General features: G+C 37.0%; 11 protein-coding genes and 1 non-coding gene across 16 annotated transcripts in view; 5 read left to right on the top strand and 7 right to left on the bottom strand.

Moving 5' to 3' along the window:
• Positions 1–3,853, top strand: part of LOC111783478 — a 5,077-nt gene extending 1,224 nt beyond the window's left edge. The window contains exons 2-9 of the mRNA XM_023664409.1: positions 1–294; positions 432–642; positions 807–916; positions 989–1,191; positions 1,572–1,675; positions 2,705–2,892; positions 2,976–3,175; positions 3,509–3,853. The exon at positions 1–294 is cut by the window's left edge and continues 12 nt beyond it. Coding sequence (XP_023520177.1) covers positions 1–294; positions 432–642; positions 807–916; positions 989–1,191; positions 1,572–1,675; positions 2,705–2,892; positions 2,976–3,175; positions 3,509–3,718 — 1,520 coding nt within the window. The 3' untranslated portion in view covers positions 3,719–3,853. The remainder of the gene's footprint in view (positions 295–431; positions 643–806; positions 917–988; positions 1,192–1,571; positions 1,676–2,704; positions 2,893–2,975; positions 3,176–3,508) is intronic.
• Positions 3,854–4,991: 1,138 nt separating this feature from the next.
• Positions 4,992–8,201, top strand: LOC111782556. 2 transcript variants are annotated; one of them, XM_023663324.1, is made up of 2 exons: positions 4,992–7,185; positions 7,277–7,560. In XM_023663324.1, the coding sequence occupies exons 1-2, from the start codon at positions 5,185–5,187 to the stop codon at positions 7,328–7,330; spliced, it is 2,055 nt and encodes a 684-aa protein (XP_023519092.1). In that variant the 5' UTR covers positions 4,992–5,184; the 3' UTR covers positions 7,331–7,560. The 2 variants fall into 2 exon arrangements, with proteins under 2 accessions (XP_023519092.1, XP_023519091.1); XM_023663323.1 differs by having other exon boundaries at positions 4,993–8,201.
• Positions 8,202–8,310: 109 nt separating this feature from the next.
• On the bottom strand, positions 8,311–14,665 carry LOC111782555 (callose synthase 11). 2 transcript variants are annotated; one of them, XM_023663322.1, is made up of 2 exons: positions 9,051–14,665; positions 8,311–8,708 (listed from the first exon to the last, which is right to left on the bottom strand). In XM_023663322.1, exon 1 carries the CDS (start codon positions 14,371–14,373, stop codon positions 9,064–9,066), a length of 5,310 nt encoding a protein of 1,769 aa, XP_023519090.1. In that variant the 5' UTR covers positions 14,374–14,665; the 3' UTR covers positions 8,311–8,708; positions 9,051–9,063. The 2 variants fall into 2 exon arrangements, with proteins under 2 accessions (XP_023519090.1, XP_023519089.1); XM_023663321.1 differs by having other exon boundaries at positions 8,311–8,652; positions 9,051–14,664.
• Positions 11,342–11,420, bottom strand: LOC111783739. The gene has a single exon (XR_002813421.1). It is a non-coding gene; the product is annotated as a small nucleolar RNA J33 (small nucleolar RNA).
• Positions 14,666–16,882: 2,217 nt separating the features above from the next.
• Positions 16,883–20,361, top strand: LOC111782581 (protein LOL2). The gene is made up of 4 exons (XM_023663355.1): positions 16,883–17,131; positions 17,913–18,023; positions 18,900–19,009; positions 19,976–20,361. Exons 1-4 carry the CDS (start codon positions 17,029–17,031, stop codon positions 20,045–20,047), a joined length of 396 nt encoding a protein of 131 aa, XP_023519123.1. The 5' UTR covers positions 16,883–17,028; the 3' UTR covers positions 20,048–20,361.
• A 386-nt stretch (positions 20,362–20,747) lies between these two features.
• Positions 20,748–23,026, bottom strand: LOC111783679 (DNA ligase 1). The gene is made up of 8 exons (XM_023664598.1): positions 22,839–23,026; positions 22,670–22,759; positions 22,187–22,246; positions 22,047–22,086; positions 21,814–21,907; positions 21,232–21,291; positions 21,067–21,158; positions 20,748–20,982 (listed from the first exon to the last, which is right to left on the bottom strand). Exons 1-8 carry the CDS (start codon positions 22,964–22,966, stop codon positions 20,896–20,898), a joined length of 651 nt encoding a protein of 216 aa, XP_023520366.1. The 5' UTR covers positions 22,967–23,026; the 3' UTR covers positions 20,748–20,895.
• A 3,601-nt stretch (positions 23,027–26,627) lies between these two features.
• Positions 26,628–28,960, top strand: LOC111782561 (E3 ubiquitin-protein ligase RMA1H1-like). Of its 3 annotated transcripts, none has more exons than XM_023663334.1 (2): positions 26,628–26,775; positions 28,095–28,960. In XM_023663334.1, the coding sequence occupies exon 2, from the start codon at positions 28,138–28,140 to the stop codon at positions 28,849–28,851; it is 714 nt and encodes a 237-aa protein (XP_023519102.1). In that variant the 5' UTR covers positions 26,628–26,775; positions 28,095–28,137; the 3' UTR covers positions 28,852–28,960. The 3 variants fall into 3 exon arrangements, with proteins under 3 accessions (XP_023519102.1, XP_023519104.1, XP_023519103.1); XM_023663336.1 differs by lacking the exon at positions 26,628–26,775 and adding an exon at positions 26,782–27,900; XM_023663335.1 differs by lacking the exon at positions 26,628–26,775 and adding an exon at positions 26,782–27,995.
• Positions 28,961–31,980: 3,020 nt separating this feature from the next.
• LOC111782589 (sphingolipid delta(4)-desaturase DES1-like) lies at positions 31,981–34,264 on the bottom strand. Its single transcript, XM_023663368.1, has 3 exons — positions 34,133–34,264; positions 33,803–34,043; positions 31,981–33,121 (listed from the first exon to the last, which is right to left on the bottom strand). Exons 2-3 carry the CDS (start codon positions 33,956–33,958, stop codon positions 32,303–32,305), a joined length of 975 nt encoding a protein of 324 aa, XP_023519136.1. The 5' UTR covers positions 33,959–34,043; positions 34,133–34,264; the 3' UTR covers positions 31,981–32,302.
• A 1,231-nt stretch (positions 34,265–35,495) lies between these two features.
• Positions 35,496–36,996, bottom strand: LOC111783271 (CBS domain-containing protein CBSX5-like). Its single transcript, XM_023664188.1, has 2 exons — positions 36,574–36,996; positions 35,496–36,435 (listed from the first exon to the last, which is right to left on the bottom strand). Exons 1-2 carry the CDS (start codon positions 36,909–36,911, stop codon positions 35,568–35,570), a joined length of 1,206 nt encoding a protein of 401 aa, XP_023519956.1. The 5' UTR covers positions 36,912–36,996; the 3' UTR covers positions 35,496–35,567.
• Positions 36,997–37,522: 526 nt separating this feature from the next.
• Positions 37,523–43,727, bottom strand: LOC111783651 (trafficking protein particle complex subunit 13-like). Its single transcript, XM_023664569.1, has 12 exons — positions 43,287–43,727; positions 43,092–43,176; positions 42,854–42,984; positions 42,670–42,772; positions 42,480–42,494; positions 41,900–42,045; positions 41,563–41,758; positions 40,349–40,423; positions 40,032–40,148; positions 39,637–39,681; positions 39,134–39,235; positions 37,523–38,063 (listed from the first exon to the last, which is right to left on the bottom strand). The coding sequence occupies exons 1-12, from the start codon at positions 43,568–43,570 to the stop codon at positions 38,043–38,045; spliced, it is 1,320 nt and encodes a 439-aa protein (XP_023520337.1). The 5' UTR covers positions 43,571–43,727; the 3' UTR covers positions 37,523–38,042.
• Positions 43,728–44,448: 721 nt separating this feature from the next.
• On the bottom strand, positions 44,449–56,396 carry LOC111782747 (mediator of RNA polymerase II transcription subunit 16). Its single transcript, XM_023663547.1, has 17 exons — positions 55,870–56,396; positions 55,452–55,520; positions 54,996–55,084; positions 54,193–54,305; positions 53,903–54,004; positions 53,249–53,336; positions 52,189–52,782; positions 51,142–51,760; positions 50,931–51,010; positions 50,721–50,803; positions 49,019–49,255; positions 48,545–48,716; positions 47,681–48,198; positions 47,255–47,431; positions 46,339–46,716; positions 45,560–45,962; positions 44,449–44,944 (listed from the first exon to the last, which is right to left on the bottom strand). Exons 1-16 carry the CDS (start codon positions 56,109–56,111, stop codon positions 45,816–45,818), a joined length of 3,708 nt encoding a protein of 1,235 aa, XP_023519315.1. The 5' UTR covers positions 56,112–56,396; the 3' UTR covers positions 44,449–44,944; positions 45,560–45,815.
• Positions 56,397–59,706: 3,310 nt separating this feature from the next.
• Positions 59,707–66,763, top strand: LOC111783032. The gene is made up of 13 exons (XM_023663908.1): positions 59,707–60,483; positions 60,830–60,929; positions 61,129–61,468; positions 62,158–62,270; positions 63,436–63,564; positions 63,675–63,768; positions 63,861–63,971; positions 64,098–64,684; positions 65,188–65,453; positions 65,641–65,788; positions 65,930–66,027; positions 66,113–66,194; positions 66,345–66,763. The coding sequence occupies exons 1-13, from the start codon at positions 59,960–59,962 to the stop codon at positions 66,426–66,428; spliced, it is 2,676 nt and encodes an 891-aa protein (XP_023519676.1). The 5' UTR covers positions 59,707–59,959; the 3' UTR covers positions 66,429–66,763.
• The last annotated feature ends 965 nt before the right edge of the window (positions 66,764–67,728 follow it).

Raw genomic sequence — 67,728 nt, 5'->3', positions numbered from 1 at the left:
AAGAAGAACAGCATATCCAGCACATCAGTATGAACAATAGCTTAGTTATGAGTTTCAGGCAATCCCCATCTCAAGATATTATGGATGATAGAAGTAGTTCCTTGACAAAGAGGAGAGAGACATCTTCATTGGCATCACCTCCTCCTCCTCCTCCACCGCCTTCTCTTCCTCCTCCACCACCTTCGTTTCCTCCACCAGCAATTTTCATGGGTTACACTCTTCCACCAGGACACCCTTGTAATAATTTTGCCCTGCCTCCCCCACCTGCAGATAAAAAGAGAACTGGTCCGAGGCGTAAGTATTGTTCCCCTTTAACGGATTTAAAATCTTGTGCTTTTTGTGGATGTTTCATGACGACTGTAATATTTGGGCACCAATGGATTCTCAAGGTACTTGCACCTTTACTGAGAATTTTCTTTTTAATGCTTCAGCATGTCCAGTATGTTACCCTTCCGTTGAAGAATCTGTTGCCTTGATGCCAAATGCCTCATCAGATTCACCTGTTAAAAAATTGGAATATATTTATGAGGAAAACATAAGAAGAGAGACGGAATTTGGAGGTTCGGACTTTGGTGGATATCTTACTTTAGCCCAGAGGACAGATTCTTTTGATGTAAGGGAGTCAATGAGAGTGCATTGTGGGTTAGTTTTTTCTGTCTTCATCCTTTTTCTTTCATGTTTACTCCAACAATTTTCCATTGCCTATTGTCTACATGGCGTGGGTTGCCCATATGATGATAAATATTGTCCGACATATTACTTTTTATCTTGGATTTATGTGTTTTGGTTTATGTATGCTTGTTTAGGTTTGTGAGGGGAGTCAAACCTGGTCGCAACACAGGTTTTGATATCAATGATGATGACCTTCATGATATGGAGCAGTGTCGTGGTGTGGTTGTTGCATCTGCAATATTTGGTACGATCTTTGCAATTTTGTTTTTAATTGTGAATGTGTGTTTTGTTGCTCATCAAACTACTTATTCTTCAGGAAATTTTGATGTTATAAATCAACCAAAGAACATTAGTGAATATGCCAAGAACACTGTTTGCTTCTTCATGTTTATTGATGAAGAGACAGAAGCATCATTAAAGGAAACTGGTATCATCCTGGAAAGCAGCAAGAAAATTGGGTTGTGGAGAATCGTTGTGGTCCATAACTTACCTTACAAAGACGCAAGACGTACTGGAAAAGTAAACTTCTAAATTTAAGTAAACACAGTTCAATTTTATTAAAATTAGCACACCCAGATGATCAATGTTGCATAGTAGCTCTCAGGGGTTCTTCCTTCTTGAGCCTGTTTGGAATTCAGTTTAAATGGATGTTTTAAGAATTAAGGATATAATGCTCTCCTTTTTTTTTTCTTTTTCTTTTTTTTGATATATATTGTTGCCTATAGACAATAACCTTCTCGTTTTTTTATCTGCTTGAACAGAGAGGCATTTCCATTATGGTCTTTACTTTTTAGCTTCATTTTCACAATGTAATATCACTTTGTGCCTGAAACTAGATACTAAGATGAAGGTGTTGTGCCTTAAAACGTATTTTTTGTCCTGTGTTTTTACTGTTGCAGATTCCAAAACTTCTGGTGCACAGAATGTTTCCTAATGCTCGATATTCTCTTTGGATTGACGGCAAACTTGAGCTTGTTGTGGATCCATATCAAATTCTTGCAAGGTACATCTGATTATCTGTGAACTTTACAACTTTATTGGAGGGTTCTGTACTCATTGAACTTTGTGATGCCATCACTCCTATTCTTCAACCTTCATAATTCCTCCTGTTGAGACATTAAGATGGATCCTATTTTCTTAGATGATACTTCTTGACAATTTCCCAATGTTGAGATACTTATTACCGTGCAATATATTACACGGACTAAATATTGCTCAATATCTTGTTACTTATATTTGCACGAATGAGCATTAGATTAACTTGATCACTGTGAAATCCAACATTGGTTGGAGAGGGGAACGAAACATTCCTTATAAGGGTGTGGAAACCTCTCCCTAATAGACACATTTTAAAACCTTGAGGGAAAGCCTGGAAGGGAAAGCCCAAAGAGAACAATATCTGCTAGTGGTGTACTTGAACTCTTACAAATGGTATAAGAGCCAAACACCAGGCGGTGTGCCAGCGAGGACGCTGGCCCGCAAGGGAGGTGGATTGTGAGATCCCACATTGGTTGGAGAGTGGAATGAAACATTTCTTAAAGCGTGTGGAAACCTCTCTTTGGTAGAGACGTTTTAAAACCTTTAGACGAATACCGGAAGAGAACACCCAAAGAGGACAATATCTGCTAGCGATGAACTTGAGCGGTTACAATCATTGACTTTATATGTTTGAATGCCTTGTTGACCCTCTTTGTGGCAGTAACTGAAGGGTTGTATTGACGGAAATGCATAGAGCCACTCTATCATTTTTCCACAAAAAGTGATAATGGAAAACCTGAGTTTCTCCACTCTGAAGTTTCTTCATAGTCTCACAAGCAAGTGTAGTTTGGCCAATGCTATAAATCTTCATTGATATAGTAATAATAGTATAAACCACAACAGATGTCTAATTTACATATTAGTTGTATTGTAAATTTCTAATAGTTGGAAAGTCTCACACAACCTCTGCAATATAACTATCCTTTGGATTTGATGTCTTTCAGTTTGAAGAGGCTCTGCCAATTTTTTTTTGATGCCCTGCTCACATTTTCAGGTTCTTATGGAGAAAAAATGCTACATTTGCAATTTCTAGACACTACAAACGCTTTGATGTGTTTACGGAAGCTGATGCGAATAAAGCTGCCGGAAAGTATGATAATGCTTCTATTGACTTTCAGGTTAACTTTTATGTAATGGAAGGTTTGACTCCTTATTCCGAAGCCAAGCTTCCCATTACAAGTGGTATGTTCACCCCACCCTCTCCATAAAAGAAATAAGTTAAGCCAGGGTCATATAAGGTTCTGTCTTGGATTGATTACCTGCAGATGTTCCCGAGGGATGTGTGATACTTAGAGAGCATGTGCCTATTAGCAATTTGTTCAGTTGCCTCTGGTTCAATGAAGTCGATCGTTTTACATCAAGAGATCAGATCAGTTTTTCAACTGTGAGGGACAAACTAATGGCCAAAACTAATTGGACACTCTATATGTTCTTGGATTGTGAAAGGCGCAATTTCGTGATTCAGGTAGCTTTTCTATATTGCATTTCATTGATATCATTTTGTAGATTGCTTCTGTTATTGTTGGTAAAATCATATATGATCATAATGCCAAAATGTAGCCATTACTGCAATATTGGAATATCAACATTGTGTTCTGATTGATTTATGGAGCCTTCAAAATTAGTGAATGGGAAAACCTCGTCTTGTATGCAATACTGGAAGAGAGTTCAAAACCTTGTGAAATTTTGTATCATATAATCTGAGAATGTGAAGCTGTTGATAAAGTTTTAAGTGCATGGATCTACCTCCATGACATTACTGAACACTATTTAAGTTTTTGTTTTGTACCTCCTGCAGAAATATCATAGGGACGTACTTGAACAGAAGGCTGTCCATCCCCCACCACCTCCACCTTCCTTACCATCTTCTATAGTTAATCCTGTCAGCAAGTTGTCGTCGGAAAAAGTTCCGAGTTTACCAAGGAAGGCTTCCCAAAGACGTAGTCGAGAGAGGAGGTCTCGGCATCATCGTAAAGTCATTGCAGCACGGGACAATGATTTGAGTTGAGGTTTTGTTCGGAAAGAGTCAATTTTATGGCTTTTTGAACAACCCCTTTTAAAATATTTATCATACTGGGGATAGGATGGCTGTGCAAGATGAGTGATCTAATTCTATTCTATTCTGTTCTACATAGTTCATTTCCTCATTCTTTCTTCTTCTTGAACTTTACGTTCATTTTTTTTATACATAGAGCAGAGCAAACAATATCTAATAATATAATTATTGTGCCAAATTCTACTGATATCTCATAGCCCATTCTACCACTTCCTTTCTTTATCATTGTAACAATTGAACTAGACCTATATATATACACACACATGATACTTCTATTCGTTGTCTTCCTGAAAGTTAGTAAAGTTTATGGAATTCTTATCCTTCCATTATTCTTCATTGAATGAACGGTGAAGGAATGATTTCTTTTTATTGACAATATGAGATCCCACCTCTGTTGTAGAGGAAAACGAATAATTCTTTACAAGAGGGTAGAAATAGAAATCTCTCCTTGTTTTAAAACCTTGAGGGGAAGTCTAGGAGGGAAATTCGAAAGAAGACAATATCTGCTAACGATAGTTTTAGGATGACATATATTGTATCAAAGCTAGACACCAGTTGATGGGCCAACGAGGACGCTGGGCCTTGAAACAGGGTGGATTGCGAGATCCCACGATTAGAAAGGGGAACAAAACATTTTTTATAAGAGTTTGTAAACCTCTACCACCTTGATTAGAAAGGGGAATAAAACATTTTTATAAGAGTGTGTAAACGATCCCACGATTATAAAGGGGAACAAAACATTTTTTATAAGAGTGTGTAAACGTCTCCTGCCTCGGTTAGAAAGGGGAACAAAACATTTTGTATAAGAGTGTTAATTCTCTCCCTAACAACTTTGAGAGAAAGTATGGAAGTCTAAAGAATACTAATACATGTTAAGACAAATTGCTCAGTTTCTAACTTTTGTCCTTTTGAATTTGAGGTGGTAACAGACAAAGCTGTTAAACAAATTGGTGAGTTTACAACTTTTGTCTCTTGAAAATAATAATAAAAGGTTTGGTTAGAAAATTAACTTTATTAGAAATCTAATAAAATAATCAAATTATAAAAAATATTAGATCTTTTCAAATCTATACCTTGAAATCAAAATAATAAAAAACTAAGGTCTCTTCAACCATTTAATTTGTTTTTTTAAAAAGGTGCCTTTAAGAAAATATTTAAATCTTAACAAATTAAAAAACAAAGTAAGAAATGAATTGAACAAAAAGACGTGATTTTTGAGTATATATATATTTTTGAAATATGTGTTTTGAGGTTGGTTTGCAGTAGGCTCTAGCTGTGCTTGGCCTCATGTCGGGCGGCAGCGCTCGCTTAGCGATCCGATTCTACAGCTTTTTCCGGAGTTTGACCGATCGGTATTAATGGAGGAGCTCTTTTGCCCATAACCCATTGGAGTTGTCTCTGCCTTTCCCTATTTCATCATGTTCCCTCAATGTTTCAGCTTCAATTCTCTGTTCCCATGGATTTCCCTTCTCTTCTTCTTCTTCATCTTCTTCCTCCTCAACATCGCTTCAACGGCCTCGCTGATCGATCATTGGAATTCCGATACCGAAGCCCTATACGACCAACATTGCAATCAAATCGTTCCCAAATCGCCTTTAGACACCGACCCCTCTTCCTTCCCCTCCGCCACTTCCATGCTTCAGTTAAGGAACAGTTACTTCACCGGAGGCGACAAGATTATCACTCAACCCCGACGTTTGGACTCTTTTTTCTCCAGACATGTGTTCGTTTATGCGCTCCATGCCCAAAAAACCGTTTCCCCGGGCGTGGTTAAACTCCAAGCTTCCTTGGTTCTTCGAGGCTCCATGATGTATCTCAATTCTTTCGACAATTACAAGCACCGTCGATTGCGTTTGATTCGATACCGAGGGCCGAGGACTCATCCCTGGAAGCCGAGAGTGGGATTTGCGCTCGAAGGATTTTGGTCAGAAACGTCTGGGAAGGTATGCATGGTTGGATCAGGTACGAGTTTAATGAACTCGGGAGTTTTACAGAATTTGAATGTTATTCTCAAGCTGGATTGTCCTACAAACGTAACCATTTCTAATAGCTTGATTACTGGAACTTTGGAAAGTTTGAATCACAATAGCGGTCCGCAATTTTTCGAACCTGTTTCAATCTTGAGTCTAGCCGAGAGTCCGGAATACAAGTATACATTAATAGATAAAGGAATTGAGGGTGGTTGCTTGAGTGGAAATGATAGAGGTCTGAAGCTATCTCAAAATGTATGCTCTGTATTTCGTACGCTTACTGATACGTTTGATTTGGAGTATGAGAGTGACTGCGATGATATGAACTGCAATCCTCTTGGTAAGAATGTCAAATACTTGCCTGTTTCAATGAATTATGAAGGAGTTGAGTGCACCCATGAGGGGAAAATGCTAATATTATTACGCTTTGCCAATTCAAGCTATCGTGTTAATAGATATTCTTTCATACCTAGTGACACCTTGATTGCTGAAGGAATGTGGGATCAGGAGGAAAGCCAGCTTTGTGCTGTTGCCTGCCGGATCATGAACTATACACAATCGTTAACAAATGCTTCCATTGGAGGTTGTTCGATAAGGCTAAGTCTGAGATTTCCTGCTGTTTTTTCTATCAGAAACCGAAGTACTATTGAGGGTCAAATTTGGAGCTCCAAATCTGCAAATGAATCGGGTTACTTTCAGAAAATTGGGTTTCGTAGTTATAATGCAATGTTGATAGATCCTTCACGAATCAAATATGAATATACTGAGGTTGGAACACAAAGTTCATGCCCTCGAAGCAAGAATGTTTATGGTAAGGAAAAGACATACCCTTCTGAGAATTCATCAGACATGAGATTTGATTTGTCCTTGAAGAACAGCGAAGATCAGATTGCAAGGGGTTATGCATCGCCATTCTTTTATGGTCAGCATTTTTATCAGAATGATGTAAACTCTTCTCTGTCCGGGCAAAGAGAATCTGCAGTTCCAATGCCCAGCTACAATGGTCTGCTGAACATTAGCTATAGGATAAGTTTCAGAGCTGATAATGATTTCAAGATAGCTGGGCAAAACTTTTCATCAAAAAAAGTGGAGATTTCTGCTGAAGGATTATACGACAAGAACACTGGTTCTTTGTGTATGACAGGATGCTGGCAACGAGAGCTGATGAAGAAACGAACACTGGACTGTGAAATTGTTGTCAAAGTCCAATTTCCACCTCTAGATGCAAGTGGGATGGATGGTTTTGAGGGAACCATTGAAAGCAAAAGGCCAAAGTCAGATCCTTTCTATTTTGATAATCTGGTGTTGTCTTCAGTTTCAATTTATGATAACCAAGCTGAAGAATCCATATGGAGAATGGACCTTGAGATCACTATGGTTCTGGTTTCCAATACCTTTGCATGTCTTTTCGTTGTCTTGCAACTCCTTTATGTAAATAAACATCCAGAGGTGCTTCCATTCGTTTCTGTCTTGATGGTTGTGATTATGTGTTTGGGACATATGATTCCTCTTCTGCTGAACTTTGAAGCTTTGTTTGCAGCAAACCGTAATCAGCAGAGTGTGTTTCTTGGCAGTGGGGGATGGCTTGAAGTGAATGAAGTAATCGTTAGAGTCGTAACGATGGTGGCTTTCCTTTTGCAGTTGCGTCTTCTCCAGCTCACTTGGTCGTCACGACAGGACAATACAAGTGAGAAGGACTTGTGGGATTCCGAGATAAAACTTACTTATCTGACTCTACCATTATATGCACTCGGCATTTTGATTGCTTGGCTCGTCTATAAGTGGAAGGATTCGAGCTCGTACATGCCATTTTTGCAACCAAGGCACGCACAATATCGATCTTATCCTACTCGAAAGCTCCCGTACCAGCAAAACTCTTTCTGGGAGATTCTCAAATCACTTGGAGGTTTAGTCTTGGATGGTTTTCTGATCCCACAGATCATATTCAACTTGATGCTTGATTCTAAAGAAAGGGCTCTAGCCTTCTCCTTCTATATGGGAACCACACTTGTTCGTCTACTGCCTCATGCTTATGACCTTTACAGGGCTCATCATTCCAGCTGGTACCTTGATTTATCATACATATATGCGAACCACAAACAAGACTTCTATTCCACTGCCTGGGACATCATCATCCCTAGCAGTGTTCTTGTATTAGCTCTTATCATATTTTTGCAGCAGCGCTTTGGTGGTCGATGCATGCTTCCAAGAGTACTTCGTAAACAGGGTCCTTCATATGATCAACTGCCAACCATAAGCAACGAGGAATTGTAAGATAGGACAGTTTGTATTTTGATTATTGCAAAGCTTCCCTTGAGTTTTGAATCATACACAGAAATAGCAAGTTTTTTCAATATCTTTCTCTGATGTATCTTGCCTGACTTGTATTTGATCGACTGGAGAAAGAACTGATCATTTCACTTTAAGGTAAATGATGTATAAAGAAAAGGTATTGGATGGTGCTATTCCTTTTATTGATTTTAACCATTTGGCAGAAGCTCCTGGCCCTCAGTCTATGAGTTCTGGCACAAACCTCTGAATGCATATATTGTCTCTCCAAGAAACTCATTTCAATTACTCAATTCACTGGATCTTGAACAACATGGAAGTCAAAATTCAATAGACATACAATAGAATACAAAATCATGAAGGATGTCAAGGTGGGCAGGTAGAGGAAAGTTCTATCAGAACTAGTTTTCAATAAAATACAGTAACCAGCTTGAGGACTTAATTAATGCATGGGCTACTACAATAAATATGAACAGTATGTACAAATCTTGAATGTCGAGGAATTCCTGTGTCCTTCCCTGTTAAACACCAGAGGCTCGATTTCATTGAATACAGTACACATATCTGGTGTGAAACCGTTGAATGCGGTGGCTCTCAGAAATGCATCAACAATAAAAGCTCGAAGATCTGAGATATTGAGGATGGCTGAATAAGACTCCAATTACAGAATGCATTTGAAGAACCTCATAACATGAAACACAAAGCAATCATGGTGGAGTTCATTGAAATAGTTGCTAAAATTCAGGATGAAGTGCTTTTTAACACATGATATGAACTGTTAGTTATATACAGAATCAACACTAGATACAGGACAACCAACCAAATTTCTAGTTTAACAAATCCATAAAACTGCAAGTGAACGATATCTACAACAAAATACCATCAAAGAAAAAAGAGGAAGCATGCACGACGACTGCCTTACACTCAAAAAACTAAAAGAATAGACAATAAAAATTCAATACAGTCTTTTTGCAAATGGGTCATATTTTTGTTTAGTTTCTAGAAAAGATTGAAAAGGGGAGTACCTGAATTCACATTTCATACAGTCTTTTTGCCAGCAATGATACGAGATATCTGGAGGCCTCGGCTGAAGGCTTCATTAAATAAGATTCTTGTTTGCATTGACTGGAAACCAGGCAACCATGAGAGCAGTGCCAAAGGGGCCATGACAATCATTCCAAACAGTAGATCATACAACCGGGCCGATGAAACAACAGTATCCCACACGACAGTGGTTTGCAGAAAAGGTCTTAGCACCTGAGCAATTGATATTATGCCCCAACCGGTGGGAATGAATGCCAAGAGACACGTAACAAGATCGGCCGTGTTAAAGGGTGTGAACTCCATCAATATAACAATCACCAGTACTATAACCACAATGACTATTAATTGAACCAATCGATAATAGATATGCTCCTTCGCAGCATACTTGTCCTGAGCATATGCTATAACAATATAAATCCCAACAAGAACAATCATGGATACCCAGGAAATAAAATAGACAGCAATACTGGTGTTGTCACCAGTAATGTTAAGGTGATATACAATTGCGTACTGGAAGAAGAAGAAACGAAGATCCAAAATGATCTCTAGAAGTTTTCCCCACAGACCCGTTGTTCTCAGATGGCTGTTCTCCTCTAGCCACCATGCTTCCCAGCTCTGTTCTGCTTTTGTGAACACTCCACCAGTATTCCATAACCAATTAATAAAATCATCAAAGTCGTAAACTGTTTTTAACCAATCAAATCCAGAAGGATTAAATATGAAGGGGGCCATTATCCATGAAACTATGAGAAACCAGCTAGAGATTGACAAAATGACAAAAGTAAAAGTACTTTTAGCCAGAGGGCTCCGGGAAGCATACACTATTAAAATAACCCCAAGCTCAATTGCCTTCACAAAATGACTTCGAGCATATAGTCTGTAGTTTTCTGCAAAGCTCTTGTGCTGCACCACAAACCCACGTCCTGTCGCTCGATACTTAGCTCCACCATGAAGAATAGTGCGTCCAAAGAAGTGGGTGCGAGTTCCCAAAGAGAAAGTGTAAAAAAATGACGCTAGTTGCAACTGCATTGTCAAGAAGTTCCAAATGGCTGGAAGAAACCCGTGCTCTAGGCTGTTCTCCACAATCATTGGTAGTGCTGTGAAAAGACCAAGTTGGATTATAAACTGCTGATTCAGTATTGCTCCAAGGGCCCTATTGTTTCCAGAACTTGATGCTACTGCTGCATCCTCAACCCCACTAAGTGCAAGATAAAGTCGGCCCCATAAAAATACAAAAACAGACAATACTACAAGCATTGTGTTGAAATAGTACCCAACAGTTGTGTAGAAAACTGAAAGCATTCGAAAGAAATCCAATCTATGACCCAGCCGGTATACATCCCTGCTCAAAACCTGCTCACCATTGCCACTGGCCACCTTGGCCTCAAACATAGAGATTTGATTAAAGCCAACATCTCTTCCTTTGCCCACCTGTATATATTCATGGTGTGTCACATTGCCCCCTCTAAGCGTGCAATTGAAGCCAGCAAATATATCCTCACTAATGTTGATCACTCTAGAAGCCTTGCTGATTCCACCACGAGTCAGAAACCAGAATCTGTCAAATACATCAGGGTGCCCATAATGCATTCTAACCTTTAAAGGATTTGCCAGAACTCTCTGTGCTAGGGTCACAAAGTTAGTCTCTTGTGCGGACATGAACCAAGCAAGAGAGGACACTGAGCCAGTGAAGACATTCTCACGAACACCTAAGATGGTTGGCTTCCTAATACCATAAGAGTTCTTAAATTCTTCCAATAAATTTCGCATCTTGAGTGCCTCCTCAAAATAATTCTCTTGGTTCATGTCAATGGTCTGAATTGCATCGCCCCGTGTAAAGATAATTGCATGGTTCTGATTTTCTGGTTTCCCTTCTCCAATCTTCAAAGGACCAGGTAACCTAATTCGATAGATCACAACTTCCTTCTGTAGCTCTTGATCATACTTAACAAGGACAGAGTAAAATTCAACCTCATCCCTCCCATGATGAACTTCATCAACATAGGCAACTCTAAGGGCTTCGTTTTCCTTCATCAAATTTAAGATCTCCTCTGCCCGAGGGTCTCTTTTTGTTTTTTGTAGCCCATAAACTTGGCAGGTAACCACATAGGTGAATTTCATAAGGGCGGTCCCATACTCATATCCTCTAAATAACAATTCTCCAGAAGTCGATCTAGTCAAATTCCTGAAAGGAGGTTGTGTTGAATGTAAACCATCCAAGGCATGCTTTCGGGTTATTGAACCATGTGAAGCAATCTCTTGTGATCCCATTCTAATATCCATCTCAGATGCAGTATCTAGAAATGAGAACATTTTTAGTGCTCTATGATAATACATCATTCCCCTAACAGTTCGAGATAAAGTCTGACCCCTATATGATGCCCAAAGACGAAGGTCCCTTGACTTTTTCGTCCATATGTCATCCTCATGCTCCAAACCCTCTTTACGCATTCGCTCCATAAAATTCCTCCACTCATCCTCGTAGATTCTCTGCAAATAGAACAAAGTCGAAACACCATCCTCATTCTCACTTCGTAACATTTCTTTGCCATACACAACTTCTTCATCGTAGTAAGGGGTCAGAACACTGAAAGGCATCATTTTTTCTACATATGGAGCACGGGGTATGTTCATAAAAAGTGAATTGCTAAAGAAAGCTAGTCGTCTTCTAGCCTCGAGATTGGAAGGGACGCCATGCATTGAGTCTCTAGATGTAAGAATTGTATGCAAACGCTGGACATTCCTATAAAACATTTTGTCCTCTAAATTAGGAAACTCAACTGCCTTCACAAAGAGCAATCCTTCATCAGTGGCTAGATTACGAGGCACCAATCCTTCTTCTCTCAACTGCTTGGTGGATTTCTTCAATTTTGGGAACTCTCTAATGGAAAGTTCATACAAGGCCTGCAATATATTCACTGCCTTGCTCACATCTTTCTTAGTTCCAATTAGAATATCAAGAAGTGAAATTAACTTGGTGTGAATTTCTGGGAGCACATTTGAGTTGTATGCATCCAGGAACTTCCCCAGTCCAATAACGTTATCTATGTCCATAAATAATTTTGCAACAATGGAGTTTTCTTCTGAACCATATTTAACAATAGTCAAAAGCACGGCCTTCACACTATCATATGCTTCAATTACAGCACATCTCTGATACTCATTCTTGCATATCTTTGACCAAAGATCCTCGTCAGGGTTATCTGCAAGCTCTGTTGCCTGACTGAGAGCAAGGAGCAGTTCGTTGCAAAGGAGGAAGCATGGCCAACGGATTACCCTAATGTTCCAACAATTAGGCGGAAGCTCCAAGAGATCGAAATCTCTATCACTAATGAGATCTTCTTCCCTCATAGTTATAATAATCTCATTCCAAATCAAAGCAAACTTGGTAGTATCTATCCTGCTTGATTCAATCTTTTTGTAAGGTTGGCCAAGTCCATATCTTAGCTTCAATCGGTGGATGGCATCACGGATTTTCTTCAGACGTGTCATTTTAGGCGTGAGCTGTTGTACCTCTGGCATGAGACTAAATTGCATTGCACTGGCAAAGAATTGAAATCTAAGGCTTAACTGACCAATGTTCCGAATCTCACCCAAATGCAAAAACAACCCAACAGTAGCACCAACAAGCGATGAGAAGATAGAATACCAAATCTGCAAATCCATAAGGTATATTAGCACAACGGGAGTCCATAACAACACAACAGCTACAACATTGGTGCTACCAAAAAATTCATGCCATTTATAAGGACCCTTGAGGTTCAAAAGTCCCTTGGTTGGATCAACAAGGGGCTGAATCTGAAAGAAGTAACTAAACGAAAATTTGGCAGCCAATACTGCTACCCAGAAAATCGAGTACTTGATATTATCTATAAGCCCTTCACGCAAGCCACGCCCAATAAACATTCGAGTATGAAACCACCATGTAAATAGATACAACACTTTCCAATCTAATTCCTCGAGTCCATTCCTAATCCATGGAAGAACGAAGAGTAACAAAGCCAGCATCTCAGGGATGAGAAAAGCAAATACTGCCCGAAGAAAAAGAAAAATCTCCCCATTTGCCTCATCTGACCAAAAGCCATCCGATTTCTTCTGACTCCAAATCCGCGCATAAAATATGGAAAAAACTATAATCCAAGCAATGGCAGCCAAACCCTTCAGCAGCATTCTGACTCCTAGCCACATGGTTTCCCTCGAAACCAAACTATACTGAGTTCCAGCATCGAGCACAGCCTGAAACAACCGCAGACCGCTCCAAGTGATGAAGACAGTGAGTAACTCCACCTGCACATCCCTACTCTTCAAAGCTATCCATGGATACTGTGGCCCTTGCCAAGCAACAATGATAGAAGCTTGTAAAAACAACAGTAACAATATCCAAATCTTGTCAAAGCTCCTAAATATGTTCCAAAACGACCTCTGCTCCACATAACCTGTCTTCCCCACTCGCCTGTTCTTAGGTGTCGTGGCAAAGAAATTACTACTTAAATTCAATGGCCACCCGAGACTTCGGAAACACCTCCTACTCCAGAAATATTCGTTGATATCGTCGTAATTTCTCCACGCCGAGTGTGGTGCTGAACCATTTCTGCTACTCTCCACCTCGGTCTTAATGGTCTTGTAAATGGGCATTACTACACTCGTCAAAAATGCACAGTCTCCATGAATAGCAGGCGAATATGGCCTACCCGTGTCAGGGTCTATGTAATCGTCGAGAATCTGGTTTAGTTCCATGGCCATAAAATGATAGATATAACATAAACATTCAGGAGCAAATCGAAGATTAGCAGCCTCTCCCCAGATTAAAAGGTAAAGTGACACATACAGCAGTTCTCGACGGCCCTCACTCTTGTCCCGGCTTGAAAGCCGTACATTGGACTTCCGGCCTAAATAGGAGCACCACAAACTATAGTTGCGAAGAAGCTTCTTGCGAAAGTTGCGAAGCACCGTACGGTCGAGTTCATCCGGCCGTTCAGGAGAGGAGCGAAGCCGCATTTGGGAATTAGCAAGGTGGAGAACCAGATGTTCGCGTTGGTTCCGAACGTTATCGTCCTGAAACCCGAAGAAGAGCCCAAGCCAGTCCAAAAGATCGTACTTAGGGTTCCATGGAACAAACGAAGGCCTCCTCAGTTCCCCTACAGTACGTAAGGCGGCGGCGGCGGCGCGTACCTCCGGCGACTGAAGAGAAGGATGGTCAGTGAGAAGATCGTGAATAGGGATTATGTTGTAAGGCTCCACCGGCGGCGGCGCGTTTTGAAATCCACCACGACCCGCCGGTTGAGGACGCTGCCTCAGATTCATGACAGCTAAACTCTAATTTCTCCTTCAAAGTTCCTTCAATTTCCGATAAGCATAGGCTTTCATTATCAGCTTCCTCAATGCGCCGTAACAGTGAGAACCGCCAGTGGATGAAGAGACGACGGCGAGTTTCAGGGCGACCACCGTATAAAAGATTAGCAGAAGGATTAGCTTATGTACTACCTCGAGCAAAGAGAAAAGGGTCGGAAATGGGAGAAAGAAAAGCTAAAAGAGGAAGAGCTTCCCTTTTTCCTCCTTGTCGTGTCGTGCTCGTAAATGATCTCTCTCTCTCTCTGCAGAACTCTAAAAAGAAAAATGAATTTTTTTGAAGAATAAATAAAAAGGTAATTATCTTTCTTTTCATGTCCAATAAATACCAGAATTATCAATCAATTTCAAATATATATTTATTGTTTTATTGTATTTATAATAATTCCATTTTATCAATTTTATTTTAAAACTTTAATCTCAAGTAAAATATCATTTGAAAAATTAACCCCAATTCATAATTTTATTGGTTATAGTAAATATTTTTAACTCATAAATAAAATATTTATTATTTGTAACTTTTTTTTTTTTTTTTTGTTATTGAAACATTCAAATCTCGACTTTAAATTATTTATTTAAAAAGAAAAGTGTTAAGATTATCATCTTATATTATTTAAAGAAATGACAAAATTTATAATTTATAGGATACTTTTTTTAAATATATATATATATATATATATATATATATATATATATATATATATATATATATATATATATATATATATATATATATATTATAATAATATTACTTTGTAAAATTACTTTTTTCACCTTTTGGGTGAAAAAGGAAATTCTGACAGGATGCCAAAAGGGCGAGGTGGAGGAACGTATATTCTGTTTCAAATACTTTCAAAAAAGTATTCACTCACACACGCGCTATCCGCACGCGTGGACCCACGTCTAGTCATTAAAACGACAATACGTTTTTTTTTTTTTTTTGCTTCCATTTTTTTAAAAAAATTTAAGCAAACGGTTATTTATTTATTTATTGGCAATTTGATTGATAAGGTGTTACGAATTTAAGATGAAGGCTTTAGTTTCAGAAATGACACAAACGCGCGAAAAGGCAAGCGTTCGTCCCACGTGCAATGGTCGCAATTTTGTTCGTTTATTACTGTTCACAAAATGAAGCCACCTCTTTTTTTATTATTATTTTATTATTCTCATCTCATATTCTTTATAAAGTCGAGTTGGCAGATTGATCGACCTATAACATCTTAATATCCAATCGAATCATCTCGATCTTATGCATCTAGCCATGTTCGACAAGCACATCCCCAGCTATACATCTTTGCAATCTAATATTTTGATAGTAGATGAGAAAGATATCGAAAAAGTATTAAAAAAATCTCTATGGCTCTTGTTTTCTAAAACATTCTCTTCAAACACACAGAGTCATAGGCTTGAACATAGTTAGCCCATGTAAGCACGCGAATCTAAATTTGCTTGACTCACTTAATGTTGAGAGTGAGTATCATAATTGCAAGAGTCTGTTGCCAAACAAAGTGTGATTGTGACGCGATGACATTTTTTTTTTCTTTTTTACCTCTACTTAATGATTTCCAAGAATATCCGAATGTTACGTAAATTAGAGATTAGTTAATTAGTTGTTTATTATTAACGGTTGGATTTCATAGATAATGGAGAAAACCCATAATTTAATCCATTGAAATCTTAGGGTTTGATGGACAAAATGATTGTTTATTGGACAACGAATCTGATGGGACCAACCAAATTATTTTAATTCAATGTTATGTTGGTTCACATCATGATCCAAAGTTTTAAATATGTCTAAGAGAAAAATAATAATAATAATAATAAAGAAGTAAATCCAATTAATTATAAATTATAAGGAATATATATATATATTATTATACATTCAAATTTCAAACCATTCATCTCTATTTCTTAAGTCTCTCTTAAGTCTTGGTCATCTATTAAATACTACTTTATAAGTATGAATATTAAATATAAACTAAAATTATATGACATCCTATAAGTATTTAAATAATATTAATATTAATAATGATCTAATGATTGATTTAATTTATTTTATATTTAATGTAATATGTGTGTTTTACCATAATAATTATATTTAATTAATCAATTATAAAGAACAAATCGATGTAAGCATAAACTAAATACGGTATTATTTAATATATTATTGCATTATTTAACTAATTAATCAATGAAAATAAAAATAAAATAAATATTATTACACTAAAAATTAATTAAAAAGTATCGATAAATAAACAATTTAATGTAATTCCAAAACTGATGTACTTTTATTTATTTAATCTCACCACCACTAATAATTCACGACCAAGAAAAAAACAGTCACATGGATGAGTGTTCCTCCATCTGTGAAGTGATTTTATTTATTTATTTATTTATTTATTTATTTATTTATTTATTTATTATTATTATTATTATTATTATTATTATCCTCTCAAAACCCGCTCCCAAAAGTGGGCCGAGAAAGGAATTGAGAAGTTGGTGCGCCAATGGTTCGCATCAGCGCGGGACGCCCAACGCCGAAGTGGTACACAAACAGTACTCCCATGCCATAGAAGAGCATGATCAGTTCATAGCCGACTGATCGAGAGAATGGAAATCCATGAAATCGAGAAAGATGAAGATGACGGACCTCCTCCTGGATGGGAACCCATCACCCCACCGTTGCCGCAACCGCCGCCGCAGCCACTTTCTTGTGAGTGCTTCCGAGTTTAATTTCAGATTTTGCGATGAGTATATTTTGTCTACAATGCAGTCCGGTATCCTTCTGATGCCTATTCGTTAGTCAGCCCGTCCTGAAATCGAAGGAATTATTTGTTTATATGGATTATAAGTTGTCGCCCCTCTCTCTCGATTTACTTTCTCCTACCCAAATTTAGTTCTCTTTGTTGCCTTTCAAAACTAATTGTGTTTGCGAATCTTCGTCTTGGTAATTTCATGTCTCTAATTATTTCCCATCACTGGCTATTTATACATCTGATTGAGCTTCTGACGTGAGTGAATCGGTAGGTGGATTCTTCCCGTAGCTTATTGTTGAGGATTATTAGGAGTGAGTCCCACGTTGGTTAAAATTTAGTGGAAGATCATGAGTTTATAAGTGAGGAATACTATCTCCATTGGTATGAGGCATTTTGGTGAAGCCGAAAGCAAAGCCATGAGAGCTTATGCTCAAAGTGAACAATATCATACCATTGTGGAGAGTCGTGATTCCTAACACTTATAACGGTGAATAAGTTGTCCAAATATAGCACGAAAACTCCTTTTGGAATCAGTCCAATTCAATTCTTTGCAATGTGCTTTATTAATCTATTGAAACAGTTGTAGTTCATCCCTAGTTTCAGTCCATGGAATCAATGTTAGTTCAACAAAAGCGCATAGAAATTAGAGCATTCTTGTTAGCATGTTTTATTGCAAGTCCCAAATATTGTCAATGTATGCATTTAAAATCTTGTCAATGGAGACGTTTTGATCTGCAGCTGATATGGCCCAAATGGTTTGTGGTACCTGCCGTCGCCTGCTTAAGTATTTAAAGGGAGCTAGATATGTTCAGTGTTCTTGCTGTTCAACAGTCAACTATGTGCTAGAAGGTTCCTTTTCTTTTCCTTCAGTCTTTTTAGTTTTTACTATTATTTTCTTCCTTGAAAGTTGTCTTGTTCATATGCTGTTAGCTTTTTCCTAATCTTTAAGAAGAATCCCACCTATGTTGGTTTCGAAGTACCATTAGCACTTCCCAAACTTTATGCTCTTCAAATCTGTTTTCTTCCTACTGGGTCCTCTTTCATTAGAAGGGTCAAGTTTTCGGCAGCATTTTTGAATATCTATTTCTTGTAGTGTAGTGCTCGGTGGTGCCTGTTGTATACCACATTCTGAGCTATATGTAATGTTTGAGGGAATTGGTTATAGTGATAAATGATTTGCATTACGTGATTGTGCCTGGGCCTCCAAGCATCTATCTTCTACATAAAACCAAATGTTGTAGGATCTACGATATTTCTCAACTGGGTTATAGATGATTTATGTGAGATCCTACATCGGTTGGAGAGGAGAACGGAGCATTCTTTATAAGGGTGTGGAAACCTCTCCCTAGCAGACGCGTTTTAAAAATCTTGAGGGAAAGCCCGAAAGAGAAAGCGAGGACAATGTCTGCTAGCGGTGGGCTTAGACTGTTACACTGCTGGTCAATTTTCTTTTCCTGGAATTGGGATCGGGGGATGTAACCAGAATGTATTGACAAAAATGAAATTCATGTTTAGAAGAAACATACTTAAGCAAAAATGATTTGCCAGTTCACGTCGTTCCGGAGCCCCAGATTTCGGAGGCAGTTCAAGTTGATCTAGTTTGTTGTTTTTTCATGATTCACTATTCAATATTAACTTAATAGATTCAGTCTTTCTAACGACTTTCTGTCAAAGTGTTATGATACCATTTTTCCTTGTGTTAACGCCTGTACATTCTCTTTCTAGCGCACGAAGTTGGACAAGTGAAATGTGGTTCTTGTGCAGTGTTGCTTATGTACCCGTATGGAGCATCATCAGTTAGGTGTTCCTCGTGTACTTGTGTGACAGAAATTGGGGTATGTCAATCCACTTTCTGGCAAAGTTATTGCTTGGAATATGCTTAAATATGTACAGTACAGTCTTAATCTTTCTGGTTGTCTTATTCATTCACTATGTTGAAGCACGATTTTTCTGGAAACTAGATGTTTCTTTAATCATTGGGTGAGAAATTTATGCCCTTTCTAAAATGAACACAGAAGCATAAAGCATGGATGTGGTGAAATTACTCCTTCGCATCAGTCCATGTGTTGGCAATTATATAACTGCTGTAATTTTCATTGCCAAGAAGCTTGGAACAGGAGTTATGTGAGATTTTACGTCAGTTGGAGAGGGAAATGAAACACTCTTTATAAGGGTGTGAAATCTCTCTCTAACATAATTTTAAAACCGGGAGGCTAACGGCGATACGTAACGGGCCAAAACAGACAACATCTGCTAGTGGTGGGCTTGGACTATTCCACGTTATTCCTACTGTCTCTACGATGGATGAAGTTATATTGCAATGTTGCAGTATGGATTAAAATATTTGCTTACCAAATTCATGCAGATTCACAGTATTAAAATTCTCTAAGCATACATAGGGTTAAATACTACTTTGGTTATTGTACTTTCATTCTGGTTCAATTCGATACTTGTACTTTTAAAATGTTCAATTTGGCCCATGTTCTTTTAGAAAGGGGCCAATTGGTCACTTTTTGGAAGTACAAAGATCAAAATGGACATTTTGAAAGTACATGAACCAAATTGAACATTTGAAGTATAGGAACTGAATTGAACCAAAACTGACCTAAGTAGTATTTACATGTGTGTGGATATTTATTATGCTTTTGTTGCGAGTTCTTCATATTCTATAGAAATAAGGGTGTTGGTTAGGGTAATTTGCACTGTTTCTGTGCTTTGATGCTCGATTACTTCATTAATTGTATGAATTAGAAATCATGCCCATAAATTGTAGCCTCTGACGGCTTTAAGTGGCTGTGCAGGTGCATAACAGACGTCCACCGTGGTCTGTTCAGCAGGGACAAGCAGCCCCTCCTACAAACTCTGTGCAGTAGAATCTGTTCATGTATGATATACTTCTGCGTAGGAAAAGATGTGACATTTTGTGAAGTTTTCTTTTCCGTTGCAGCCTTAATCAGCACACAGGGAAGGAGATCAACATTATTATCACAGGCACTTTTATTTCTTTATTGAAAGAAACCTAGGAACTGACCTTCCCAACTTCTAACGTGTTTTTATCTCAAGTTTGCCTTGTGACTTGACTTCCTGCTTATATTCATTTTCTATGCCGCAACCTTTGAGATGTTCTTCATTGTAAATGATTATCTTACTAAGTTGAAGCAGCATTGAGGACTAAATTTTTTCTAAATTTTACAATTTTGGCTTTTCCTTAGCCGCAGGGTTTGGTTTTTTAATGAACGTTAAGTCGGGGACAAGTGTACTTGACTCGATCAGTGATTTGTTTGGCACATAACTGAAATAAATTTGCTTGGTAGATGCAAGGTAGGACAATGGTGAACTGTTTTGAAGCATTTATGAAAGGCAAATACAACTCCTCATAGTACATCAATATTTTTTAAACAAAAGAGTAACATTTTTTATATATAAAATTTAACCAGGTTGAAAATGAAAAGAACTTAGCATTCATTTGAGATCAGCTGAATTAAAGAGGCATAGCGGCTATAGCCGGAAGGCTAACAATTAAAGTTAAGAAAATGGCTTTTATGGCTCAATTTAGTCTTTCAATTTACAATCTAGACTGTTAAGAGAAGTACCTACCCTCAAGAGATATATGACTGTACGAGAATGTATACTAGATAATTGCATCAAATTGTTTGACTGATTTAAGAGTACTAAAGAGAATTATTGAACGTTTTCATTAGAGCTCAACCCGTTAATACCTTCAATCATCAGCTTGGAAGTCCTCATCTGAACCAGTTTCTAGAAATGAACCAAGAGTCTTCCGCAAAAGGCTGAAAGTCCTATCATCCTGTGTTCCAGACCCAAGTGTGTGCCCATTAGCATAGAAGGGGGAAGGCATTAGTGCAAAATTTATGAATTACAGGTCGTATACCTGCTTTTTCCTTTTCAAAGACTCCTCCAATTGAGCAATCTTTTCAGCACAAGCTTTCTCTTGTTCAGATATCAGGCTCCTTTCTCTCTTTCCTGCCACAAATACGAAGGGAAATAGATAATAATAAAGCGTTTGGTGCTGATTGATGCATAACTTCTTGCTTACTCAGTTGTTCATATTTTGCGAATAGCCTTTCTTTCTCCTCTTCAAATTTGGAAATGGTATCTGCCAAAGCCAAGCAGCATCCAAAATTGAAAACATGAACAGAAAAAGTGTGTGAATGGGTTTTCTTAGAGCTAGAATGGTTTAAGATTATAGGCCCAGTGTCAATATACCAGAATATTTGCCAGATTGATAGTAATTAACTAAAATAAACCTGTTATGTTCAACCAAAAAGTGAGGTTCTTCAATACCGATACACATGAGAAATATTTGCGGAAAGGATTCCAAAAAGGCAAACAGTATTGATGGAACACATCGTTGTTGAGGACCTAACTCCATGGTCAATGCTTCAATTGCCACTGATCAGCACGATGATGTCTCTCAGATACCGAGGATTCTTACAAAGGCATTGTACCAGTTGATATTTGATAATGGAAAATTATACAGCATGATAGAGATTTGTTCGTGCATTATAAAGGCATCGCACCAGTTGATATTTGATAAATAAAATGACAATTAGTCTAAACAGAATTAGGGAGCAAATACTGCGTAACTTTTCACCATAATACTCGAAGTGGATATTACCTTTCATGGCCTGGAGATGTGTAGCTTTCTCTTTTGTGAATTTCTCGTAAAGTGCTTGGAATTTGGCAGTTTCGTCCTTCAAACAGTTTTCACACTGCAACGAAGCCATATTGATTTTAACGCAACATCTGAAAGATTCATTAATACAATGAAACTAGAAGAAAAAAAAAATTATGCAACGACTTCAAATTTGCTCTTGAATGGTCTCTATTTCGAATCCTGTTCCCACCAACCTCTTTTGAGCTTTTCGATAGTGCTTTCGCAAAACTTTGCCTGAAATTGGTTGGAAGAAATAAATTACTTTCATTCGCTTACAACTACTTCAACAAAAAATCTAAGCGAGTAACATCGTGAACTCGTTTCTGAAACCTACCTGTCCTTCTCAAATTTAGATTTCACCTCCTCAATCATTGCTCTTATCTCAGTCGATACACTGTCAATAAAATGAAATTAATTAACATTCAAACATCTTATTAGTGCAGGACAAGAAGAAGAGTATTAGCTCTGAAAATGAATGAACTCCTCTGTCATTAAAAAGCGGCATGGATGGAAGTTGAAAAACGATCAAATGTTCGAATAGAAACGGTGAGTCGGTTGAAGTCCGATCCAGTAAGCTAAGTTTGATCAGGCTATCATTTCAATTTTATAATAAATCAAATCAAGCACATCATAAAATCAAATTACCAGTGAGGTCAGTTCAAATCTACCAGAAGAAGGAAAATGAAGGTGCAAACGAGCAGCCGTATATAGAAATTCCAGAATCGGAAATAAGCACACAACAACACACAATTTCAGTTGCTCCATTCACTTAACTAATCACCAATAAGTTCCAAACGAACGAAACCACTCAAATTACCTTGAGATAGTCTCTTCATTCTTCTTCTGATCGTCCTTCTGAGCTCTCTCTTTGATCTGATTCAGCGCAGACACTATCCCTTTGAGATCGCTGCATACCGTAAATATCACTATCAAGATTCTCCAGAATAACACTCGAACATGGAACAGAAACGGAAAATAGTACGTACTCAGAAAGATCGAGATCGAGGTCGATATCTTCGTTGGTCCTCTTCCTTTTATCGGAGCTTGTGAGATCGGACTCAGAGACTCGCTTCCTGGTTCTTGTTTTCGCAATAGGTATTTTCATGTTCCCCATCTGGATCGAAGTTGAAGAAAACCTTAGAATGGAAGATCGAGAACCGAACTATTTCGAAGCGTTTGAAATTTTGAATTACCGATACTTATAAATATCCTGCCGAAGCGCGATTGCATTTGGCGCGCTGGTACCGGTTCCCTTGGCTGTCAATTCAAATTTTTTAAAGGACCAATCATCCATGTCCACGTCAATACTTACAATATATATATATATATATATATACACACAACCATATAACTACAAACATGCTAAGATCCTTCATGATTTCCACTTTGAGTTTATAAACAAATATTTCAATAAAGGATAAACAAGACTATTTATATTTATTTATAAATTTTAATATTTTTTAGAGTCCTAAATTGTAATTAAAATACTTCATTATATTTTAAAAATTTTAAAATAGTTTGAGCGAAAATTTTATTTTAAATTAATTAAAAGGCTTAATTATATGATAATTTAGTATAATTTTTTATTTAGTTTGTTTTGTATTAACTCTTTTCTTTTTTTCTTTTTTTTTTTTTTTGTGGATATTTTCTTATTAAAATTGATTGGTTATAAATTATGTAATAAATTTTATGGCCCAGGAGGAAGAAAATTATTAAGAGCAAACCATTAATTTGCCTTACGATTGGGAGCGGGTCAATAATTTTTTTTTTTTCACTCGAGGAATGTTAAATATTTAAAATGAGTGTTAATCGTATTTTATACGAATTCTTTCTTTTTATATTATGGTTTTATGTGGCCATGACGAACTCAACCATCACGTCTACTCTTTGTCCTAAGGAGGAAGAACTCTAAACAATAACAAGTAAGACGTGGAAAATGTTTTCTTGAAAAATGTTTATTATAATGTTTACATAACCGATCTAAAAATTGGAAATTCAAATCTTCACTTTCTTAAAATAAATAAATAAAATGAATTTCTTAAAAAATGATACCGATTCCATACAAAAATGGAAAGACATGAAATTCTTAAAAATAATATTATTTTTAATAAAACTAAAATATATTTTTGTCAACATTATTGAGTTTATTTATAATTTTACTCTTTTAATAATTGTATTCTATTTTAATAGAGGTTGAAATTGTGATAATAATAAAGTGTACATTTAAACCTCCCACTTGAAAAGATATTAATAATCTGATAAAAAAAATTGTGATAATAATAGAGGGTACATTTTAATTTTTCACTATTTTCTAATTGTCATTTTTTAAGAATTTTTTATCTAAAATTCTCAAATTAGATTTAAATTTTTTTGAATATTTAATATTTTTTTTATTGGAACTTAGTGTTACAAATATATAATTTAATATCTGGTAAAAAAAATTGAATAAAAGAAATATGTACCATCGTAGTACTATTCTAGCTCATGCCCGTTTAATATGATTTCAATTTTTTTTTTTAATTTCTAAAATTTATGTGGGTTTTCTTTCCATTTTTTCCTATTATAATTTTTATTTTATTTAAAAAAATATATTAGAACTCTAAATCAAATTTTAAATATTAAAAACATATTTTTAAAAATATTATTATTTTTAATAATTTTTAAATTTTGATTAATTCTAATTCTTTTTAAAATTTAGGTCATACGTGTGAGCTCAAGAGTCGAACTATAACAAATCTTTGTTTTCTATGTTCATGCAAGTTAGGTTTATAAACTTATTTAATCATGCTACTCACATCTAAACACTATACACACATGGTTATGCCCTTTTTGTTGGTCAAGTGGTCTAATAAATCCGAACTTTTTCAATTGGTTCACGTGGTCAAGCTAAACCCGAACTTTTTCAAATTAAAAAAAAAAAAAAAATTGTTTGAGAATTCACAATTACTCGTTTCTGAGCAATTTAACACAACAAAATTTTCGTCATTAACCCATTTGCCACATGATCCACAATGTTATATATGTTTGGGCCGTTTATGTGAGATTTCACATCGGTTGGAGCTGAGAACGAAATATTCTTTTAAGTGTGTGAAAACCTCTCACTAGAAAACACATTTTAAAAACTTTGAGAGGAAGCCTGAAAAGAAATACCCAAAGAGGACAATATCGGCTATGTGGCAGCGAGGAGACTGAGTCCTGAACGGGGTGGGCACGAGGCGGTGTGCCAACAAGGACGCTGCTCCCGAAGGGGGATGGATTGCGGGGTCTCACATTGATAGAAGAAGGAAACGAGTGTCAGCGAGAACGCTGCCCCGAATGGGGTGGACTGTGAGATCCCACATTGGTTGGGGAGGAGAACGAAACATTATTTCAAGGGTGTGGGAACCTTTTCATAGCAAACACATTTTAAAAACCTTGAGGGGAGGCTGGAGAAGGAAAGTCCAAAGAGGACAATATATGCTAGCGATGAGGTTCAGCCGTTATAGTTTCCCCCCTTTATCACCCGTCAACTATTCTTGCACCCAAAATTTTGATTTTTTTTTTTTTAAAAAAAAATTTGAATGTTACATATAATTTGGTGATAAATATCTATATCACTAATAGACGAGCTGGGTTGAAATACATGTACGAAATTTATAGACATCTATATGAGTACGTGTAAGGCTGAGATGAGTGGACAAGTTTGTTCATCTATGTACATATGGGTGTAAATTGAATATAGCCAATTTGGTAAAAATATTACTAAAATTAATTAGATGGTTAATAGTTTGGACTTAACATATAAAGAAGGTTAGGATTATCAATTTACTAATCTTACTTAAATGTTGGATTAGAATGAAATCCAATTAAGATTACTTAATTAAATCAAGATTTGAACTTAAAATATAATAAAAGTAATTTCACTTCGAATCAAAACATTTCATCATTTAGAAATCATCAAAAGCAACTTGACTACTTTTTCCATGAAAACATTCATTTATAAAAAAATAATCTAAATTTTGTATATAATTAAATAAACATTTAACTTTAAACGTTAAATAATTTTATTTACTTGTGAATTTTTTTTTAAAATTTTTAAAAAAATCCTCCATTATTTTATTTTTATTTTTATTTTTTTTAAGATTGAGAAGCTTAATAAATACGTTTATATTAAAATTAAATAATAGATGACTAGATTTTATTTTTATAGAGATTTGAATTTTTGAAGGTTTAATTTTTTAGGAAATCAAAGGGAGAAATTGGATAACTATTCCTATCATAATTTGAATTTTAAAATGATAATATAAATTATAAGTTTCTTTATTATTTATTTATTTAATTTTTTAAAATTACGAATATATCTAACATAAAATAGAATATAGAATGTTATAGATAATGCTTTCATCCTTTGTATTACTGTAATTGCCGACACAGAGTTAGCAGATGCTTATTTTTACAGGAAGTTCAATAAATGAAGTTCAAGACATGTAGGTTTTCTACCTCCACATAGTATTGTCCCGTCATGTTTTTGCCTATTGTGAAAATTTATTTATTGTTACTTTTAGTAGGAGTTTGGGCCGTGTCATTAGACATAAATTTTAATTTTATATTTAAAGGTAAATTAATTTGAGAATTAAATGGATGAAAATTTAAAGAGTAAGTTACAATTTAACCTAGAAAAATAACCATAGTTAAGTTGGTGCGAAAACTACACGTGAAAAATACTCTGGCTGACGTCACGCAAGTCCCACCAGAACGAAAATGGAAAATTATTGAATTTCGTCTATAAATTGATGCCGTCTACGCCCGCCCGAAGAGCACTGGTTTCCCTCTTTCTCCCCTCTGTCGTTTTCAGTATACAGGATACCAATTTCTCGAAGCTTTTCAAGTTCAGAGATCCCGCGCTGTGATTCTTCTTCTTCTTCTTCTTCGCTACGCCTCCCGGTAACAGATGAACCTCTTCTTTTTTTTTCTTTTCTTTTTTCTTTTTATTATCTTTTTGCTCTATCACACTTGTTCTTTGATGTTTACAACTGTGATTGATGTGTACGAATATGACTGGAAGCAAATTTAAATCTGCTGTGTTTCTTTGCAAGATGCTCCATATCTCTGCTTCTGAGTCATGAGTGTTTTGGGATTAAAATCAGAGGCCATTCTTTTTCTGTTTGTTCTGTTCAGTAATATATTGTCGTCGTTCATCTGCATAGGGCTTAGGAATACGTCATATTCCTGAATTTGTCTTGGCGGTGTTCTTTGTTGTATTTGCCAGTCGCCATTTAGTGTTAGAGAAGATGATCTTCGAATTTGTTTTCAGTCGATCAATCCATGCGTATTAGCACTCTGATTATAGATAGAGATCGCGCTCTCGTTCACATATATGAAATTAGAACTCTGTTTTTTATTTTTTATTTTTCTTTTACTGTTTTAGTCTTTTCAGAAATCCGTTTCTCTAACTTTGAAGATCTCAGATTGATATTAGGAACAATTCTTGAATTCTAGGTGTCTGCATTGATATGTTTAGAGGAAGATCATCATTTTTTAATTCAAATAATGACCTTTCGATTTTATCATTGTCATTAATAGAAATTTGACATTTATCTCATTTCAAAAAGAAAAAACTCACACATTTTTCTTATTCATGGAATTAATAAACGTCGTCCAAAATGGTTTTCTGAAGTCAATGGGTTGGTATCGAACTTTCAGATAAATTCAAGTTTTTATTAAATGTTTGACAAAAGAAAAAAAAAAAATTGCACAGACTTTTAGGAATGAAATTGTGAATTTAAAAGGGAAGAGATCAAATTATTATAAGTATAAAGTTGAAGACATTCTGCAGATATTAGCTTATAAATAAATCCTAACCAAATTAATTCTAATTAGTCAATAATGGCTTGAAGACAGAAACTTTTGATCTCATTAACATCTGAACAAGATTCGTGTGGTTCTGGCCTGGCCATCTGATCACATTTGTGAGCATGGTTGGGCCATGACAAAGGCAAGACTGAAGGCCGTAGGATAGAACAGTTCCTTACATTATGAGTTATGACTCGTGTCAATCCCATCATCAAGGTATAAGAAAATGTAGCTACACAATTTTCTTATCTATGACCTTCCCGTTGGGGATTAAGACATGTTTTTCTTATTTATTTAACATTTTGCCAGTGGTTAGCTTCTCTTTGAGGCCATTTATGTTTTCTTTTGTTTGTTCTTGCGTCAACATTATGTTTTCTTGATTCTTTTTCTTCATATGATGTCTGTTGCAGATCAAATCCTGGTGTGAAGCAAATTTGTGAAAGCCTTCTATATATGGCCTTTGAGCACTACTTTTCCCGTAGATGGAGGAGGTGTGTTCCAGCTTCTTCAATGGAAAATTCTGAGAAGTTTAAGGCTTGCTTTGACTGCAACATTTGTTTAGAGTTTGCATCTGAGCCTATAGTTACTCTGTGTGGCCACCTCTATTGCTGGCCTTGCATTTACAAATGGCTTCACGTCCAGAGCGCCTCCCTCCTCCCCGACGAGCCTCCGCAGTGCCCAGTTTGCAAGGCTGATATCTCCCACACGACAATGGTCCCTCTCTACGGCCGTGGTCAATCTGCTAAAGAGGCTGAGGTTGATCCCAGAGGGCTGCTCATACCTCCAAGACCATCAGCTTTCGGCAACAAGGTTCTGGCATCTATCGGGTCTAATAATGCTTCTGGTGAGCAGCTTGTTTATGGAGACCTATATCAAAATCAAAACGACAATTTTGATATGTATGACAGTTATGAAGAGGACTCCAGCAGCTCATTGTTTAACATGGAAGACAACCCGGTCGGTAGTTTTGGCCATCCTACAGCCAGGATGTTTGGAGAGACGGTGTATGGTAGGTTGTTTGGGAGTTCAGAGAACTTATATGCACACCCAAATTCTTATGCTCTTACTGGGAGTGGCAGTCCCCAGTTGAGAATGCAGGAGAAGTCGCTTAACAGGATATCAATTTTTCTCTTCTGTTGCTTCGTTTTGTGCCTTGCTATATTCTAATTATAGTTGTGGGCTTCTGTAATTTTTCGTTTGTAACCATTTTTGTAAAGGTACTGATAGAGATATTTTTTTCTTTCCCATTAACAAAAGTAAGAAGTTAAATTATGCACATTCCGTCAACACACCATGAGCGAAAAGAGAGTTAGCTCCAGCCCTCAACAAATTAACAACTTTCCTCGAAGTGATTCCGATTACTAGTAGATATTATCTTGATTTTAAAAGGATTGCTATGAGAAAGTTTCTAAAAACATGTATAATAAAGAGAAGTTTTCACGTCATTGTAAAGAATATTTTGTTTCCCTCAACTGATGTGGAATCTTATAATCCACCCCCTTCAATGTCCAGTGTCCTTCCTGGCACACCACCCGGTGTCCACTCTCTTTCAATGTTTAGCCTTTTTGTTGGCACATCATTCAATGTCTAACTCTGATATCATTTGTAATAATCAAAATTCACTGCTAGTAGGTATTGTTCTTCTTGGGTTTTCTGCTAGTAGGTATTGTTCTTCTCGGTTTTCCCATTTTTAGGTTCCATCTCAAAGTTGTTTTTAAATAGAAGAGCTAGTAAAAAAGTTTTCATATCTTTTAAAAAAAATGTTTTATTCTCTCTCCTGCCCAAGGGATGATTTTAGGTCTTTATCCGCACACTTTTCAAGGGCACAGCAGTTCAGAAATATAATCACCTTCCAGTGCGCTTGTTATTATTGGAAGTTAAACATTTTCCTGCAGAGCCAAGAAGTTAGATAGAAAAAGAGACCGAGAGGATAAGCATTAAGCAAGTTGCATGAAAGTGAACGCGGCAGCACAAACACGGCTTTGACAGAACAACAAGACAACTATCAATGACAACAAAAAAAAAAAAAAAAAAAAAAAAAAAANAGCTCAATTCAAGTATCACTTATAATCTAGGAGGTAACAGATAATAAGATCATTGGTTAGTCCCCTAGTGGCTTAACTGACTGAGAAATTAAACCTCAGAACATGTTTGAATCGCCTGTAATCCTCAGTTCCTTGATGAACTTTTGAATTTCGTCTTGCCTTCCAGCGTCCACTCATCCTGAATTTATTCCCCTCAAACAAACCACACGTCACTTAATCGAGGCTTGACTCCTTTTCTTTTGGAGTCCCTTATTCGACATTTGAGGATTTACCAATCTATTGGAATGACTAAGTTTAGAGCATGACTTTGATACCATGTTAGATGAACACGACTCTCCACAAATAGAATGATATTGTCCACTCTAGGTGTAAGCTCTCGTGGCTTTGCTTTGGGCTTCCCCAAAAGACTTCACACAAAGATAGTATTCTTTGATTATAAACCATCATTATTCCCTAAATTAGACTTTCATCATCCAACACATATGAATGTAAAATAATAATAAAAAAAAAAATGAAGAGTATAAATAGGCATAAAATTCACCAAATAAACTTACAATTTATTTTTAAAAAAAAGTAGTCAGAAATATGTACAACTTGCAACCACGTTTCAAAATTTTAAAAATAACAAAATTTGGAGGCTGATCTTAGGTTAAAAAAAATAAAAAGTGCATGAATACATATAGATGGATAATTTGATATATTAATTATATTATTTAATATATCAATTATATAACATATATACTTTGTATTTTGTATATTAATCATATTTCAGTTAGAAATATAAAATATATTGATACACCAATGAAAATAAAAAATAGAATGATAAAAAAAATAGATCTAGGTTTAATTATATGTATAGTAGTGTACATATGCAATATAAAAGTTTTATATAATTATTATTTTATAATATTATATGATTAGTATATTATATGGTACTTATTTTAATTTAAAAAAATAAATTGAATTTATAACGAGAATTCTATATTTATTAAAGATTTTTTTAAAATTTTTTTTAATATATACATGTACATACTAAAATTTAACCCAATTCTGAAGTTTGTAATTCTGTTGTCCTTTTGGGCTAAACACCAATCGAAGGCCCATATTCGTAATTTCAACGAGCCCATCAGCCCAATAACAAAACCTTCGTAAAACCTTGATGACCTTGGTTTCCCGCTTTACCTTTCTTTTACTGTTCTTCTTCTTCTTTCGTAAGCGAGCTCTCTGCGGACCTCATCTATGGATCAGAAGCTCTTCTCCAAAGCCTTAACACGCTACGCTATAGCTGGCCGATCTTACCACACTAATCAGTTGAAAACGGCGACTCTTTATGTGAAAATTAGTCCATTGGGCGATCCAAGCATTAGCGTGGAGCCGGAGCTCGACGGCTGGATTCAGCAGGGCAAGAAGGTACGAGTCGCTGAGCTTCAGAGATTCATTCATCACCTTCGCAAGCGCAAGCGTTTTACTCATGCTCTTGAGGTTTGGATTCTTCGTTCTTGAAATGTGCTTTGTTTTCGTTTGATTACGTAGATGTGGAGGAAGAAAAGAACTGTACAAAATTATGCATCGTGTGAGAACTTGTAGACGAGCCTCACTTACTAAACGTATGTGGCCTAGTTGCTAACTTCAAATCACGGGATTACGGAGAATGACGTTTTGTCAAATTATCAATAGATTTAGCTTGGAGAAATGTTAGGCACGCGGGTTTTCCATGCTAAGAAATCAGAAGCTCCTTCCTACATTCTTTGATTAAGTGAATTTGTTTGAGTAACTTCATTAGTTCACGGAGTATGAACTACAGAGATTGAATTATGTCTTTTCTTGCCTAAGATAATCTGGAGTATGATTTCACTTACTAGGAAATTCTCTGTGGATAATGGCTAAATGGCTAGAACATTATTTGAGCTAGAAGTATGTGAATTTGAATTTTTGGCACTTGGAAAGAAAGAACTGAAGCTAAGAGCATTGGCTGATTTTTTTTCTCACTATATCTTATAATTGATGTTGTCCATTAGCCAAATCTTGTTTGGTTTTCAATAATGCAAAAGCATGTTTATCGAATTCTTCGCATGAAAGGAGTAAAAGTAGCTGTTGTCACTTCCAAGTTTGGTGCTTTTGCTGTACTTGATCTTAGATTTTAGTTTGGTGGGTTGATGAAGTGTTGGTGAGTTGAGTAAATGGTGCATGCAGGGATGATTTTGAGTTTCGTGAATAGGAAGAAAGGGATAAAATGGTTCATGAATGAAGATTAGATAAGATAGTGAATTTAGACATTAAGATGAAAATATGGAGGCACAGCCCTGAAAGTATAGTTGTAAGCAAACCAATTACCAAGCCTATGAGGATCGAAGTTCGCCAATGTTCGGCTCCTTTTACAATCAGTTCCTCAAAAAGCTCTGAAAATGGATTACAGTACAGTCAACATACATTCCCGGCTATTATACAATCTAAGTAGAACAAATAAACTCTCCACGAACGTAGGCAAAAACACAATGGCAAAACCAGCTCAAGAGAGAAAGATGGAAAAAGAATGAAACAAAAGAATATAAAGGGGGAGAGAAAAGGATGGACTACTCGGGTTTCTTTGACAGTCTCTTCATCCTACTGAATGGCCCCACTGACCTGTCCATAATGTACATGTATATCACCTGGCTCCATGATTTATACGAATCTAATTCATTGTAGTATTCAGGTGCAATCTCCTTCACCTTGTAAAGCTTGTTTCCTGGGATCCTGGGGAAGTCATGGTGCTCATTATGGTAACCCACACTCCATGTAAGAAGATTAAGAGGACCGTAGTAAGAGTACGTCTCTTGTTTGGGATTGAATACGTAATGTTCGGAAATGAAGTGACCAGCCATCGGATGCATCCCGCCACCGACGAAGGTGGAGAGAATCAGGTAAGCAAAAGACTTCCAGCTCCAAAAGTAAACCATGGCAACATCAAGAGTTATCTGAATAAAGAAGTTGATGAACTCCCACCGGCCTGGGGGCTTTGGTTTTAGAAACAATGGCCGGAGAGCATAGAAGAAGAGTTGGAGGACAACCCATATAGCTTTTGAGATGACATTAGTCACCAGACGAGCTTCAGTCTGGCTTGGAACGTCCATATCCATGCCATCCACTCCCTGGAAGCGATGGTGCTCTAGGTGATACTTCTGAAATGTGATGGACATGGGCACTCCAATGGGGAGATTAGCAAAAATCCCGAGCCACCTGTTGTGATCAGGTGTTGAGAAGGCAAGGTTGTGGCTGAGCTCGTGAATAGCTAAGAACAGATTGTGGTTCAGAAAAGAGCCAAAGAAGTAGGCTATTGCCAATATCTTTAACCAGTCTGCATTGTGAAGGGTCGTGGCAGTCCATAACTGAAGCAGAACAACCACAGAAATCTGCAAGATTGCAAGAATGAGAAGAACAAATGGATTACTTTATATTACAAGAACAGATCATTGATTGGTTTTTCAAACTCCAATAGCTAATTTCTAAGACTACAAGGTCACTTGTGAATGTGTAAAATGGTTGTTCACATTCTTAGCAACTTCACTTTCTTCATCAGATGAATCCAAATTATGATTCGTTGAGCAAACAACACAGGAAAGTTCAAAATAATGATTGTTTAGGTCTAAATCAATTTTAGACCTAAACAATCGGAAGGTTCAGACAAATGTTCAAGGAAGGAAAAAGCAAACAAACAAGCGATAGATGGAAAAAAGGGGGAAAGATAGAATACAGGAATCTAGCAGAAAAACTGAACCAGAGCAATAAGAACGACAAAATTTCAGAATCTCAGAATGTAGATTTTCGATCAATACAACTTGCGAGATGTAATCTGGTGGTGAATAGAAAATGAAAAACAATGTCCAATGCAGCAATGTGGCAGAGGTGGCGTTCAAAATCAAACAGAACAACAAACAAACACCGATCAGATTCAGCCATTGACATGTGGTGCGACCAGCAATACCTCAATTCAGATCTACACACGAAATCAAAAAATCTTGACAAGAAAATGACAAGGACTCTCCACATTCTCAGAACCAACAACAGTAAAATCATAGAGAAACAAATGAAACCTTGAAGCAAGCCCACGGGTCAGGACCGAAGAGCTCCCGAATCTGAGGGTACTGCGAGAGAATTTGGCGTCTCCTTGAAGCGTGAGGCTCGTCGGTGTATGACCAGAAGAAGTCAGTGGCCATTACACCCTCATCTCTCTCTTCACCTCCTCGCATTGCCTCTGCTTGCGGCTGACCTTCGCTCCCGGAATATGCCTGGGCGGATTCTGTCTCTCCTGGCGGCTCCTGGCGTTGAAATTGGCTGTGGATTAAGGAGGAGAAAGAAACGGTTACTTATACAGGAAACTGGTTGCAGAGGAACGGCCTGGAATTGAATTGAAGAAGACCGACCAAATATGAAAATGGAAATGGAGGAGACTGCTATATTTAGAGAAGGGCGTTTCGTTCGAGTGGACTCTGATGTATTCCGGCTGTACCCATCTTCCTATGCCTCCCAACTTGCCACTGTGGACAATGGATTCCTCTAAACCCTATTCTTTTAAATTTTTTTTATTAAATAATATTTTTAAAATTTTAATTTATTTGATACAAAATTATAAACTCGTCTCATTAGCGTTTAATCAATAAATTCAAGACTAAATTAATAAAAAAAAATAATATCTTTTAAAAGTCTTAATAATACTTCTAAATTTAAAAAATTAAAAAAATTAATTAATTTTAGATGAAATAAAATCATCCGTTGAAAAATTTAAAGATGTTATTGAAAGATATTTTTGAGTAATTAACTTTTACCAACATTACCATTAATTAAAACATTATTCTCTTTTCCAATTTTTGTGACAGGAACAATATGGGTATATTCGACAAATCATTGTCATAGCTTTAGCCAGTCTGGCCACGTGGCTCCCACTTCCAGATAGAAAACACCTCATTTTTTTCAAATAATTTTGCAAACGGCTGAATTTATTTTCTAAAAAATTGAGTAATATGTGCCCTCCCTTTTTTCCTTTTCTTTTCTTCCTTATAATACTTTTAATATTTGTTAATATTATTGATGTTTTAATTTGGAAACTGAATAATATTAGTTAGTTGAAATCAAATAAAATAGTTATAAATTAAGTAGGCACGTGTTATCTGAGTGCACCATAAAAGTTACAGGTATATACTGATTGGATTAAAAATATTTTGGACCTAAATTATTTTTTTTTGTTCATTAATCGAAGCAACTTCAATTGAATTCATAACTCAACTCAATATAAAATTTTTGAACTATTTTTTATAATTATTTTAAAAATTATATTTATTCATACTACATAAATTAAAATATCAAACAATCATCGCTCACATCGTTATATTCTTAATATTTTAAAATATTTATAAGTTGCAATCATCGCTCACATCGTTATATTCTTAATATTTTAAAAAGTACTTAGGATTAGACCGAAAACACTATTTTCGAATTGAAAATTTTATTTTAACATAATTCTAACTCAATACAAAAAATCTAATCCAATTGGTTTAAATTGGGAATTCTTCCTTCTTAAAAAAAATTACAAACATATTGCTAGATCTTGGTTCGTTCAATCTCAAAAGTTCAGATATATATATATATATATATATTTTTTTTTTCTTTTTTCAAAATATCTTTTATGTTTACTGCTTTTACTGGTAAAGTTGTTCTGTTCAGTTGGGTTTATGGCGAATCAGTTTCAGATTTTTCCATTGATTTAGTTTCGAATTTGGTTCAACGATGTTCGTGTTCAATCCATATTGAGTTCCAGATCAAGATACTCCATAAATGCTTTGAAATTTTGTGAATGTTTTCTTAAAAACACTTTAATCTATCCCGAAAAACGGCCAACATAGAAGCGAAGGTAACAGTTCCGGCGAGAGTTCCGTCCTCTTGAATCACCCACACATAGCAGACTCGGTGAGATAAAGCTTGAATCATCACTGCAACCAAAGAGTTCCATGGATAACAAACAATCGCCTCCGATCTCCTCACTACTCTCGCCGAATATCCACCAATCTTTCCACTTCTCCCCGAACAAGAACCAGAACCAGAACCAGATCCAGATCCAAACTCATCATCTGAAGAAGAGCAAATTGAAGACGATGATGATGAGACTGTTGATGATTCTTCCTCCACCCACTCCAGAACCGCATCTAAGTTTTTCTCTTCCAATCTTTCCTTCACTAATTGCACTAAATCCTCCGGGGGACCGCCACAGTCTATATACGCCATGAGTTCACCGGCTGTGAGCGTTGCAATAGCCGCCACCACCGTCTCGTCGGAGAAATTGAGCGTGAAGGGCGAAATTTCGCCGATCAATTTCTCGTCGAAGTCAACAATGGCGACAGAGGATTGGTGAATCAGCGCTTGCGAGATTAGGGGGAGAATAGACAGAGCAGACTCATCGTAGTTTACGGCGAGAATGTTGTTTCTATCAATTATGTCCATGGAATTGATAGGAGCCGCGGCGGTAGAGCTGAAAATTCCGATTGAGTTGAGGAGGTAGCGGATTATGTCCTCCGCGCCGAGCCAGCAATATTCTCGATCGTTATGGAGAGCGGAGACGGAATTCGACGATGCTTTCATCAGGAAGTACTTTTTCCTCTTGCTTGTGCTCATTTTGATTGGGATAACAAGCTTATGAACTCCATCGAGTATCAGATCAATCGCCTCCATCAAACTGAAAATTGCAAAAGAACAAACGTTAACAATCCATCACAGAGCAAAACCTAACTTCACAATTTAACGAACAATCGATCACCATTATCAAAATCTAAATCAAATCAAGAATTTCAACTATTTCAATATTCAATCAAACCTGGCATGAGGCTCCAAATGCCTAACGAGTCCAAGTCCATCAGGAATCAAAACAGAGATCGGAGATCGAAGCGCAATCGCCGGTTGCAACAAATTCTCTTGTCTGCAGAGAAAACAGAGTATATCCACCATGCATACTTTACCGACGCATCGACAATGCAATTCCAAGTCGTCCTTAGAGGAGTGATCGCCACAGCTCCAGACGCTGATGTAGCCTTCGTCAATCCTCGTCACGATCGATAACGCGTCGGCGACGGTGGCGGAGATGGATATAGATCGAAGCGCAGGCTTTCCAAGACATAGGTCAGATACCTCGCAGGCCAACAAGCTCGCTGCCATGCACGAGCAATGGAGATAAATCGATGAAGGTACAGAAATGGCGGTTCCAAGAGAGAGAGAGAGAGAGAGAGAGAGAGAGAGAGAGAGAGAGAAATTCGGATCGGGTCGGGTCGTCGGGCGGATTTCCAGTATAAAAAGACTTCGAGGGAATTTTTTCAAATTTATAGGGCGAGATTTGTTGGCTATCCAAGGGGTGGCGCACGCGTTTTTAGTTTACCTTTTCTGATCGTTTCAATTCATAATATATATATTTTTTAAAAATTAATTTATCCAATTGGAGTAAAAAAAAATTCTTTATTTTTTAAAAAAAAAAAAAAAAAAATCCTTACGTTTATCACATAAATTTAAGGTTAATTAATTAATTGATATAATTGAAATTAATTTAAATAAATAAACAAATAAGCTAGAGAAAAAGAAAAAAAAAAACGAACACAAAAGCAAGAATTCAGTTATAAAGGATGATCTATTTTATGAGATTTGGGATTTAAGATAAAATTATACGATGAAAATAATTTAAAGAGATTATTGCAACCCAATAATTACAACTGTGCCACGGAATTAAATCCTCTATATGGTCAACTGTCGTAATCATTGCGAGAATATATCAATGATTGGTAAACAAAATCCATGTGCTGAATTAAGTCAAAAGATTTTTATAAAAAATATAAAACAGATAATTATTTGGTATGGTACGGTACGGCTATTTGAAGCATATCCGTCCCTTCATAACAGTGAAAGGTCATTTCTGTTTTTAAGGGGTTATTTCTGTTTTTGTGAACACTATTAACACACTGTTATATAATCATTTCCCTCTTCTGTTACTCCATCGCATTTGAAAAACAAGGCCAAGGAGGGGTCCATATTGCTACCCAGTTGCTTCCTTCTGCCCTGAAGGACAAACCATTTTTGCAATAATCTAACCAAAGAATGAGAATGGAGTACCGTAGGCATCTAATAAGAGCGTCTCTATTGAGCGCACGCTTGAGAACGAGTGTCGGGCTTGATCGTTGGTTCCATGAGGCTGCTGAATTCCAGGAATGATGCAGGTCATGGGATGTTTACATCTTAGTGTCCTAAACAATGCAGGAAGTGAAGAGTCTTGTCAAGACCAAATCAGTCGAGTCGAGACGTTCATTCCAGATCGACATAAATCTGCAGCCAAAAATGGATTTCATGAGTTTGGCAGTGAAGGTTTATACTTCATAATTTGAATAACGTTCCTCGATCAAAACGAGGAAATGAATTAGATTACAAGGTTTAATCAGAAACAGTAGAAAACCCCTCAAATATTGGGAAAACTTTCCAGCAATAGAATACCTTTCTTTCATATTTTCACATATATGAGACATCCAAGCATTAGAAAATACACAACATTCCGGAGCATTATGTAAATTATAGTGCCGGCACAAACACTAAATTATGTAAGGGATCTTAGAGGTCCATCCTAAGAAGCAGAAATAGGGGGACAAGTCATTTCCTAAGAACAGTAAAAGAACAGGACCAAAAGATGTACAATAAAATGTATCATTGATAATTACTTCATATACTTTTACGCATATTATAAATGCTTTGAAATATAGTGAATTATGTGGTGAAAAAAAAGTATACATCTAACTTTAATCCTTATCAATTTGATTTAAGTAAATTTAAATGCCATAAAGTATATCTCAGCTCTTTAAGTAAGGATAAGATACTGTCAAACAAAAGAAGAAATTCAAGTGTTCCACAAAACAAAAAGTTTCTCCCCTAAAGGAAAACTTGCAACTCCAAAAAAGAACCATCACTATTGACGTTAATCAAGTGAAATTATCTATTTTCGTTTATATAGTTTCAAAACCTTTTTGTTTTCTTATTTTATTTACTGCAGTTCCAAAAAAGAACCATCACTTTTCAATTTCTTTCTTATTTTCTCCGCACAGTACGTTCTTGATTGTGCCCTTACACATCCCCTACGTGTCTCCTCTGCATGTCCAAAGTTAATAAAATGAAAAGAACACTCCAAATAATGTGCTTTCACGCGTCCAACACGGACACTAGTCGAATAGCATCCATGCTCCCTAGTTGACATCTAATCCAATTCATTCAGAGTATTTTACCAATAATAGGTATCTCTCAACGAGAGACACCTAATATAGAAACTGCAAACGTGCCCAGACAAGATCTTACATTCACATGCAAGGAAATCAAAATGCTGCTATCAAATAAATAAGAAGAATTTGAACCTCTAGATCTGGCAAAGGGTGGTCATAGGATTTCTTCTCCCTTGTGTCGAAGACTTTAATGCCTGCGATTCTCTGAACTCCGGGTTTAGTGGCAATGAGGTTCTGGTTGAACAAAAGAAGTTAAATATTGTCAATATGATGGAGATTTAATGCTTTCTACTCTATAGGACACCATTTTCAATGCATGTATTTTGTGTTTAATTCATCACGAAAGAAACAAACAAGTTGCATGCTTTAATTAGAGCTAATGTCTAATTATGATGTGCAATAGAGGATAGACAGCAACTTTTTTGGCAATATAATTTTTTTAAAAATAAAATGTACGCCCAAAGAAAATATAAAGGTGGGTGTCGACTAAGCGTCATCAAAACAAGGTCCAACTCTCCAAGACGCTCACATGCATAGAATGGTACAATAAATGAAGAATTTTGTTATTTAATGAAATGCAATCACTTGCAGACTAACTCGTATCACAACCCATTATATATATTTGTTGTTCATACCAGGTGGAAATCTGTGGAACCATGTGGCTCAACTCTTGGTATGACCTGTTGAAAATTACATGTACAAAAATGAGAAACACATTTATAAAATGGATGCATAAAGTTCTAATTCAAAGTTCTGGTTTCGGCAACCTTTCAACATGCCATCCCTCACCATTCCACAGAATTAAGAAACAAATTAATTGGTTAGCATTGCAGTGCGAAAGTTCCCATATATTGAACATAAGTATCTAAACACAAGTTAAACTAGAAAAGATACTTATGTTCGTGGCAATTGGATTGGTATAGGCACACCAAACGAAATTACACCAGATTCTAATACACGAATTACCAGAAAAGATGAATTCTGATAAAAGGATTTGATACGATGATTAAGACAGGATGAGTGAACATACCATTGTCTGTAGACCATTAACCATAACAACTTTTTCCTCATCTGAACCATTTTGTGACATCCAAACCTCAAAAGGGCCCAATTCCCTCTCAATCTGTGTTGTGAGACGCATATGTAACTGGAGAAGCAATAAATCAATCAATTCCAAAATATTCTCTCTGGGAAAAGAGATTAGAAGATATGTATAATCCTCAAGAGATTAAGAGGCAGAATTAAAGATGGATTCCAACCTCGTTGGAAAATGACTAAATAATTTTAATCTTATCCAACTTTCTAGATGAACTTTTCAGAAGAACACAATAACAAAAGAGAAATTACAGTAAAAGGCCTCTCCAATCTGATAACATCTGGCATCTCAACAACATGAAGCTCAAGCTCCTTGCGAATAATGGGCTGCAAAACAACATAAATGACCAATGAGAGAAATATCGGCTAATAAATCTCAAAATCATAATAATACATCAAATCACCCTTGAGCTCAAAAGTTCTAAGTTGATGGGTTATAAAAATTTAATTTCTTAACACTCTCCCTCTGTAGACTTAGAAATTAGCACAAAAGCCAACAAGTCAATAGGGGAGGAAATGATAAGAACATTCGAACACACGACCTCCTCCTACTTTTAATTTTGATTATGCTGAATCTAAAAACTTAAAGCTAATGAGTTATGATAAATTTAGTCAACACTTCAACAACAATATATTAGAGTTATAGACAGAGCCTGCTTTACTTTTTATCTAATATAAATGCATCCCCTTTGGGTTTATGGCACATATTAGCTCTAGCTATAGTTTTTTGAGGAGCAAATGTCAACAAACAAAGTATAAATTCTTTAATAATTTATTTGCAGTCACACAATCTGAATCAGCTCATACTATATTAAATCATCACTAAACTCAAAAGCTTAAGTTCAAATTAAGGTAAATTTAGTTCTTAAATAAGGTAAAAAGTACTGATTTATAGCATTTGCAAAACATATCATGTAAACACACAAGCTATAATAACATGTAGCTAATAGATGACATCAACATCATTTTTTTGAGCATCCATAGTTTAAAATTTCTAATATTTTTTCTCTATACGAAAAAATTCAGTGTTCAGCCTACGCATAACTATGTTCTAAATATGATTTTATACTCAGTAAACAATCTTCCATGCACTTAACAACCATCTTTCAGGATTCATCTGAGGCATTAGACAGGGACCGCAGGGTAATAAAAGTGTAAGATCAAAGCAAGGTTTAACTGAAATAAAAAATCTTGAAATCATGTGATAAACAGGCGTCAGTAAAAATTTCAGAAGCTGCAAAACAAAAGAATCGTGTCACAATTGGAAACCATTTCCACAACTTACAGAATGGATACCAGAATTTTAACACGGTTTAAAACTTAACATTCCATAGGCAGTAGTCAATTGATAAAGCGAAGATAATTCCTCTGCAGCACGCAAGAGGTAGCTTACCAATAACCAAAAACAACAAAAATCCATATAATTGAATTTATTTTTAAATTATTATATGATGATAAGCACTCACAGAACCCAAAATCTGTTGTGTTTGTAGCCGTCCAGGTTCACCCATATTTGTACGCCATGTTAACTGAAGTTTACCAAGAATATTACTTCCCTCAACTTTCCGAGGAGAAGAACCATGCGTTGAAAATTTCAATTGATAAAGAAAATTATGGATTCCTCCACCTGATCTGACCAATATAGGAGGCTTGAATACCTCTCTGCAGCATAAAAATTAACATAAGCTTGACCATGAGGGAAAAAATAAATAGAAAAATAACTAACCATGACGGTAAATTCAAGGCATGAATTAGCACGATTATCAATTATTTAATATCACTGAATTGACAAATGATCAATACCTTGTTGTAGATTTAAGTTCAGAGTGATGTTCATCAGCATTGATTATCACTGCATTCCAGTTTGGGGAAGGCTCAAAATCAACTTGGTCCATTAATAGATTTGATTTTGTATGGTTTTCAATGCAAGCTTCTAAGAATGTACTCTCCTGAGATAGAAAGAAAACTATCATTTGATAGCTTTCACCAAGGAAGTGCTATCTTAATGAAAATTTCAAACACGGGAAAACTGGAATCGAAAAGTACAGTGGCATCGAAAAGTACGTGGCAACACTACTAATTCTTTATACGACCAAGATCTAGAATCCAGCATAACTATAGGGTCATAGAATAGACAACTACTGAGTAGGAGCTGAGAGTACTGTGCTATATCAACACAAGTCGTCCTACAAAATATTAAAGAAGAAAGAGGGATTTCAGAGAACCAAGATAAAAAGGAATACTTTTAGGATGTAAAACAATATGCTATAATCGAATTCAAAGCTTTACTATGATATATAAAAGCAATAGATATACGTCAACTACGATAGTTATGAGACATTTTCTAAACTTACGTTGACTGCTTTTAGTCAGCAAAACATACCTTCACAACACGGACCTGCAGATGAAGTAATTTGAAAAATATCAGATATTAATCCAGAACTAAGCAACCAAAGCCACTGAAAGCTTTCATAAAATTCATAGAAGGGGAAATGAAAAGGGCCACTGAAGCAAAGATGTCCGTATAATAATAGTTGTGTGTCTGCAATTGTAGGATCCGAAGAGCATATTACCTTTGTTCTGACCGAGAGTGGATTCGCAACCATGAACTTGAAAAACTGTGGTAGATATTTACGCTCACCATCACCATCATTGTACAATGCGGTGCAGACTAGCCTATAAGAATGAAATAAAGCATCACTTATACGTACTTAACTAACAAGGAGATTCTCACTTAACTAACAAGGAGATTCTTACGTGTGACTTCCGAGTTCCTTCACATCGTGTTCGACAATGAAGTCGTAACGACCCCCAGCACGTATAGTTTCAACAGGGGATTTTGATGAATCCAGAAGAAGGATTCTCTGCCTCTCCGTTTGAATTTCTGCCTGTACGGAAAGCTCGTCTACCACAAATCAGAGTGGATGAAGCAGGCCAATTTCTCTAAGTTATAAAAGGAAAACACTCCTAACGCCTAAAAGGAAGGAACACCGACCTTGATAATAACGTCCCTGACTTCAAAATCGGAGCTATTATTCACACTGATATAGCTACAGAAAGTCTCGCCTAAATAAATCGCCCTGGAAGATGGTCACCATTCATGCCCCCAACAATGAACAAAAGAAAGATCCGAATAGATCAATTCATCCACAGAATGAAAGAAGAAAGGGGCAGAGAAATAGAGAAAAACCCGAAAGCTTGAGGGAGTACGAGGAGACCAGTGAGGCCCATAGCATCCGAGGAGTCATGAAGAAGGAATCTGGAACTGTAGCTGGGATCGGAATCGGATTCGTCGGACAATTGGGCTTCAAGGAGACGAGGGAGTTGGCGAGCAGCCACAGGGTCGTCAAAAATGTCCTCGCCAGCGACTAAATCGACCGGATCGAAGCGGAGAGGAGAATCAACTTGAAATGACGGCCTACAGAGCCTCATCACCCTGAAGGCCAGTGAATGCGATCCCTGAGCACCGTTCATCTTGCTTGTTCTCTGTGGAACACAGAATCGCAAAGAGAATGGGAAGTAACTGAAGTTGTCAGAAAGCCCGGCGCGAAATCTCAGCAATGGAGTTGAGACCAATCCAAAAATGACGACATGTCGACCCTCCTTATGCAACTGTCAGACAATTCCCTAGTCGATTCATCGTATCCCTCAACTTTTTTTTTTTAGGTTAAATATATGAACCTACCGGTAATTTTCACCTTAATTTTCCATCTTCCAAAATTTATAAATTTACCTGAAATATATTTAAATTTCTGAATAATTGGACAGATGGACCTATGTCTTTATTTTTTATTATTTTGTATATTTTAATTTCTACAGTTTTTTCAGTAAGATTTGAGTATTATTTATATGGAGAAAAAAAAAAAATTCGAACTTATTCACATTAAAAAATAAAAAATGAGAGCCTTTCAAAGAGAGTTCCTCTCGACATAACGTTTTAAGACTCTAGACTCAATTAAGACGGCAACTCAAACTCATCGTTATCAGATGTTGTCCTCTTTGGGTTTCCACGCCCTTATAAAAAATGTTTCGTTTCCCTCTCTAACCGATGTGAGATCTCACAATCCACCCATTTCGGGACCCAACGTCCTCGTTGACACACCAATATGTCTGACTCTAATACCATTTGTACCAGCAACCCACCGCTAGCAAATATTGTTCTCTATGTTGTCATTTCAAGCTTTCCTTCAAGATTTTTAAAACATGCCTGCTAGGGAGAGATTTCCACCCCTATTAAAGAATGTTTTGTTCTCCCTTTCGGCCGACATGGGGTCCCACAAAAGCACTCTAAAATGCAGTTAAGTTAGATAATTAGTTAAATAATTAACAAATTACATTAAAAAAAATTACGCCAAAAGCCTGCATATTACAAGCTTTTAATGAGGGATGTCATCTTTCTCATGAATCATGAGGGTAGCAAGTAAATGGAGTCGTACTGTTCTGTTCAAATAATCTATGCAAAAATTCATATTTTTTGTAGTGTCTATTTCTACACAAGTCATGCAAGCCACTGTCATCCAGGTGGCGCTAATATTATCAATTATACGTACAACTGCAGCCTAAGGAGGCCTTCAGGCTTCCATCGTCTATCTCCATGCTCGACTCTTCTGAAACAACACTGGTCTACCATGTACAAAACTAAAATACTCTGCCTCAGCTACACGCCCCGCTGCCCCCACCTCCCACTCTGATGGCAATGAATCAGGTATCTACTTCCCATGAAATTAACTAATATCTTGCCTTCTAAGCTGGACATTCTTCTTGTTATTGGTCACTGTACTGAGAATTTTTATGAACAAGATAATAATGGCACTCATCAAGCTCCCCATACGCAAGAGAAACTCCAACCTGTAATTTCAAAGAGGTATAAAATTAGAGGTGGAGAACCAAAGAGCAACGAAACTGTAAGGTGCATATCTGCTACAGAGTGTATTGGCAGGAGAAAACAAATGAAAGGGTAAGTCACGCACGCCTCTAATTTGTGTATCAGGCACAAAACACACATAAAAGATGACACTTTCAACAGTTTCATTTATTTCCATCAAGAATTTGAAAGATAGAACAGTGAAGGAAACAGGATTCACCTATATCCATATTCCATCTCATAACCTATCAAACAAAAACGAGAGCCATAACCATTAATCCCTTAATCTGCTACTCAAATTATATTAGTAATTATGGCACATTTTCATTTAACCAATGGCATTTAGAACTGCTACTTGGTTCAAACTAATCAGGACTTCAGTTAATGAGGCTCCCTCGGTCTCTTTTGATGTCTATTCACTAGCTACTTTCTACTTTCTAATTCCCTTTCTATTTACCATCCAGAGGCAGAATAAAGAGTTAGAAGACAAATAGTACCCAACTTCCCGGAGGTTAATTTCAATAACAGCGTGGAAACCGGAAAGTTGAACTATTTTCCAAATTAGAAAATTCAGAGAACAGAAAATCGAATAAACATACCTTATGGTGAGATGAGCTGGCAAATGCAGTGCTAAACAAGGTGAAATGCAGTTCATCCTCTAACTCGTGCAACTGTATCCCCTATCTGATGTAACCGTATTTTATCAAATGAAGCAATTTGATTGCATGAACTTAAGGAAAGGACATTTTAAAATTTTGGTCTGCAAAATTATAAATGACACAATGAACATCACTGGATGAAAGTGAGTATTGCGACCCTATTGTTGAAGCCAGGGTTCTACATGGCAAGGCATAACTATACTACTCGAACCCATGTTCCACCACACATTGGGCATCCATAAGCCCATCGGCTAATCCACCAAGTCTCCCTCTCGTTTTGAGTAGTATCATTAGTAGCACCAGGTGAAGCAAAGGCTGATGTCTGCCTCAAACATCTCATGCACTGCAAATCACAAAGTCGGAAGAATCACAATGAATACAACACAAAGATTAGCAACGCATAGTCTGTAGAAGTAGTCAATCCTTCTAAATTTAAAGTAATACCCCATAAACATGACGCCATTTAAATCTAGAAGCATGTTGCAGCAAACTGATATTATTGCAAAATAACTCATTGGCTTCAACTTCCTAGAGTTGAATAAATTTTAAAAATACTGACACAATTTAAGCGAAAAAAAAATGTATCCTTTTTATTGAACTAAATATGTAGGAGATTTTGGAATGTAATTTTCTCACAGTCTCAATACTTCAAAGAAACGTCACTGTACTTGAATCATTGAAATAATATGAGAAGAGTGACAAGGGAACTACAATCGAACCTTATACCAAACCCCTTCAAGACCAGTCTTCCAGACAGCAGTCACAACGTCTCTACGAGATCCCATTATACCTAGGTATGCTCCGAGACCAATGGACGTATTCAAGCCAAAAGCAGCATCTCTTTCAGACATCCTGCGCTTCCTAGGCCACAAACCATTAGCTCCATAATAAACATTGCAATTTTCCAATGAGTTGAGATCAAGTGGGTCTGACGAATTACTAAGCTTGGAATTATCGTCTGTGGATCCCAAATCATCTACATCAGACCAAGGCCCACCATACATATTCCGCCTGTGCCATTCTTCAGCTGGAGGGTGGAGTTCTAATTCCCGAAGCAACAGACCAGCAGCATCTGCACCTCTAGGCCGGGGCATATTCTATGCAGCCCAGACCATCAGAAGGAAAATTATTATTATTATTTGGGGGGGTTAAAGCACAAAACGGAGGAACAACGAAAAACGAGCACAAGGGCTGCAAAAGGTTGCCCCAACAAAAAATCAGAAGACAAAGGTAGTCATATGATTGTAATTAGATCGACAAGTAAATGTCAACTCTAGGACTTCCTGTTTGTTTCTCCATTTAATAATAATAATAATAAAACACTCGAGGACTTCCAGTTACACAGCAGATGTTAGGTCAATGTTCAGGGTTAAACCTACGCCCAACCACCATCAAAGTTAGAAATTATCTTCAACTATCCATATGGTCTCTCTGACCATCTCAAGGGGGGCGATAAGTGACAGAATCAAAGAAACTATTTGGTCTTCTGTTATAACAGTAGTACTTCATATATTATTAGCATTTTCATGATTATGGGATAAAAAGTATCAATTCCTTAACTCATTGCCACAAAACATTTTATGGGAAAATAAGATACAAACTCCGTAATCCATGAAAGCAACAAACATTAAATACCTGCATATGTGGACCAAGGGATGCTTCCACAACTTCAGGCAATACAGTATAGTTGCCGTCAATATAATGCAGACGCACTTGGATATTACTACTCCCAACCTGGGAGACTGGTAATGGATGTGGAAGACTAGCAGTACGGCGGCAGAGATCTATAAGTATGAGGAAAAGGACTTTCACCTGCAGAGTAAAAATTAAAGCAGTTGAAGCCTTCTTTTACACTAAAATTATGAACTCACCTAATTAACTTCATGCCAAATTAGGATCTATCCTTGCAAATAAAAAGAATCACCCTGATTCCCATACCACCAATGGTAAATACCACCAACTAGAAAGCTCGGGTAAATTAGGAATTATCCCAAGAAGCCTAAAAAGGAGGAAAGGAATAGATAATCTGTACCAAAACTCGAAAAAAATAACTTGTTCTACCTCCTCAGAAGTATATCCTTGACCAGCATTGCCTGTACCGATTCTTGACCTACCAGCAAGCCCTTCTTCAGCTCCTTTAGCTCCAGTTACAAGCGGAACAGCTCGAGCTATTTGACTTTCCTCAGGCTTAATTATATTTGGCACTGGCTTGACAGAATTGGAGCTAATCTCCTCCACTTTCCCAGGAACAGCGGGTTGAGGCTTTTGGATGTTTGCATCAGCATTTTTTTGTGAATTACTAATATAACGGGGAAGCTGTGTTCGGCGAAAGAAAAAACAGAAGAGCAAAAGTTGGCATAATCTATGTAAAAAATGGCAATCCCCAATAAGCCGAACAGCTGGGGTTCCAGGAAAAGTTCCAGTATTTATGCTTATTGGCATAAAGGTAGATGAACCACTAATGGGGTTTGGAGTTGAACTGGATACTCCATCAGTTGTGCTACTAATCTTGGCAATCGCACCTTGTACCCAAGCTTGCATCTGGGTACTTCCTGAACTTGTTGTACCGCTTTGAGCACCTGGAAACATGCGATAAAAATTTTAAATTACATGCAACCTAGATTAACCTGGATGTGATCATGCCTCCATTTTCGAACAAAGCAACAAAGGAGTTTTCTAGGCATCAACTCCGCAAGTTCAAAGAAAATAAGCCATCTTACAGCTGCTAATTAATAAATAAAATAAAATTCATTCATAAACAAACAAAACTATTAAAACATTTTAAAATTTAAAGAAATAAATAAAACTGAACAAATAAAGAAACAAATCGTCTGAATCTGAAAACTTAACTATTTTCAATATGGGAAGATAACAGAGAGATCTCTTTTTCAACAATTCATATATAAGGAAATCGAGTGAACTCACTCTGGCTTGTCGCAGGAGATGCAGAACTCTGGGTAGGACTAGTTACCATATTTCGGTTGCTACCAGTTCCAGCTGTAACAGCATGACTTGCCAAAGTGCGACAGAAACTAGCATAACGTCGCAAACGTGTAATGAAATGTGAAGCAAGATCAAGGACAGCATCAACGTAAGCCTGCATCACTTTGCAACCCTCAAAATAAGGGAAAGAGATGATTTTGATAAATCTAAAAGTAAAAGAGAGAGAGGGGCAATTAACTCATGCCCTTTCCCACAGTTCAATTGTCATTAGAAAGCTATAGCCACTCTTTTCTGCTAAAAAGTGGCTAGGCATATTTGGAGGGCCAATATAACCAAGCCACGCCATCGTGGTGAAAGACAAAAGCATTTCATAAGTTCCTATGAATGCATCAATACTCTAGCTTTTTTACTGAAATAAATATATAAAGGACAAATTTGAAGCTAGACAAATCAAACCTGAATGCTAGGGATCAGTGCTGGTTCTACCGCCATTGCTTCAGGATCAATGCCGGATAATGTTTCACCGGATGCATGCCATGGCTCAGATAGTAAAGCAGACGGGTTTATTAAAGCAGATTCAATTCCTTTGCCCAGCATATCCAGCAACAATCTTGCTTGCATATCTAAAACCATTGCCCTGACTTCTTGCGCATTAGTGCCTTCCAGTAATCTACATTTTATCCTGTCCAAGCTCTGTTTTGTGGACAAGAGAAAAAAAAAATGAAAATAAGTACGTAGGCAGTTACGAAAACAGGTCACGATTCTCTACAATATGATTAACCAGCACTCAGAAAATGAGAAGAAGGTCAATGTGAATATCTTTTAAGATAAAAACACGATGAAATAAACAAAAATGGCTGTGCAAATAGGGTCTCGAACGAAGACATATAGAACCTAAGACACCGACAAATAGAAACAAAGACAGATTCATCCCACCATTCATCAATGTTCCAGAAAGTAGTAACATTGAAGAAACTTTGGGAAGTTATTAATGAACAAAACGTTGCCTTTTATCCTTAAGCTAAGACCACAAAGTCTAAGAGAAGTCATTCTCTCACATTTCTGAGCATAAAAAAAGATTAATTGAAAAAAGCCCAACAGTTCGCACCATAGGTCTTAAGCTGCTGGGCAGAAAAGAAGCAGGTGGTCTTGGTTCTAAAAGCCTTATAAACAGCACAAGTTCGGTTGTAGGAACAAACATGAAGAACTTCGTTGCACTTCGCCAATAATGTTCACCCGACCTAAATATAGAGCTGACTGGACAACTTGAGGACCCTGTGAAAGACAGGACAACAAAGATTTCACTGAGAAGAACCCTGATTTTTCAAGAAGCCAATTACTAGCTCCACTGTCTTGAGAGAAAGGGAAGCTGAAGAGCTATAAGAGCAAAAAATTCTCGAGAAGTATTTTCTAAAGATGATTGGCCAGAAACTCAAGGAAGCACACCAGGCCCCTTTCATTGTGATTCTTTTATCCAAAGCCAAGCTAAAAGGCCAAGGAAACTTCTCCTATGGGAAACCACTTCAGGCCAAGGGTCCAACCAAACCCAAATTACCAGTGCCACCATCCACTTTAATCTGAACTTTTAACGAAAAATATTCTCACAATGAAAAACACCACATGAAGGGCTACAAGAACTAGAGGGACAGCATGAGATAGGAAACCTGCTCCTCCTTTATAACATATTTACAATAGTTTTCTTCCATAGCTTTCCTCCATAGTAGAACACGAAATCAAGTAGCCAACAAAACAGTTTCAAAGCAATTTTCAATCAACAGGATTAAACTTAACATTTGATGCCACCGTAACTCACAAATTTTAAGGTACACCAGGAACCACCACATGAAACAAACTTGATCTTGAAGTTTCACATTAGATGTAAATTATCCCACAACTTAAGTGATAAAGGATTACCAGAATAAGCCAGAAAATGAAACAAACACAGTACAAACCTCCAATCAGATAAAAGAAAGAAAAACAGACACAAATAATGGATTCATAAGTTAGCTTAAATCAATGAACAAAAGCCTCCAGAAATGCAAATAAAAAAAAAACAAAAAATAGCGTGCACTCTGAGATCTGGGTAGCTGAATGCAAAAATAGTTCGAATAGACTCAAATTGTTATTTTCGGTGATAACAAAACAATAGAAAACTTACAGGACCATACTGCTGCCTGTGCTGGCTAGAAGGAAGTGAATGAAAATCAGCATCCAACACTGCTATGACGCTATTTGGAGAAACTGAAATGACATATTCATCAATTAGAAATGACTTTCAAAAACTATCGTGTTATTTAAACGAATCTTGACCTCTCACTTGCACTGTCATTTCTGTTCCGACAATAACAAAAAACTCAATCATTCATACCAATGCCATCTTCAGCAGCACTCTGCGTACAGGCAACAGCATCCCACCAATCAACACCGACAAGAAGGCTCCACCAAAATCTACATTAACAATAAATATTCATAATCAGAACCATGACAAGAAAACTCATCTAATACTTCAGCGGAGAAGTAGCACATAATATTGTCATTGGATTATAAGAAATACCAAAGAATGAGCACCATCAAGTCACCTTTCAGCAATTGCACGCTCCCAAGTTGAAGAGTTTGCCTTCAGCTGATTGTTAGGAGCTGCAGGAGGAAGAACACGAATGATCTTCAACATGGTGTAGTCCTTATTCACTTCATGCCAAACAGACGCTGAACAGCAGCTAGTGGAAGAAAAGGCAGGGGCCGCAATGGCTGGTCCAACATTGATCTGGTAGTTCTCAACAGGAGCGAAGTTTGGACCAGAGAAAATATGCACCCCACCACAGAGAAAAGCAACAGCAATTTCGCCACCATGAGCAGAATACACTATTCGAGCAAGTGTTCTAACATCACTGGGAAGATCAAATGGATCAAAACAAACTCTTTTTGCCTTATCAACATAAGCTCCAGACAACTTCTGTAAATCAGAGTTTGGTCCTGATGCTGTTGATTGATTAGATTTAAAATCACTAGTTGGTGAAATACTCATGTCCACTTTAGATAACCAAACTGTTTGCATGGGTGCCTGACCACCAAAGCTGGCAGTGGGACTTCCAAAAATTTGATGTAGAACAACAGGCTGAAGTGAAGATTCCCAGCGTTGCACTCTCCACCCAGAAATTGAAGGACCTTCATCAGGATCATAAGGAGACATGTATTGTCCTGCATGAGTAATTGATCATCAGACTGAAATGTAAAAAGGACTAATTGGAAAAGGTTAAATTTCTTTTAACCGATAAAGGAACAATAAGATTAAGGACTGGGTTGTATAATGGATTTTGCCCAAAAAACAAGAATTAAGATCAAACAAAAATAAAGAAGAAAGAGGTTGCAGCTACCAAAAGGAAGGGGGGGAAAGCAGGCAATTGCAAAAACGTTTGAAGATCAAAGCCCATGGAAAGGAATTATTAATTAAGCTCTATACCAAGCCAGCAATCCCCTCACATCATAAAAATGCATATATTTCTAGACGTCCACACTTCCCACATGGTGAAAGAGTTCCTCTCACAGGAAAATAAAGCAAAAAAATTAATGAAGTTTTCAGGATATGAATGAGAAGCTAAGTTATAATTCATTGTACAGATAATTACCCTCGACTATTACAATAGCTATAACAGAGCCACCCTGAGTTGGATCAAAGGCAACAGCAGTAACTCCAGAACCCCACGTAGTAGTTGTGGCAGATTGAGCTGCAGCCTCAGGAGAGACATATGCAGAAAAATTAGAAACTGGTGAACAATGAAGTGGAATACTATCATTAACATCTTGCGTCTTATTTTTTCCTTGCTTTAACTCAGATAATAAAAATTCTTGCCAGCTAAACAGGTATGCAGCCAATGGGGCAAAACCAGACCAATTAGGAGGACTGAGTGGAGCAGGGACCCCATTGCTCGTGCTTGTCTTCGGAGTGGCTTGAAAACCATTTCCAGGGCCAGGAGTAACCTCCCAGACAACAACAGTGGATGGATTTACAATTGGAACCCCTGCCACGTGCATGGCACCACTATCTGTTATGATGGCATCAGCAGCCATGATCCCACTTGGTCCAGCGCCCAATAGTCCTTTACTTGTGCAGAACCATTTTGATGGTGAACTATTTTGACTAGAAGGCCACTGGGACCAATGAAGTTGAACAGAGCCTGAAGAGAAAACCGAGCAAACGCAAAGAAAATTTGGCCACCTCGCTGAAACACAAGCAAATTACTGCATTAGACATCTCTTAAGAATATTCAACAAATTCGGGACATATATTTCTATCTTTTTTAAAAAAACCAGGGTACCCAAGTAAGGGCACACATATCTTGAGTAGTTCCCACAAGACAAAAACCAAAACGTCCAATATTGTTATCAAAAAACTTGTAGGACATTTAATATCTAGGGTAAATGGCACTGTGGTTTGAACTCATTAACTCAAAAAATTAATAATAATAAATAGATTTCTAGTTTGCCCCTTTGATCATTGGGCCAATTCAAGGTGGACATTTAGGAACATTGGACAAAAAAAATATATTTAGATAATTTTATAAACAACCCAGAGCAGCAGCGAATCAAATGTTCCAAGGTTGATAACTGGATCCTGAGCTACAAATCTCTAGAATCAGATACAAGCAAACGTACATGATATGAAAATAATTTAAAGTTCGGAACAACCTGACGTTTGTGACTGCTGTGGAAGAAACTTTTCCTCAAAATTTGGCTTGGAGTTTGATGAGCTAGATTTTGCTGAAAGCCACCTATACTGGTATTTTGAACATGTTAAAAAATTATTCAGAAAGTAGTCGCCAAAATGAAAAAGAAGACAATTGACCTAAGGTATGAGATCGATTGAAACTAAAAGAAACGATAATTACCACCAAAATGAGGGAATGCAAGGCAATGCCATGATTAATTAAAAAAAAATGCATATAGATGTATGAGTAAACCTCTCTTTACAAATTTAACATAATAGAGAAGCACCAATGAATCATTCAAAACCAAATGAAGTTTCAAGTACTACCTTTATGCTTGAGTTAGTGTACTTGCGCAGCATTTACAATTGCTAAGAAGTTAAATTCTAGAAAGGTTATTAGATTGATCTTAAGTCTAAACCTTAGAGTAACAAGCAAACTGGGCAAAAGATATGAAGGGGCAATCATCATCATAAATTTTTCATAGCAGAAATCGGCCTTACAATTCAACCAACTTCCCACCATATAAGAATTAATGAAACTGCTAGAAGGAAAATTAATCGCAGCCTACAAACTAATAGCATAACTTAGAAAGTAAATGCACCAGTAAAACTACATATCATAGATAATAACATACTGCAGACAACCCTGACAGCCACTTCGTAACAACTGCAATATCTTGTCGCCATTCATGCTCAAGCTGCCAGCAGCTAGCATCACGAACAAGGTTAGCTGGACCCTGGAGGAAAATAGAACGGTAAAACAAACTAAAACAATAAAAGATGCATGCTTGCAGCCAAAAACATATATAGTTCAAGAGCACATGCAAGACCACTAATAGGCAAAGTTCGTGACATGAACCCTTAAAAACATCAATCATTCTGAAATCTTAATTCTGCAAAAGAAAGAAATAAAATTTGAGCTTACTCGAGATGGCTGAGTCCAGATAGTTGACCTCCCATGGAAATTAGCTATAAGCAAAGCACGTGGACAGGAAGTTGGTGACCATTCAATAAATTGTACCGAATCACGTGGAGAATCTGCAGAATGTGAAATACATTTGATTGAAAATGTCAAGAACGTTTTAAAATTTTGAATACGGAAAATAAAATGCATCTGGGGGAAAATCATAAAAATTAATTTATTTTTTATTTTTCCTGAAATAATGGTGTTCTACCGACAGTGATACCTCTCCTATTCAATTGTCCTAAACAAACTGAACTTTCTCCCAAGTTCTTTACTCGTTAGACTATGTAAATAGCCACCAACTGTTATCCTGATATGAAAAACCAATACAAGGGCCAGAAAATGTAGAGAAGGATTATCAAGAATCAACAATCAAAGGACTACAGTCAATCAATGTATCAGACTGTAAAACTCCAAGGAATTCTATTTAAAACAGTACCCTACTTACAAAATAAAGGCCCGGCCCTCTATACAGAGGAAGGACCAAGCTAACCGCCCAACTACCCAAATAAGCAGCAGAAATAAACTAAAGAATCCAGGATATGATTGTTACGACCAAAAGAAAATAACAGCTGCAAGCTAACAAAGCAAAAGAATACTACTAAAGCCAAAAATTCTAGGTTTATTGGATCCCCAGCTTTACAAACAGACATACTAAAATCTCCATACTTGGTGGTTGTAAAGATCCCACCGGTAAAATATCACTATAAAGTTAATGAGTAACGGAACGGTAAGGTATATTAGCACATTAGCATACACCATACCTGCAATGACATTAAACACGGCACACTCGGTTGGTCGCTCAGGAATCACAATATGAATGGGGATCCAAAATGGTGGGTTTGCATTGGAACTGTCAAAAGATGATAATCACTTAGAAGACAAAATAAGAAACATGGTTTAATCAATACGGTAACGGCAGTAGAATCCTTTATTTGGACCACATATTAGACACCATGTCCGGAGAAGGGGAAAAAATTCTCTTGCCATTGATTTTCAGGACGTGTTTCATAAATAAGAGTGTAGCTGTAGTTGTAAGATGAACTTTAATTGTACAACTAAATTCCTTCAATTCCTGGCGTATGCAGAGCAAACAATTTCTAGAAATGAAAATAGTTCGGGATGGGATGCGATTTATTTCATCGTATGCTCCTCTGAGATGAAACCACGAACCCACATGACTCGTTCAAAACGTGATCAAAAGATAAACGAATGTTAACCTTGGAATTCTTGCACATGTCTCCGATGCACAGGCAATAGCATTCAGCTTACCACACCAAGCAACAGCACTGAAAAAAGAAAACCAGCAGAGAAGGATGAAATTGAAGCTCCCTGAAGTAACTTAAATCTTATAAGATAAAACTTGAAGCATAAACCCACCGAATTGAGAAACTAGTCAGTGGGAGCAATTGCACCCAATTCTCCACGTGCCATAACCATTTGACTATTTACCATAAAAAAATCAAACAAAAAAAATGGGCACCAAAGCACGAAGTGCATACCCAATTTACACCTCAACGCAACAATCATACAATTCCAAGCATGTATCAACACCTAGCTCAACCCGCTGAGCATGAATATCCAAAAACCATAAAATAAACAGCAGCTAAAAGTTAAAACCCAAGAAGCAAAACTAACCTAAAATTGCGACAGAGCTCAGGAACACTCATTTTGTACTGCAAATTGGATCTTGGCTGCTTGAGCTTGATTCGAAAAACAGTAGCCGGACTGATCAAGTCCTCGTCCATTGGATCTTCGGGTTTCTCCATAACCTCCTCCTCAACAGCCACAACTTCAGTTTTGTCAGACCCTTTGGGAAGCTCCAAAGGCTGAACCAGGGGTTCTTCCTCCCCTTCGGTAGCGTTGGAAACTTGACTCATTGAAAAGACGACAACCCTAATTTATATAGAAAGAGAGAGAGAGAGAGAGAGAGGACGTAAGTGGTGGAAAGTCGCAATTGAGGATGACAGGTATCACTGTTGAGAGAGTAGTGGGGTTAATGTGGGTGGCTTTCGATTTGGCTTTTTTAAAATTTTGGTGGGTGCCTTTGATTTTCTGCTTTGTGCTTAGGGTTTGGCGTTGGCCGAGCATTCACACAGCAGCAGATTCCCCATTCCAGTACCTTCACCGCCCCCTTCGCCCTTCTCCCTTCGCCCTTCGCCCTCTTCCTTCCTCAACAATATAAACAAACCTCTTATGAAAATGCAAATGCCTGCTGCTCTTTCAGCTTCCAGTGCAGTCAACCCAAGAACAAATACTTTCCCACGCTTTGTTTCCATTTTTCTTTTTTCTTTTTTCTTTTTAATAAAATTAATTATTAAAAATTTAATCTTCAAAAATAAAGAAAATACATCTGTTAATATCCATTTACTTTTATTTAGGCATTTTTAATCTGATCATTATTGTATTTTAAAGTAAATCAAGGCATTTAAATATTTTTAATCTTAAAATATATTTATAAGAACTATTTTCATATTTCTATCTATATTTCTATCTATTACAAAGAGTTCGAAGTATTAATAACTACTCATTTGTAGATTTGAATCTCCAACGTTAATTTTTTTAAAGTTGTTAAGCCTATTTGACTAGTTGCCCTGTACACTAAAGTGACAATAGATTTAGGCTGCTGCGTGTTACAGTCATACCTGTCAAAGTCGTATTGTCTATGACTGCATGTTAAATGTACCGGTCATGCTTATCTAGGACGTGTTGTCCACACCTATTCTAAACCCCTTTTTGCTTTCATCATAGATAGGTTTTTACTATTTCACGTTATGTCACTTCTTCCTATCTGGATTATATGTTATCAAAGTGGTTGTCACTGTATAATTGCTTTTACTGGATAACATTGCTTTCTTTTAAATTATTTTCAACATATTTTATCGCTCACATTTTTTAAAGCATTTCTCCCCAATATGAATTAAGGTTCGAGCATATCTCGACATTGTCTATGAACTCCGAATTTTTCACGACTGACTTATTCGCCAAATTAGAACAAGTGTCGTACAATTATTGTTTGTCTACCGTACAAATGCCCTTGTGACACTACATTTTATCGGCTCGAGTGAGTTGCTTAACCGTACAAAGTGTCCAACCTCCTCTATGGACCTTTAACTAAATATAACTAACTCAAAAAAAAGAAGCATATGCTTCTTGGACAGTTTATTCACCGGCAAACGGTCAAAGAAGCCCCCACCATACCCCCAAAATTCAAATGGGCAGCCAATTGGAGAAGGAATTTGGTGTCCAAAAGCACATGGATGTGTTCAATGGAAAAGGCCCATTTTTTATCTCTTTTCTATTCTTTTATTTTTAAAACATTATATAAAGCATGTCATTAACTTCCATATTCAAAAACATATTAAACAATATAGCGAAATACTAAATAAACATTAAAACGTAAAAATATTCTATACTAACTAGATCAAAGAAAATGAAATAATAATATTCTATGCACGTGTCATAGTCTCTAGTTACAATTTTGTCGTCAGAAGATGGCTTGAGTATTTTAAAAAATACTTATTAACTGACTCCACTATTTAGGTTAGGGCATAATTAGGGGTGATTTTTTGGACCCTAGTTGTAATGCTTTGCTGACCATTGGACTGAAGCTTAAATTCTGCTTCTTACTTTTGGAAGGCGTCAAGAACAACTTCAAGGCCTAAAGAATGTGATTGCTATTAACCAACCTTCTGCCAATGTGGCAAGAACCAACACATCCAGCGGGTCTCAACGACAAACAAGAAGTAAAAATCAGAGTTGTCTGAAGAACTTTCTTGGCGGGAGCAGGGGCAGAATTCTGGCTCAAAACCAATATGCCAAGTTTGCAAAAGGGCTGGACACACGGCTGCAGTGTGTCATCGTCGCTTGGAACGTGGCCTCTAAAAATTCAGCTGCTTCCACATCCAACAGCCAGACCATTGTCCCCAACCTAACCCAACCCGACAACCAAGTTTGCAAAAAGGTTTTTGCATGTTTTTGAAAATTCTTTTCTCTGTCAGTACTCGTGTTCTTCAGATGTAATAATGAAGGCATTTAAGAATTGAGCTGATATCAGTTATCTGACCAACTTAATAATGTGTAATTTGAGTTTGTTCGAGTTTGAGCTAGCTATTAAGCTTCTGGAATCAACACCTTGGAAGCTTAGCTTCAAATTAGCCATTTAAGAGTTAATAGGACAAAACATCAGACGTTGAAATAAGGAGTGGAGTACAAGTTGCAATAATCAAACTATAACGGCCCAAGTTTACCGCTAGTAAATATTGTCTTATTTGAGCTTTTTCTCTTAAACTTTCCCTCAAGGTTTTTAAAACGCGTCTAGTAGGGAGAGGTTCCATACTCTCATAAAGAATGTTTTGTTTCCCTCTCCAATTGATGTGGGATCTCATAATCCACCCTTTCGAGGCCCAGTGTTCTCGCTGACACTTGTTTTCATTCCCTTCTCTAATCAATGTGGGGTCTCGCAATCTACCTCTCCAGAGTCCTCACTTACACGCCACTCTAAACTCTCTATAGAGTCTAAGCGGGAATTGTTGACAGAGATCAGAACTATATCAAATGTTAGGCCTCCAAACGTTGTTGAGTTGATTGGATGCTCTTAGAACACTTACGATGTGGTTTGGGAAGATGCTACCCCTACCTACCCTTCCCACTTAAAGGACTTCATGAACTTGCAGCTTTGTAGTAGTGTGACACTCTTGCAGCAGTAATGATATTTATAGGATTGATTCACTTATATCAAGAAATATTGTTTATGTCTGCATGTCGGATGTTTCGGTCATGCTCGTCTGACTGCATGTCCGTTTCAAGCCATTTTTTTCCTGCTTTCATCTTAGATAGGTTTTTATTGTTTCATACTTGTGTCAATACGAGAGTATATGACCGTTCACCAAAATCATGTGTACACCCATTAGGACTAAAGCTCCACAAATATATTAACAAGTGATGTGACTAGTCGTTCTCTATTCATACACGTTATTTAAGTCGTGATGTTCATTTATTTACTTATAGCCATATAATGTTGTTTTTTTCAAATTGTTTTCAAATGTATTTTATCGTTCACGTTTTCTAAAATATTTTCCACAAACGTGACTCGAGGCTCGAGCATATGCCGACATTGTCCGCTAAGTCCAAATTTTTCACGGCTAACTTGTTCACTTGGTTAGAATAAGTGTGGCATAATCGTTGTCCCACTGTCATAAGAATACAGTTGTAACACTTTGCAATTGTCTCTATAACTCAAATCGCCGAAGATGAACAACATTGAAGTGAAGACTTTTGTAGATCATAAAAAATTGAGTTGAAAATTATACCTCTATATATATATATGTATGTATGTATGTATGAAAATTACGAATTTGAGTTGGATTAAAGAAGACACCATAGTACATTATGAAAGCATTCGTTTATGAAACATTAGTATTATTGTTCTATAAGTTCAGGAGAGGAAATTACGGTATTAGCCTTGTCTCACGCCAATGGTAGAAGAGAAGAAAACATCTTTTACATCCGAAATCAGAAGAAACCCTGAAGGCGTGATTCGAAGAATTTCTTTAATCGTGCTGAAAGAGTTTGGAGACCAAGTCTTGGATTGTTCTCAGCTCTACCAACTCCGTCGGATTTGTGTTTTGCTCCGACCGCTCAAAGCCCTTCGCTTTTCTTCAAATGTTATGCTCGAGAGCTGGAAGATAAGCTAAGCAGCTACCCAATTGTCGCCTAGGATCCAGCGATGATCGTCAGGAAGTACGGCCGCCGGAATCGTGGTCTTCCGAGGTCTTTATCCGACTCCTCTAACGACGCCATTCACGATTCTTTTGGTGACTCTCTGTCTCAGGAAAGTTCTCAGGACCCGCTATTTGGCATCGCTTTCTCGTCACAAGACTCCTCTTCTAGATGGTCCACTTTCGATTCTGAGCCATACGGCACTAATTCCTCACAAGGTTCGTTTTCAGCAAACCCTATAAGATCCTCCTTTGACGATTCGCTGAACGGGGGCAAGAAGAAGTCCAAGAAAGTCAAGATTGAGAAAAGGGAACTAGAGGTGCTTAAGTGTTCGCAGCTGGCGATTTCTTCTACATCGACTTTAATGGAAGCCCAGGAGTTTGGGGAGATGATGGAGCACGTAGATGAGGTGAATTTCGCGTTGGATGGGCTGAGGAAGGGCCAGCAAGTTCGGATCAGAAGGGCAAGTTTGTTGTCCTTGTTATCTATTTGCAGTACCGCGCAGCAACGGCGGCTTCTACGAACTCATGGGTATGTAAAAATTTAATTGCCTTTTGGTTACTCATAGTTATAGGTGAAGATTGAAGACTGGAAAACAGAAAGTTCTTCAAATTCTTAATTTGTTCGTTAGTGTATGAGAAATTCATGGTCTTCCTCCCCAATTATTATAATGAAAACTTCTCTTTGATGAAGTATGGATGCCTTAACTCTGCTCATGATAGGTTTTTTTGAACATGATGTGCATGGAAACTGAATATAAAGATGGTTCTTTTATTTTTGGATATTTTAATTTTTGTCGACAGTAAAGACTCTCACTATCCATTTTTTAGTGCTCGAATTTGCAAATTTGTATTTGAACTCGAATATATTCTTTTAGGATGGCAAGGACAATAATTGATGCGGTTTTAGGTCTTAGCTTTGATGACTCAGCCAGCAATCTAGCTGCTGCAACTCTTTTTTACATTTTGACGGGTGATGTAAGTGATCTTGCTCTTTAACGTTTTGCGTTCTCCTTAGTTATTGAGTTCAACCATTTATGGTGTTTTAAGAGTATGGAGCTGTATGCTGAATTGTATCTGATAATGTTTATTTCTTTTGTATTAAACTCTCTCAAGCAAAGATGTGCTTTATGATGACGATATGGCTCTCAAATATATTTTAATTTCACAATCTCAGGGTCAAGACGATCACCTTCTCGAATCACCAAATTATGTTAGTTTTTTAATTAAATTGTTGAAACCAATTCTCTCTATGGCTGCTGAAGTGAAAGCACCAAGAATTGGCCATAAACTTTTAGTACTTCGAACGGATTCTGACATCCTACAAAGTACAGCAACAAGATTGGACTCCAGTTCTTCTGCAATTTTGTCAAAAGTTGAGGAAATTCTTGTAAGTTGCAAGGAAATAAAATCAAGAAGCATAGACATTGGCACAGCTGATAGACCAGAGTTGTGTCCAAAATGGATTGCATTACTGACTATAGAGAAAGCTTGCTTGACTACCATTTCCCTTGAAGGTATACAATCCTCTTGTCTGTCTCATGTTAGAAATTACATCATTTGCTTTTATTATAATGATCACATATCCGAGGAATTTCAAGCCTTGTAGATGTTAAGTGAAGAAGTTATAATTCATTAACCATGATGAATGAAGCCTCCTGACCAACGGGCTTGAACAGATAGATGGTCAAATAATTATTTAGTCTTTAGATACCATTTATGGATTTCCCTCCTGCCAACATTGGAAGAATTTATTTTTAGATGTTTGACTATGAACGTTCTGTTCGTTAAAAGTTCATTCAATTCCTTATATTTTTGTCAAGTAACACCATGCTTTCTTTTTTAATGATACATGGGGATTGGCTTATTAAAGAATTTCTATGTAGTTTCAGTATTTGACCTAATAACTAATTTTATTTGTTCAACCCACTTTCTGGATAGCTAAAATTTCTCTTTTTTTTCCCCCAAAAAGTTGGGGATTCAAATCTATAACTTGTATTTTATGTTATCTTACCACGTGGAGTTACTGCATATGGTTTAAATAGTTCATGCACATTCTTGGCCACTTGGCTAACTTCACAACCATACCGTCTGTCTTTTTGGTTTTTGTTTGCTTCATATGTTAGCCGCATGTTTCACATTCTGAATCTTGCCAATTCAGTGTTCTATATTGCTAATTCTTGTGAATCTCCTATCATCCTCTCAGAAGCATCTGGTGCTGTAAGAAAAAATGGAGGCGACTTCAAGGAAAAATTGCGAGAGCTAGGAGGACTTGACGCTGTCTTTGAGGTTGCCAAGGATTGCCATTCCAATATGGAGGTGTGAGCCTGTATGTTTTTTGGGATCTCATTACTGTTTCGTTATACAAATCTGCAGTAGCTACAACGTGGGGATGGAAATTTAGGGAAGGATCCAGCTTTATTTTTATGTTAAACAGGAAATCATTGGCACTGGGCTTGCTTCTTTGCTGTTTTATGGAGTATTTAGTTAGAGAGAAACGTTAGAGGAGGAGAGAGGTATCGGGAGGGGTCATGGGAGATCATTAGATTTAATACCTTAGTTTGGGCTTTTGTTTCTAAGGTTTTTTTATAATGGTCATTTAGGCTTCATTCTCTTGGACGAGAGCTTGGTAGTTTGTTGGACGTCTCTTAGTAGTTACCTTATTTATTCTTTCATTTTTCTCAATGAAAGCATAGTTTCAAAAAATTAATTATGTAAATGAAAAGTACTCTCCCCAACAAAGGTTACAGAAAGATACCCCAATATGAATTGATCACAGTGGGAGAATAATTACAAAAAGCAATTTGAAGTGAATGCCAGCAGAACACCCATATTTAGACAAATTGATATATATTCATCCCATTCCCTTTCTAACCTTAAACTTTAAATGGTAGCTTTAATTGCATTCATTCACAAATATTTCCTCCTTTCTGAATCTATTGGCACAGAAATTGAATTAGTTTTTTCCTTGTTTTATAAATACCGAAGAACACAAAAATCATTGATTGCATAATCGTATTCCAAATTTAGCCTACAAACCTAGAACTGATACCTTTGACTTTCCTCCTCTTTCTTGCAAAGAATAGGAAAAAAAAATTGAAAAATGCTAAGGAAAAGAAAAACAAAGTGTAACTTTATTAATTCTGTTTCAGTGAATCAGTGGTATTCTTTTTACCTTAAAGTTTATGTATATATAGATGTCAACAGTGCCATATTTTCTTTTTCGTTTTGATTTGTTATTGTTAGGAAATGCTGAACTATGGTTGTCATTTGTAGCTCAGTGTAGTATGGTCTGACATCATTGGTTGGGGCCCATGGTTTAACCAGAAGAGTCACCAAATGATATAGAACTGTTTTTATTTCATTTCAATATGAATAATAGCTACATTTCTTGGTAAACGATGAATTTTAGTCTCTATTTCATACGTTAGAATATCCTTATAATATATGGAATATCAGAAAATTTTGTGGCACATTATTTCAGGGTTGTGTAAAGCGTATTTCACTGTCTACAAAGGATGCAAGATATGAAAACTTTCTGCAGAGCCTGATGCTTCTTTTGAAGTGTTTGAAGATAATGGAAAATGCCACATTCCTCAGTAAAGAAAACCAGGTATGCACAAAAGTGGTCTCTCTCTCTCACTCTCTCTCCCCATAAAATTAATCAAATACACAGTTCTTAGGACTTCTTTTCAATCTTTTTTGTAATTACATTAATGACAGAGTCATTTGCTTGGAATTAAAAGAAACTTGGAGGGTCAAGGAATACCGCAATCTTTCACGGAAATCATGTTAAATGTCATCAAGATTCTTTCAGGTAACTAACCACACGCGGGTTTTCTTTTCATTTTCATTCATTATGTTGTTTTTCAAAGTCATCTGATGTTGATCAATGCCGCTTCATTGTAGGTCTCTATTTACGCAAAAGTTCTGCTGCTGGTTTAGATAATGAGAAGCTAGCTGATCTCTTTGATGGGTCTCACAAAACTTCCAAATTGCTTGCAGAGGCAGATCGTGAAGGTAATGGTTTTCCAATTTGTACGTGCTGTTTTTTTCTTGATGCAGCGTTTCATATTTCATCATTTTCTTTTACATGAATGGTTACTTTTCGTTTTTAAAAAAAATTGATTTCTCTTACATTTGCAGCAAACAGAAAGATAACTATACCAAGCAGTACTTTAAAGACATGGTGTAACACCAAGAGTACTTTGTCTGACAAGAGCTCCATTATATCCCAGAACATGAGGAGTGCCACGGCTCGGTTAGACAATACTCTAACAGCTTCTGGAACTACTAGCACTTCATTGGAAAATTCCAGTTTCTTCAAGATGAGGCAAAGATGCTTCACATCTGGTTCATCCAGTGTGACATCAAGAAGTACGGATGATGGAGCAACTGCATTGAATAATCAGCCTGTAGAGAAAAATAATAATCCCGATCCTTTTGCTTGTGAGCTTAACCTTTCAGAGGACCAGGATCCCTTTGCTTTTGACGAGGGTGATCTCGAACCCTCCAAGTGGGAGTTACTTTCACAGAAAGAGAAGAAATCTCGGGCTAAAAAAGGGGTGGTCAAATTTAGAGATCTCGAGAATGGATCAAAATCTCAGGTGATGACGACTGAGAAAGAATCAATCAGTGGAGAAAGCCATTTCTTCAATGAAATTTCAAGCTTGGCATCCTTTAATGAGGAGGGATTCAACCTAGTAGCTGACTGCCTTCTTACTTCTATCAAGGTTTACTAATATTATTTGCACTTTCTCTAGCATTCTTTACAGATTATTTCTCATTTAGTTTTTGAATGTTAAAGTTTCAGGGTAATTATTGAGTTGAATATCTTCGGTTGGATACCTAATAATCTAATAAACTTCCTGAACCATTTGTAACGGTCCAAGCCCACCGCTAGCAGATATTGTCCTCTTTGGGCTTTCTCTTTCGGGCTTCCCCTCAATGTTTTTAAAACGCGTCTTTCGGAGTTACACAGCGGAACTGGTATTCATCCAGATACTGTCCTCTTTGGGCTTTCCCTTCCGGGCTTTTCCCTCAAGGTTTTTGGGCTTTCCTATTACGCGTCTGCTAGGAAAAGGTTTCCACACCCTTATAAAGGGTGTTTCGTTCTCCTCCCCAACCAATGTGGGATATCACAGTTATTCTACTCCCAAGATTTGGCTGACGTATTAGTAGTTATTTTGTGTTAATATTATAAATATACACCGCTCAATCTGTCTTCTATTTTCAGGTTTTGATGAACTTGACCAATGATAATCATGTTGGCTGTCAACAAATTGCTTCCTGTGGAGGACTAGAAACTATGTGTTCACTGATTGCCAACCATTTTCCTTCATTCTGCTCCACTTCATCCACCTTAAATGGATTAAAAGCTCATACATTGAGTCTCGAATTTGAGTCTCAGAACGAGAAGCACCTAACGGATCAAGAGCTTGATTTTCTTGTTGCGATTTTGGGCCTGCTTGTGAACTTGGTGGAGAAGGATGGTCATAACAGGTTAGTGTTACTTCAGTTTTTTATGCAGCAGTTTGCTGTTTTGAAGACCATTATGAAAATTCTGTGAGAAGACGAACACAATTTTCAAATACTAAATGGGGCCTAAACAATCCAATAAATTACTTTGTTACTGTAGAAAACTTAACTTGCAGTTTTAAACTATACTCAACGAACCGATGGTACGCAGATCACGGCTTGCTTCAGCTAGTGTTTTGATACCTAGCGTGCATGGACCAGAAAAGGGTCATAGCAACGTAATTCCTCTAATATGTTCAATCTTTCTGGCCAACCAAGGAGCAAGCGAAGCAGTTGGAGAAGGGGAATCTTTGCCATGGGTTAGTAAAATTTCACTCGAACTTGATGGACCAATTGAGTGCAAGATTTGCAGTGACCTTGGACATATAATAAGGATATGCTCCGAGGTAATAATTTTGATATGATATATACCAAACTATACATTTGTGATATTTGAACAGAATGAGGAGGTAGCTCTTCTGGAAGGTGAAAAGGAAGCAGAAAAGATGATCGTTGAGGCTTATTCAGCGCTACTTCTTGCATTTCTTTCAACTGAAAGGTTAGTGTTTTTCTCTTATATTACACAACTAAATTAAGCTTTCTTGTGGATATATTCAAGGGATTATGTTTCTTTGTTTTCACAGCCAGGGCATACGCGATGCCATTGTCGACTGTCTTCCAGATCACAGCCTAGCAATTCTCGTGCCAGTTTTGGAGCGATTTGTGGTATGTATTCAACCATTCCTAATGATCACACAGCATGAAACTCTAATGGGTTTTTCTTGGGATGATGGTTATGTGATTGCATATTCAACCCATGTGTTTGGACTGAAAAATCTTGTGCAGATAATATTTGTTTGATCTTCTTGTCTCCAGGCGTTTCATTTGACATTGAACATGATTTCTCCGGAGACGCATAAAACCGTAACCGAAGTGATTGAATCATGTAGAACTTCCTGAGAATAAAGATAGCATGAAGCTCCTGTAAATTCTTCACCTTAGTCGGATTGGTTATCCTTAATTGATTCCATAGAAATAGAGAAAAGCTGCAACATACAGAAAAAGCCAGAGGGCTTATCGCTTATGTTGTTGTCTGATTGACCATTGTTCTTTCTTCTTTTTCTTCTTTAAATTTTCAGAGTTCTTTCTCCACCCATTTTGAGCTTTTCTTGGTAGCCTTTCTTCTTCATTTTCTTTCAATACCTCCATTGTAGCTTATGGTAAGAAGATGCTTGTTTGTATACAGAAAACTATAGTGGAATGAAATCATTATTCATTTTCGACTTTATAATTTATAACCCATTTCTTCGTTCTTCAGTATCTATGTGTTGATTTTCGATAAATGTCTACAATTTTGAAGTTTTGATCCACCAAATTTCCCCTTCTCGAAAGTGTTGACCGATCGATGATCGATGTGCGTTGGGCTTTGGTTTTTTCAGTTCGTCTTTCGAACTTTTATGTTTTTCAAACCATAAACAAGCAATTTCTTTCTGTTTTTGTCGGCAGGACAAAGATGAAGAGGAAAAGGCAATGTAAAATATTTTAATTTTAGTGGATACGCTAAAAGACTACTCATGTCCGAGCCCAACGGACGTGGGATCTCACAATCCACTCCATTTAGGGCCCAGCGTCTCTGCTGTCACTCCCCTACCAAATCCATCTTCCATTTGAGGTCCAGCGTCCTCTGCCCGGTGTGTTTTGTTCTTTTCCCCAACCAATGTGGGATTGATATGTCACTCCCCTGCCAAATCCACATTCCATTCGAGGCCCAGCGTCTTCCGCCTAGTGTGTTCTGTTCTTTTCCCCAACCGATGTGGGATTTATCAATCCACTCCGTTTAGGGCCCAGTGTTCTCGTTATCACTCGTTCCTCTCTCCAATTGATGTGAGACCCCTACCAAATCCACCCCCTTCGAGACCCACCCAATGTCCTCCGCCCGGTGTCTGGCTTTTATACCATTTGTAACGGCCCAAACTCACGGCTAGCAGATATTATCCTCTTTGGACTTTCCCTTTTAAGCTTCTCCTCAAAGTTTTTAAAACATGTCTGCTAATGAAAAGTTTTCACACTCTTATAAAACGTGTTTGGTTCTCCTCCCCAACCGATGTAGGATCTCACATTATAAATATAATAAAACCAATTTCCCTATCATTTTCCCGAACCTTGCGACTAAAAAAGAGGTTCATCTTAAGTATTCCATATACATATAGGAGAATAGGCCAAATGAGAATAGGCCAAATATATCCGGACACGAGTGGAA

The sequence above is a fragment of the Cucurbita pepo genome, chromosome LG20 (genome assembly GCF_002806865.2).
Source record: "Cucurbita pepo subsp. pepo cultivar mu-cu-16 chromosome LG20, ASM280686v2, whole genome shotgun sequence".
Lineage (NCBI taxonomy): Eukaryota > Viridiplantae > Streptophyta > Magnoliopsida > Cucurbitales > Cucurbitaceae > Cucurbita > Cucurbita pepo.
Note: the sequence above shows the minus strand (reverse complement) of the source record. Positions and strands in the feature narration are given on the sequence as shown.

What these genes read in the sequence shown, in the direction of transcription:
- LOC111782556 (XM_023663323.1), top strand. Translation starts at nt 5,185, where the DNA reads ATGTTCCCTCAATGTTTCAGCTTCAATTCTCTGTTCCCATGGATTTCC.
- LOC111782555 (XM_023663322.1), bottom strand. Translation starts at nt 14,373, where the DNA reads ATGAATCTGAGGCAGCGTCCTCAACCGGCGGGTCGTGGTGGATTTCAA.
- LOC111782581 (XM_023663355.1), top strand. Translation starts at nt 17,029, where the DNA reads ATGGAAATCCATGAAATCGAGAAAGATGAAGATGACGGACCTCCTCCT. An exon ending in GCCGCCGCAGCCACTTTCTT is followed by an intron (nt 17,132 to 17,912) that starts GTGAGTGCTTCC and finishes TTTGATCTGCAG; the next exon opens with CTGATATGGCCCAAATGGTT. An exon ending in AGTCAACTATGTGCTAGAAG is followed by an intron (nt 18,024 to 18,899) that starts GTTCCTTTTCTT and finishes TTCTCTTTCTAG; the next exon opens with CGCACGAAGTTGGACAAGTG.
- LOC111783679 (XM_023664598.1), bottom strand. Translation starts at nt 22,966, where the DNA reads ATGGGGAACATGAAAATACCTATTGCGAAAACAAGAACCAGGAAGCGA. An exon ending in TATCGAAAAGCTCAAAAGAG is followed by an intron (nt 21,908 to 22,046) that starts GTTGGTGGGAAC and finishes GCTTCGTTGCAG; the next exon opens with TGTGAAAACTGTTTGAAGGA. An exon ending in CTTTGAAAAGGAAAAAGCAG is followed by an intron (nt 20,983 to 21,066) that starts GTATACGACCTG and finishes TCTGGAACACAG; the next exon opens with GATGATAGGACTTTCAGCCT.
- LOC111782561 (XM_023663334.1), top strand. Translation starts at nt 28,138, where the DNA reads ATGGCCTTTGAGCACTACTTTTCCCGTAGATGGAGGAGGTGTGTTCCA.
- LOC111782589 (XM_023663368.1), bottom strand. Translation starts at nt 33,958, where the DNA reads ATGCGAGGAGGTGAAGAGAGAGATGAGGGTGTAATGGCCACTGACTTC. An exon ending in ACCCGTGGGCTTGCTTCAAG is followed by an intron (nt 33,122 to 33,802) that starts GTTTCATTTGTT and finishes GCAATCTTGCAG; the next exon opens with ATTTCTGTGGTTGTTCTGCT.
- LOC111783271 (XM_023664188.1), bottom strand. Translation starts at nt 36,911, where the DNA reads ATGGCAGCGAGCTTGTTGGCCTGCGAGGTATCTGACCTATGTCTTGGA. An exon ending in CATTTGGAGCCTCATGCCAG is followed by an intron (nt 36,436 to 36,573) that starts GTTTGATTGAAT and finishes TGCAATTTTCAG; the next exon opens with TTTGATGGAGGCGATTGATC.
- LOC111783651 (XM_023664569.1), bottom strand. Translation starts at nt 43,570, where the DNA reads ATGAACGGTGCTCAGGGATCGCATTCACTGGCCTTCAGGGTGATGAGG. An exon ending in GTACTCCCTCAAGCTTTCGG is followed by an intron (nt 43,177 to 43,286) that starts GTTTTTCTCTAT and finishes ACCATCTTCCAG; the next exon opens with GGCGATTTATTTAGGCGAGA. An exon ending in GTTCCACAGATTTCCACCTG is followed by an intron (nt 39,236 to 39,636) that starts GTATGAACAACA and finishes TTGTTCAACCAG; the next exon opens with AACCTCATTGCCACTAAACC.
- LOC111782747 (XM_023663547.1), bottom strand. Translation starts at nt 56,111, where the DNA reads ATGAGTCAAGTTTCCAACGCTACCGAAGGGGAGGAAGAACCCCTGGTT. An exon ending in GAGCTCTGTCGCAATTTTAG is followed by an intron (nt 55,521 to 55,869) that starts GTTAGTTTTGCT and finishes TTCTTTTTTCAG; the next exon opens with TGCTGTTGCTTGGTGTGGTA. An exon ending in ACAGCAGTCACAAACGTCAG is followed by an intron (nt 52,783 to 53,248) that starts GTTGTTCCGAAC and finishes CTTGTGTTTCAG; the next exon opens with CGAGGTGGCCAAATTTTCTT.
- LOC111783032 (XM_023663908.1), top strand. Translation starts at nt 59,960, where the DNA reads ATGATCGTCAGGAAGTACGGCCGCCGGAATCGTGGTCTTCCGAGGTCT. An exon ending in GCCTTCTTACTTCTATCAAG is followed by an intron (nt 64,685 to 65,187) that starts GTTTACTAATAT and finishes TTCTATTTTCAG; the next exon opens with GTTTTGATGAACTTGACCAA. An exon ending in CAGTTTTGGAGCGATTTGTG is followed by an intron (nt 66,195 to 66,344) that starts GTATGTATTCAA and finishes TCTTGTCTCCAG; the next exon opens with GCGTTTCATTTGACATTGAA.